Source organism: Syzygium oleosum, unplaced genomic scaffold (assembly GCF_021117445.2).
Source record: "Syzygium oleosum isolate NSW1041296 unplaced genomic scaffold, Sole_v2.1 Sole_v2.31, whole genome shotgun sequence".
NCBI classification, from domain to species: Eukaryota; Viridiplantae; Streptophyta; class Magnoliopsida; order Myrtales; family Myrtaceae; genus Syzygium; species Syzygium oleosum.
Window position 1 is genome coordinate 1,858,027 of NW_026607515.1, and position 72,089 is coordinate 1,930,115.

Consider the following 72,089-nt stretch of genomic DNA (forward strand, 5'->3'; position numbering starts at 1 on the left):
TAAATGGTTCATTTTGGGGAATTCCATTTGAACAAATGAAAGTGGTTATGAATGTCATTCTTTCAAACTCAATGGACAATGCGGCATCGCTAAGGGGTCATATTATGAGACAATTTACTCAATCATCCCATTGTTTTGTTGCAGAGTCAAATTTGCTCTTCCTTGATTCCCGTTCTGATGTTGGATTTTCTGTTCGCAGTGTTGTTGAGCCCGCTAGAGATAATAGCACAGGTCGGGACTTTCGGCTCGCTTTATCTCTTTGTATTGTTTTCACGTTTTGATTATTTGTCTCGATGATAAATTTCATCCAAAAGATCAATTAATATCCCCTTTGTTCTGATCTCAGCCATGGACAATTATGCTTTTTAAATAAATGGCTTGAGGTCTACCCAAAATTCAAGTACAGAGACTTTTATATTGCCGGAGAGAGCTATGCAGGTATGTATATTTGTCACTATTGGACCCTAATGATCCTACTTATACAGCGCAGATTATGTCACTCACAAGCTCAATATGGACCTTAGGCCATTATGTTCCTCAACTCTCTCGACTGATACTAAATCATAACAATGGTATCACTTTGGCCGAAAATCAATCTGAAGGGATTCTTGGTGAGATAATTAACATGGAATCTCGGGTGGCAGCAGATTCTTTTTGATAAGAAAGAAAGATTAAAAGAGAATGGTATTTATTCTCTTATAATGGTGTGTGAAATAATGTACATGAGAAGCCTTTATATAGGCTTAGAGGAGTAAATGAGCCTAGCATTCTTCCTATGTGGGACCAAAGAGAAAGAAGAGATGTAAAGGAAAACCTACAAAACTATACAACATGTTCTAACACCCCCCCTCAAACTCAAGGTGGATCAAATAACGAGAGTTTGGAAAGAAGAAATTTAAATCGTTGTGATGTAAGAGCCTTTGTAAAACAATCGGCAAGTTGATTCTCAGTTCCAACAAAAGGAAGTGAAATAGTGCGAGCTTGGAGATGATGACGCGACGCGGACAATAGATCTCTCTATCTTTGGTAGGTTCCTGAAAGAAAGGGTTTTGTTACCACAAAAAGGAAGCGCACTTTGTTTTAAAAAACGGAGAGGGGTACGATCCAAAAAAACTCCCCCAAAACAAAAAGACAACGAAAACCAACACCCCCACCGCCTTACTGCCGAACCAGCCACAACGCACGGACTGAGGCAGAGGAGCGTAAGACAATATGTTGTTTCATAAAACGACCGAAAAAAAAAAAAAAAAACCACAAAAACAAAATGATAACATATTTATTTGTTTACTGTGGAAGCCCAATCAGCATCAGAATAGGCACGCAACTTGAGAGCAGAAGAAGATGGTAGAAATAAGGAACGCGATAAAGTGCCTCGAAGATAGCGCAGAATCCTTAGAACAGCTGCATAATGAGTTGTTCGAGGAGCAGTAACAAACTGACTGACAACATGAACAGCATAGGCGATGTCGGGTCGGGAGATAGTAAGATAAATAAAACTGCCAACCAAGGTCCGATAGCGGGTGACATCAGAAAGAGGTTCTCCATCGTCTGGGCAAAACTTTTGATTTAGCTCAATAGGAGTGGCAGCAATACGTGAATCTGATAGAGCAGCCCTGGACAGAATATCAGCGGTATATTGCTGCTGAGAAATGAGAATACCACGTGAACTGCGAGCAATCTCAAGCCCAAGAAAATAGCGCAGTGGTCCTAGATCCTTCATGGCAAAATGTTGCTGAAGGTGCCGCTTGGTATGCTCAATATGGTCACGATCATCTCCGGTGATGACCATATCATCAACATAAAGAAGAAGAATAGTGCAGCATGAAGAAGAGGTATGAACAAACATAGCATGATCAGCCTCACTTTGAATGAAACCAGCAGACTGAATAGCATCACTGAACTTCTCAAACCAAGTACGAGGGGCCTGTTAGAGACCATAAAGAGCCCGTCGCAAGCGGCAAACCTGTCCAGAGGTATGAGCAAGACCAGGCGAAGGTTGCATAAAGATATCTTCTTGAAGATCACCGTGAAGAAAAGCATTCTTCACATCAAGCTGAAAGAGAGGCCAACTGCGAATTGAAGCAACAGCTAATAAAGTACGGACATATGTCTTCTTTGCTACGGGAGCAAAGGTCTCCTTATAGTCGATACCATACTCTTACGAGAAACCTCGAGCAACTAGACGACTTTGTTACGCTCAATACTGCCATCAGAATGAGTCTTAATCTTATATATCCATCGGCAAGATACGAGGGAGCGACCTGGAGGAAGAGGCATAAGCTCCCAAGTACCGGCATTTCCAAAGCCGAGAGTTCCTCGGACATAGCCTGGCGCCATTCTACATCTTCGAATCGCCTCGCGATAACTATTAGGTTCTTGTACAGCATGAACAGCAGCTAAAAAGGATCCAAACTCAGTAGAATAAGAAGTAGCAGCAACATACCGGGCAGGTGGACACCGATCTCGAGGAGGATTACGGCGTGGCTCTAGTTGTGCAGAATCGTCAAGGGCAGATACAACAGGAGGTACAGCACAAGGGGATAGGTGAAGATGGAGAAGGTGGCAATATATCTAGATCCGATGTAGAAGAGGGACTAGAAGGATCAGGTAGAGGATCAATAGGAAAATCCATAAATGGAACAGGAGACGAAACATGAGGTGTAGTATTTGTTGAAAAGAAAGGGATGTGTTCATGAAACGTAACATCACGAGAAATATGTACACGTCGCGCATTTGGGTCATAACAACGATAACCTTTGTGCTCAGTGCTGTAACCCAAGAATGCACATGGGATAGAGCGGGCGGTAAGCTTTGTATGTTCAGTGAGTGGAAGAATGACAAAACAAGTACATCCAAAAACTCGAAGATGATTATAGCTAGGAGGTCGAGAGTAGAGACGCTGAAACGGGGTGTCTTGATGGAGAACAGATGAGGGTAGGCGATTAATTAGATGAACAGCCGTAAGAAGAGCCTCAGCCCAGAACTCAGTGGGAACGGATGTGCCAAGTAAGAGAGCTCGAGTGGACTCTAGAATATGACGGTGCTTGCGTTCAGCAACTCCATTTTGAGCTGGAACCCAGGACAAGATAACTGAGGAAGTGTACCATCACTAGCTAAGAGGGAACGAAAGACACCAGAGAGATATTTTCTCCCTGAATCTGAATGGAAAACTTTGATTTTTGTATTAAATTGTGTGGAAACCATGGAAGTAAAAGACTGATAGATAGTAAAGAAATCACTACGTTGGCGCATAAGATAGACCCATGTATAACGAGAATAATCATCAATAAAAGATACATAATATTTGAAACCACTCTTGGAAGAGAGCGGGGCAGGACCCCAAACATCAGAATGAACAAGATCGAAGATCGCACTAGTTCTAGAGTTACTAACAGGAAAAGGCTTAGCAGATTGCTTGGCCAAAGGGCAGATAGAACATGGAGGAAGACTACCAGAAGAAATAGGACCCAAAGCACCTTGTTGGTGAAGGACGGTGAGACGAGAAGACGGAATATGTCCAAGACGTTGATGCCACCGAACAAGATCGAGGGTAGCCAACACAGGATGAGGAAGAGAGGAAGTTGGAAGATGGAGATGTTGCATAATATAAAGTCCATCCCGTCTACTGCCCCTGCCAATCATCTTGCCACTCAAACGATCCTGCACAAAGCAAGAGCTATTTGTAAAGCTTACAGTACATCCAGCATCGGTGAGTTGTCCAACAGATAATAAATTGAGAGCCAAAGAGGGAACATGTAACACATCAGGGACATTGAAATCTTCAGAGACGGTAAGAGTACCCTGTCGGGTAGCTAGTAGAGGAAAACCATTAGCAGTAAAGAAATGTGCTGGTTGCTTGAGCTCAGAGAGCTTAGTGAGAAAAACAGCGGAAGTAGACATATGTCTAGCAGCTCCTGAGTCAAGTACCCAAGTAGAAGAAATATCACCTGAAGGTGGAGTAGCTGCAGCGGTGCTTCTAGCAGATGAGAGAGTTGTAGAAGTACCAGAATCGGCAAATGACCTGGGCAGAGAAGGACTCAAACGGGCAAGTTGGGCCTCAAGAGCAGCAATACGGTCATCCGTAGAGGGAGAAACCAGAGTAATAGGTTGAGAGATTGGAGATGCGGTAGTGACTCGTGGTGATGCAGAAAGGCGTGAAGCATTCTTCTTCTTCCAACAATGTGACTCGTCATGACTAGGACGATGACAATACGTACATGAAAGGTGGCGAGGACCACGAGTAGGCGAAGGATGTGGTGGAGCAACCAAAACTGTAGGCGAAACACGTGGTGGAGCAGCCAAAATAGCAGTTGAATCAGAAACTGCCGAGGAGGAAAGAAGACCAAGACGAGTTTCCTCATATTGTAATTCTTTGACAGCGTCAAGGAGGGATGGTCTTGGAGAGCAGTGAAGAAGTTGGCCGCGAACACCTTCATAGGGAGAGCCGAGCTTCATAAGAAAAGAATGTAGACGGTGCCTATCTTGAGTCTGAAGTCGAGTAGATGGACACCGAGTACAGTTCAGGCATAATGGGCAAAGAATAGGAGCAAGAATATCCAGTTGACTCCAAAGTGAGTGCATGTAATTGTAGAAATCTCGAATAGAGCGAGACCCTTGCGTAGTACTGTAAACTTCTTACTCTAACTGATAAACTCGAATATCCCCTGTCTGGGTGAACATCTCGGCAAGCTGATCCCATAGACTTTTCGCCTCAACAACATTAGAAAATTGTGGGCGAAGAGCAGGATCAATGGAACCAAAAATGATAGCCCATGCCTTCCGATCAGCAACATTCCATGCTCGAATTTCAGCGGCACGTTTCGCAACTTCATCATATAATTCACTTTTAAGAGTACCAGGATAAGGACAAAGTCCCTCAACATGCTCAAACAAGTCGCGGTAAACAAGTGCTGCCATTGCCGATGGTTTCCAAAGAGAATAGTTTGAACCATCGAGTTTGACGTTAATACGGTCACTAGAATCACCCATGACGACAAAAAAAGAAATCACTAGCAAAGCTAGAAATATGGATTGAGGTGATCGAAAGGATCGAGAAAGAAGAAGCGCGGATTAGAACGAGCAAGGATGATGGCCAAAAAGCCCTAAACTCATTATCTTAATTTATGATGCGGAAGATCCAATTTATGGCAACCGCAGAGCATACTTTAAAAGATAATGAGCTCATTGTCTTAATTTCTGATGCGGAAGATCCAATTGATGGCAACCGCAGAGCATGCTCTTCAAGACAATGATCTTGGCTCTGATACCATGATAAGAAAGAAAGATTAAAAGAGAATGGTATTTATTCTCTTATAATGGTGTGTGAAACAATGTACATGAGAAGCCTTTATATAGGCTTAGAGGAGTAAAGGAGCCTAGCATTCTTCCTATGTCGGACCAAAGAGAAAGAAGAGATGTAAAGGAAAACCTACAAAACTATACAACATGTTCTAACACTTTTTACTACTGAATTCAGCTAAACTTTTGCTCTTTTGTTGGGGAAAAAATTTACTTAGGAAATCCTACTCTTGACCGACCAACTAGAGATCCTGGAAGGTACGAGTACATTTGGAATCACGGGCTTATTTCAGACACTACATACGAAAATATGCGGAACTTTTGCACTGTGGATGGAGATCCTGAAGGCTGCCATAAGGCATGGATTGAAGCAAACACAAATGAAATTGGAGATGTAAATGGCTATAACATATATGTGAGACCATGCGGGAATAACACCGCACAGGTGAGATAGCTCCCCAATTTATTTCAGAGGCAAGAACAGAAATATAAAGCAATAGCTTCGAAGTTTATCCAGTCTTTTTCTCTGGAAGCAGGATTTGATGTATAGAAATGGGGAGGATTTCTGCCTGGAGACCGACCCTGTGAAGTACATGAAAAGGAAAGAGGTTCAAGAGTCCTTCCACGTCGACACCTCCTATATTCCACTGAACTACACTCTCTGCAGGTCTTGTTCATGAGACAAGAACTTTGCTCAAATCAAGGGCATGCGAAACTTCTGGAGATTAATCTTCTGATTTGGCTTATACAGTTAATGGAATGTCCATATCAGATACGTACAGCAAGAGTGATACAAAATCATCGGTCCTACCAATCCTTAAAGAACTCATAGAGACTCACTTGCGGATCTGGATATATAGGTGAGGTGTACTGTAGAATATGCTGGATAGGCTTGAGATGTACCCATGGTGGAATTAATTGGTAGGATTAGTGCCCATTCATATGTAGTAATGGACATTTCTTCTAATTCATCACAGATGTGTGTATTCTCTTACCGTAATTTAGTGGTGTCGAGTGTCGACTTTTCATGGATCATTGTCTTTTCTTGAGTAGTGGGACAACAGATGCAACCGTTCCGTTGTCAACAACCTGACGCAACGTTGCGGCACTAAAGTTGAAGGTGTTGGGATTTTGGCATCCAAATCCCATATAATTGAATGAAAAGTGTGTGGATGAAAGTGTCCAGCATAGGATAGAAGAGGTGATGGGAGATGGCTTATTTTGAGGAGCCTCTCAAATGGGTTTGGGTCCCAAGGAATACCCCACTTTTGTGGAAGGAAGAGGACCTATGCCAAGCTAGGTCGGTCCCCCGCGCGCGCGTACCGCCATCGCCGTCCGTCCGGCCGGGTCCATTCTCTATCGATTTTTTATTTTTTTCCGAACAGACACGTTGTTAGAAATTAATTAATTACTTATTTTTTGGACAAACAAACATGTTTTTTCGTGAGGTTCGGTTTGCCCGAACGAAAACCGCTTCGATTTGAGTGAGCCTTCGTGACTGTTCACGAACCGAACCAGTTCAAGTGAACCTTCGCTACTGTTCACGAATCGAACGGGAACCGCAAGCGAGTCTTCATTACTCGCAACTCTTCATTTTCGCCAAATACATATATCCGAACAGTTTAGTTCGGAAAGTGACACTTCGTGGCATTTATATTCCCGCGATACATTTTCCCGACGCGCTCTAGACATTTTTCACTTCATCATTTTGTGCAATTATTCTGCGAAGTTGCGTTCGAAGGAGTCCTCCGAATACGTACCACTTCGGAGCAACGAGATCCGTTCTATCCTGGAAGACGATTGTCCAATATCCCCAGGTACTGATTGAGAGGCCAAATTTATCTTAAGGACACGATGTTACTTTGTTGGGCTCGGATCAACATTCTGTTTATTTATTTGTACTGCTTTCAGGTTAATTTTCCTGACGTTTGATTTCAATTTCTGGTGTACGAACTTAGCCGACAACAATCTTAAGACGAATTTGCGTTGAAATGTTATTCTATGTTCAATTATCTTCGGTTTTGTTCGTATAATGATTTGCATGGTCTGCGTATTCTTCTGAGTAGTTCGTATACTTCTGAGTTATTCTAGATTGGCATTCCTTTAAGGCCAACCTTTGTTGTTCGTATACTTCTGAGTTAATACAAGTATTCTGTATAGTTCGTATGTTCCTGTCATAGTCGTATAGTATTTTTGTTGGGATTATTTTGTTATGTAGTTCGCTTAGTTTTTGACGAATTTCTATCATATCGTTCAATTCTGCTTGTGTCGAAATTCTATTACAATATTCGGAAATTTTGTATTCAGCATACGATTCTATTCATACATACATTCTGCTCCTGTTACAATTTTTTTTTAATTCTGTTCGTGAACAGATTTTTCGTTTTTGTTCATATTAAAAATTTTCAATTATGTTCATGAACAAATGATTCTGTTCGTAGTCATATATTTCCGATTCTATTCGTGAATATGTTTTGTTTTTGTATTTCATAAATGGCTTCGACTTCGACTCCAGTCAACCCTATTCCGAATCACGGAGAAAAGCTAGAAAAGTTCAATGGTACGGATTTCAAGAGATGGCAACAAAAGATGTTGTTCTATCTCACGACCTTGAACTTGGCTATATTCCTCAATGAGGATGGTCCTAAATTGGACGTTGAAGAGACAAATAAAGAAAAGGTTGCTGCTGTGAATGCATGGAAGCATTCTGACTTCCTATGTCACAACTATGTCCTTAACGGTCTGGATAGTACTCTCTATAACGTCTATAGTCCGCTGAAAATAGCTAAGGAGTTATGGGATAGTCTGGACAAGAAATACAAAACCGAAGATGCCGGATTGAAGAAATTCATTATCGGTAAATTTCTGGACTTCAAGATGATTGATTCAAAGACTGTCTTAAGTCAGGTTCAAGAGCTTCAAGTGATTATGCATGATATTCATGTTGAAGGAATGACTCTAAGTGAGTCATTTCAAGTGGCTGCCTTCATTGAAAAACTGCCACCATCCTGGAGAGATTTCAAAAATTATCTCAAACATAAGAGAAAGGAGTTGTCACTTGAAGACTTGATTGTTCGGTTGAGGATTGAGGAAGACAATAGGCTCTCTGAGAAGAAAGTTGTGAAGAACCTAGAGGTTTCAAAGGCCAATGTTGTTGAAGAAGGATCGAAACCCAACAAGAAGAGGAAAATGCCTAGCAAGTTTGGAGAGGGATTCACCCAAGGCCTGAAGAAGTTCGTTGGCAAGTGCTTTAACTGTGGCAAGTTTGGACATCTAGCCAAAGACTGCAGAGCCAAGAAAAGACAGAAAATTCAGGCTAATGTGATGGAAGAGATTTCCAATGGTGTTGATGATATCAATCTGACTGCTATGATATCCGAGTGTAATATGGTGGGAAATTCCAAGGAGTGGTGGATTGATACTGGAGCAACTCGTCATATCTATGCAAACAGATCGATGTTCTCGTCCTATACAACTATGTGGGGGTGATGAAAAACTTTATATGGGTAATTCATCAACCTATAAGGTTGAAGGTGTCGGAAAGATTGCTCTGAAGATGACATCTGGAAAGATTGTGACACTAAATAATGTTCTGCATGTGCTAGATGTTCGCAAGAATTTAGTATCTGGATCTCTCCTTAGCAAGAATGGCTTCAAGTTGGTTTTTGTATCTGATAAGTTTGAACTTTCCAAAAATGAGATGTATGTAGGAAAGGGTTATCTGAGTGATGGTTTGTTCAAGCTGAATGTAATGACTATTGTAACCAAGGATGATTTGAATAAAGTTGCTTCTACTTATGTGCTTGAGTCTTCTAATATTTGGCATGCTAAACTAGGACACGTTAACTATAAGTCGATAAAGAAATTAATGAATATGGGATTGTTGCTGAAGTTTGACTGTCCAAGTGAGAAATGCCAAGTGTGTGTTGAATGTAAATTTTCTAAGCCTCATTTCCATTCTGTGGATAATAGAGTTACAAAACCTTTAGATTTAATACACACAGATATATTCGATATGAAATCAATACCGTCAAGAGGTGGTAATAAGTATGTTATCATATTTATAGATGACTGTTCAAAGTATTGTTATGTTTATTTGCTTAGTAGCAAAGATGAGGCTGTGAATGCTTTTAGTACGTATAAATCTGAAGTTGAAACTCAGTTAAATAAGAAATTAAAATGATAAGAAGTGATAGAGGAGGTGAATATGAATTTCCTTTTGAGGAAATTTGTACTGAGTTTGGTATCGTTCACCAAATAACTGCTCCTTATACACCACAATCAAATGGTGTGGGGGAAAGGAAAAATCGATCTCTAAAGGAAACAATGAATGCATTGTTGAACAGTTTTGGTTTACTGCGGAATTTGTAGGGGGAAGCTGTCTTAATAGCAAATTTTATTTTAAATAGAGTACCCCACAAAAAGACACGACAAACTCCCTATGAGAAATGGAAAGGCAGAATGCCTAACTTGAATTATCTCAAATTGTGGGGGTGTTTGGCTAAGGTTGTAGTTCCTAAGCCTAAAAAGGTTAAGATAGGACCAAAGACCGTTGACTGTGTTTTTATCGGATATGCTTAGAATCGCAATGTATATCGTTTTTTTGTTCACAAGTTAGAGATCCCAGATATACATGTTAATACGATCATTGAATCAAGGGATGCTTCGTTCTTTGAAAATATATTTCCGTATAACATAGTATATGAGCCAATTGATACTAATAAGAGGCCTCGAGATACTATATCTAGAAGTGATCCAATGGAGGATGAACCTAGACGTAGTAAAAGACAAAGCACTTCCACGTCTTTTGGACCTGATTTCTTAACGTATCTGTTAGAGAATGAGCCTCGGACATTCAAAGAAGCTGTGACATCGCCAGAAGCCCCGTTCTGGAAAGAAGCTATCAATAGTGAAGTTGAATCCATCTTGTCAAACCATACATGGGAATTGGTTGACCTTCCTCCTGGTAATAAACCACTACAATGTAAGTAGATTTTCAAGAGAAAAATGAAAGCGGATGGTACTATTGATAAATATAAGGCTAGGCTTATAGTAAACGGATACAAGCAACGAGAAGGTCTTGATTATTTTGATACTTATTCACCTGTTACTAGAATTACATCTATAAGGATGCTAATTGCTATAGCAGCGGTGTATAAGCTTGAAATCCATCAAATGGATGTGAAAACGGCTTTCTTAAATGGGGATTTGGAAGAAGAAATATATTTGAAACAACCTGAAGGGTTTATTGTTCAAGGACAAGAGAAGAAAGTATGTTGGCTTATCAAGTCACTCTATGGATTGAAACAAGCACCAAAACAATGGCATGCTAAATTCGACCAAGTCATGTTGTTGAATGGTTTTAAGATTAATGAGTGTGATAAATGTGTATATGTTAAGGACACTCATAATGGTTTTGCCATTTTGTGCTTATATGTAGACGACATGCTTATAATGGGCAGCGATAGTGAGGTTGTTAAGGCGATCAAACGCATGCTCACAAGTAAATTTGATATGAAAGATATGGGGGTTGCAGATGTTATTTTAGGAGTTAAAATCCATAAGACATTTGGAGGATTAGCTCTATCACAGTCCCATTATATTGAGATCCATAAGACATTTGGAGGATTAGCTCTATCACAGTCCCATTATATTGAGACGATTCTTGGAAAGTGCAAGAATCTAGATATTGTACCAGTAAAGACTCCGATAGATGTTAATTTACATCTTTCAAAGAATACTGGTGAAAGCAAAGCTGAAAATGAGTATGCTAGTATACTAGGCAGTCTAATGTATGTCATGAACTGTATTAGGCCGGACATAGCTTGTGCTGTGAGCAAGCTAAGTCGATTTACAGTTAGTCTAAATGAAAATCATTGGAAAGCTATGAAACGTTTATTGGGCTACTTAAAGCATACTCAAGATTATGCTTTGCATTACACTGAATATCCAGCGGTACTTGAAGGATACTATGATGCAAATTGGATAACTGGCACTAAAGATACAAAATCGACAAGTGGATATGTATTCACACTTGGTGGGGCGGCAGTGTCTTGAAAATCATCCAAACAAACTTGTATTGCTATATCCACTATGGAATCAGAATTTATTGCTTTGGATAAAGCCGGTGAAGAAGCAGAGTGGCTTCGAAATTTCTTGAAAGATATTCTTAATTGGCCTAAACCACTGCCCACTATTTGTATACGTTGTGACAGTCAAGCGGCAATAGGAAGGGTAAGGAATGTCATGTATAACGGTAAGTCTCGACACATACGTCGAAGACATGACACAGTAAGACAACTTCTTTCTAGTGGAATTATCACCATTGACTATGTGAAGTCAAAAGATAATGTTGCGGATCCATTGACAAAAGGCCTAACTAGAGAGATGATTGCGAAAACATCAAGGGGAATGGGTTTAAGGCCTATAAACAAGTCATCATAGCGGAAACCCTACCTAATTGACTAGAGATCCTAAGATCTAGGTTCAAAGGGACAACTAAGTTATGAAGACAGTGTAGAGCACCGTCAAATTTTTGACTCATTCCTGGATGAAGACAGTACTAATATGTGAAGGTTAAGCAAAAGCTTTTAATGATTCTGAATTGAGTATGTGACATACTATATGTTCAGAAATCACCTATGTGAGTGTGAAGTGAGGCCCGCTTCTGTGACAATTGAAAAGGCCGAATTCTCTAAAACACTCATGAGACCAGGCAGTGTTCATGGCCAAAACGAACACAACAGTGAGAACCAATTTTGTTCGAGAAACAGTTGTGTGATTTCTATTATCTAGGCTTACACCAAAGGTCGACGGTTAAAAGACATCAAGTCTACTGATTGACCGAGTAAGTCCGATAGGTTTCACTAAGGAAAGCTCAAAATCTCAGACTAGTTATTCTGATGCAACGTTTTCTCATGGAATAATCGCACTTTGCATCTCATGCATACACGAAGAGTCATGATATCATAACTTTTCATTCATGTGGGTGATTGTTGGGATTTTGGCATCCAAATTCCATAGAATTGAATGAAAAGTGTGTGGATGAAAGTGTCCTATATAGGATAAAAGAGGTGATGGGAGATGGTTTATTTTGAGGAGCCTCTCAAATGGGTTTGGGCCCCAAGGGGTACCCCACTTTTGTGGAAGGGAGAGGACCTACGCCAAGCTTGGTCGGTCCCCCGCGCGCGCGCGCCACCGTCCGGCCAGGTCCATTCTCTATCGGTTTTTTATTTTTTTTCGAGCAGACACGTTGTTAGAAATTAATTAATAATTTATTTTTTGGACAAACAAATATGTCTGTTCGTGAGGTTCGGTTCGCCCGAACGAAAACTGCTTCGATTCGAGTGAACCTTCGCGACTGTTCACGAACCGAACCGGTTCAAGTGAACCTTCGCTACTGTTCACGAACCGAACGGGAACCGCAAGCGAGTCTTCATTACTCGCAACTCTTCATTTTCGCCAAATACATAAATCCGAACAGTTTAGTTCGGAAAGTGACACTTCGTGGCATTTATATTCCCGCGAGACATTTTCCCGACGCGCTCTAGACATTTTTCACTTCATCATTTTGTGCGATTATTCTGCGAAGTTTCGTTCGAAGGAGTCCTCTGAATACGTATCACTTCGGAGGAATGAGATCCGTTCTATCCTGAGAGATGATCATCCAATATCTTCGGGTACTGATTGAGGGGCCAAATTCATCTTAAAGACACGACGTTACTTCGTTGGGCTCGGATCAACATTCTGTTTATTTATTTGTACTGCTTTCAGGTTAGTTTTCCTGACGTTTGATTTCAATTTCTGGTGTACGAACTTAACCGACAACAGAAGGTACAGAAGAAATGGTACCCCTGGAACCATAATGATCAGGTAAGCGCCATTGAAATCAGTCAAAGGAAAAGCTTTCATACAATCCATTCACGATTCACCAAAACTAGGCTCTTTGGTTGCCCAGCTTGCAGGTTGGATCGAGGAATATGAAGGATCGACTTGCGTTGCTGTGATGGGCACGGGACATGAAGTGCCGATGTATCTCCCCCCCAGGCGCGTGCTATTTTTAAGAGCTTCTTGTCCAATGCACCAATGCCGAAGGCACCTTCTAAACAGTGAGAAACTCAGGATGAAATCGCTATGAGGGATGATTTATGTTCATTATTAGATATAATGAAAGGTTGATGTCAATCTTTTGTATTCAACGCAAAACAATTGGAGCGATTTCAGAATACTAGAAGCCTGGGAATTCATAATGGGTAGTTAGTCTGAAGTTGCTTGATGTAATTCGAAAGTTCTCGAATACAGTATGTGGAAGGCTAGTGACAAGAACATTACTAGTTGAATGATATTGATGTAAGTTCAGAAGTCAGTATTTTCCTCCTATAAATTTACAGAAAATGATCCCATAGCATTCTGCACAATTGACTCGATAAACATCGACTTGTATTATCCTGGACGTTTCTTGATTAGACAGAGTGAGAACGTCGACTGGAGTTTGAGTTATCTGCAGACCGTCACTTTTATGACCTCCTATCAAAAGAAGTATGTATTTTCCTTTGTTATAATTGACACTCAAATGGTGGTATACGGTCTATAATAATTGAATGAATATGCATAACAAAGTCACTCCCCATGATTCTAGCCTTTGTGAATTCCTAAAAACTCTTCACGTGCGGAGTTGGCCCGATTTTGAACTCTTCATAATAGAATGCACACGGTGATTATCTCTCTCCATAAGTTTTTGGAGAAAGTTTTCCCATATTTCTAGATTCAATCTCTTTTTTTCTAAAGACAAACATTTCTTCATTTATTTGATTCTCTCCATTGGTAAAGAGATGATTATCAACTTAACCATCAAATTGAAAGTCCGCTAGTCCCTTCTATATATGGCGATGTTACATTTTGCCGAAGGTGCGACTGTCCTAACGCATATGGCAATGTGTATCCACCAGTCCTTAAGTCCTTGATTGCATCATCCTTTGATGAAGAGATCATATGAGAGCTTGCTCTTTCGAGCCAAAAGAGACACTCTGGATATTGACTGGTTATGTTATATTTTCTTTCATCTATATGCATCCCTTAGATGCACAGTGTAGAAGAAATATGAGTTTATACCTAAAAAAATCCATTATGGATATTCTGTGTAACGGCATACTTAGGCATACGTCCTGTTAATATTTAGTTTCTTGCTTTTGTTCTTGCTGTTTGTTCCGGTGTTGTTCGGTCTCTTTGAAACTTTGCGACATTTCCAGGACAATTGGGATCGTGTTATAGTTCGAGTGTGCATGATAGTAGAGGACTTAGATTTTCGTGAGTCTTGTGCTGAGTTTTTGGACATTATATGCTCAACTGGGACAATTGAAGAACAATTTGGGATTATGAAAAAAAAAATACACGATATTTACTTATCAAAAAAAGAAATAAGTGCAACCAGATAAATATGGACATAAAAATCTGGAGGAAAAGGATATGTTAGAATGAGGACATGGACGTCAAAGACTTGGACTTGGCGCTTGCGGGTCTTGCGGGTTTTCAAACAGTGACGGGACTAAGGAAGTTGATGTTATCGGCTTATAGCAGATGTAGTTTGCGAAGCCGCTAAAATTGTTTAACTTTTGTGTGAAATTACCGTTGAGTGCGCATATGGTAGATGTGAAAGAAAGAAGTCTCACGTCAGATGTATAAAAGCTAAAACAAGCAATTGATGTGCGTGTGAAAGAAGGTCAAATGACGTGGAAGGCTAGTAATATGAACTTAATCAGTTAAACGAAATTGATCTAAGGTCAAAAGTCAGCCTTTTCCTCTTATTCATTTACAGAGAACGATCATCCTACAGCATCTATAACCATTATGTATTATCCTGGAAGTTGCTTACACACACAGAGAGCACGTCCATTTCATTAAAATCTTGTCAGAATTCGTATTTCTCCAAAAGAAATGCAAACAGAGCAATATAGACCCAAGTCGTCGTATGAGATAAGGACATGGATTCACGACTTCAGTCGGTGCTCGCGGGTCTTGCACGGCAAACCTTGGCCATACATAAAATATCCACAATAATGCTGTGGGTCCAGCCCCGCCGACGATATAGAACAATAATTGGTTTGTTCCCTGTCATTCCTTCCCTGACTCTTTACAAATACCCTTTGTCGACTCCCATGAACCCAAATGCACCCAAACCAAAAGCCTGAAGCCTAATCGAGTGGCTTTCACGTGCAATAGAGCTTTTGTTTTCAATCTCATCATCATTCATGGCGGGGCATGACAGTGTGAAAGTCCTTGCACTAGTAAGTCTGATGTTGATTTTAGACAATGCGTGTGTATGCTTGTGCAGAAACAGAAGCTCAGCCTCCATTTGCTTTGAAGAAGAAACGGATGCTCTAGTCCAACTCAGACAAAGTCTCTCAGACCCATCTAACGTCCTTTCTTCTTGGAACGACAAAGATTGTTGCCAATGGACCGGAGTGACGTGCGACCAAGTAAATGGACATGTTGTCATGCTCCAGATCACACCAGGAGGTGAATTCTGGTCGCCACAAATTTCTTCCATAGCGAATGATCTGAATGATTCTTTGCTCAACTTGAGATACTTAAGCCACCTAGACTTGAGCGGGATCTATTTTTACTACGCGCACATGCCCAAATTCATCGGCTCGATGAAGCAATTGAGGTACCTTAACTTGTCCAACTCTTTCTATGTTGCAACTGTTCCTCATGAATGGGGAAATCTCACTAAGTTGGAAGTCCTCGATCTTCATTGCGAATATTGCTCGGTTGTTCTTGACGACATTATGTGGGTTTCGCATCTTCAAGCATTAAAGTACCTCGACACGAGTGGTCTAAAAGCTACCAACTCTTCTAGAGATCTCATGCAGGTGATCACTAGACTCCCATCTTTATCACATTTGAGCCTATCGGCTTGTGGGCTTCACAATCTTTACCTGCCTTCTGATCACTTGGCCAATTGTACTTCTCTTGGTCTTCAATACCTCGATCTTTCAAAAAATAATTTCGAAGGTCCCATCCCAAGTACTGTATTTCAAAACATGACTTTTCTTCAGCACCTTGATCTTTCATCAAATTTTTTCAACTCTTCAGTATCAAGGTGGTTGTACTCTTTCTTGAGGAACAACCAGTTCCTCGAGTCATTATCCTTGGGCCATAACGAACTCCATGAGGAGATATTTTCAGTCGAGGGAAATTCTTCGGGGCTTATTGGGAAAAACTTGGAGCTACTGGAGATAAGCAATAATTTACTTCGAGGAGCTTTGCCAGATTGGCTGTTTAACTTGAAAAACCTGATAATGCTTGACCTATCACATAATCAGTTACATGGAGCCATCCCGTCATCGTATGGTTGGTTATGCTTGGAAGCACTTATTCTTTCTTATAACCAATTAACAGGGGATATTCCAGAGGCATTAGGAAGATTGCAAGTCTTAGTAGTTTTAGATCTCAGTAACAATCTTCTGAATGGCACTATTCCACACAGTCTCGGACAACTTCAACATCTTTACTGGTTAATTCTTTCAGCAAACTCCTTGAGAGGAACAATTTCTGAAATCCACTTCTCCAACCTCTCGAAGCTATCGTATTTAGATATCAGTAACAATCATTTAGCTTTCGAGGTGGATTCCGACTGGATACCACCCTTCAATCTCACGTTCATTGGGATGACGTCTTGCGAGTTCGCAATGGAATTTCCACGATGGATAAGAACTCAAGTCAGAGCAATAGACATAGCTTTGTCCAATAACTCCATCAGAGGAGCTCTCCCAGATTGGCTAGGTCTCATGTCACTCTCCAAGCTGAATCTCTCCTATAACCAAATAAATGGATCTCTGCTAAAATTTTCCTCTAACCTATATTCATTAGATCTCTCCCACAACTTAATCTCAGGACCTATTGCACAAGATATTGGCCCAGCACTACCACAGTTGGAATTATTGTATCTGAATGATAATCTCTTAAGTGGTCCAATACCGACCTCATTATGCGAGATCAAATATCTATATGCGTTGCACCTTGGAAGGAACGAATTAGTTGGTGAAATTCCTGCATGTTGGAAGGACAGCCCTTGCATACACCTTGATTTATCATCCAATAAGTTGTCTGGAGTCATACCGAGTTCTTTGGGAAATCTAATCTCGCTTAGGTCATTACACTTGAACAACAACAGACTCCATGGAGGAATTCCTGTGACCATGAACTATTGTAGGAACTTGCTGGTTTTGGATCTTGGAGAAAACAAAATCTCAGGAAGTGTTCCTCATTGGATTGGACCAACTTTTACATTACTACAGATTCTTAGACTGCGAGAAAACATGTTTAATGGTAGTATTCCTTCGCAGCTATGCTTACTCTCCGCACTGCAAATATTGGACCTAGCGGTGAACAATCTGACAGGAATGATTCCAGAGTGTCTTGGCTATATGAAAGGTATGAAACTGAACAACAGCCTAGATGAAGGCAACTCACTCTCCCCTGCTTCTGCGGCTGCACCTCCCATGCTTGGGCCAATAGCGTCCGTCGCTCCACCAGACTGGACTCAAGAGCATGTGGAGCAGGTCGTGAAGGGGATCGACCTTGACTACACCACACTTGATCTACAGCTTATGGTCAATTTGGATCTCTCAAGCAACAAATTGAATGGACCGATCCCTGGAGAGCTTACCTTGCTTTCTGGATTGCGAGGCTTGAACTTGTCGCGTAACTTTCTTTCTGGAGGCATCCCGACTATGATTGGAGATATGAAATCACTTGAGTCACTTGATCTTTCGAACAATCACCTATCAGGAACAATCCCGCAAAGCTTTTCTGCATTCACATCACTGAGCAAACTTAACTTGTCTCACAACAACTTCACTGGGCCAATTCCGAGAGGAAATCAAATCCAGACCCTTGATGATCCCTCCATTTATGTAGACAATCCTCTACTTTGTGGCAATCCTCTACAAAAGAAATGCCCCGGTGCAGAGGCTCCTCAAGCGCCAGAAGAAGATGCCGATGAAGAAGGTAAGCTTGAAAAGGTGATATTCTACCTCGTCATAATGTTCGGGTTTGCAATCGGGTTTTGGGGAGTTGTTGGCAGTTTGGTTTACAAGAAGAATTGGAGACGCGCATACTTCGACTATGTGGACCGTAAAACAGACATGGTGTACATGATTGTTGCAGTGAAGGTAGCCGAGTTGAGGAGGAGACTGAGAAGAGCGTAACAAGCCTGTTCTCCACATCAATCAGTTCAACACTTCATTGATCTCGTGCAGTTCTTACTTTCTCATTCAAGCATAATCGTCTTAGTAGTTGGCGTGTTCCTCCTTATGACTAGTAGCCAATTTTATGTTTTCTTTAATTTCAAGCTTGTCCGAGCAGGCCGTCAACGGAACGGCATGCGAAGTGCAAATCAGTATCATTTTGTAATTTAGTGTTGCTCAGCAATCTAGCAGTACTTTGTGTTATTATAATCATGATGTTTTGCTTGTCAATGATGTGAAATTATGTTAGGAAATTCCATTTCATCCTGTTTATATGCCTTTTCTGCTAATTGCATATGGAGGGTAATACAAAATCCGGACATGAAATTGTTAATGGCATAGGGCCCTCCAATGTTCATTTTATGCCTTTCCTAAGATTATATTTCCTTTCTCAATTTCGAGACGTGGGAAATTTTTTTGCATGTAATCCAAATCGCAATGGAGGACTCTGTCAAAAGCGTAGAAACAATTCTCCACAATTTGAATACATAGTAGAAGGGCTAGACGTGCTAGTACAGGGGATCAACTGATCATACATGGGCTATCAAACGAGTGAATCACTCAAAAGATCACGGAAATACGATGGCGTTCTCGTTTTCTTTTCTTTTCTTTTTTATCTCATTGTTTAAGAGGAATCCAGGGTCCGGTAATGAGAAATTTACCGTGGTTGTCAGATTTTCTAAGTTACTGATAGTTTCAAATACCATTGGTAAAAAAAAATGTATGATCAGTGACTTGCTTGTCATGTAATCTATTAGTAAATCATTAACATTATCATGAACCAACGTCCAAATGAATTTAAAAATCACTTTCTTTTAAATTTTAGAACTATAGTTGGTAAATTATCATCACTATAATAAATTATCAACATTCAAATAATTAGCTACTGGTTCTGAATTTTAGAGTGTGGTTAATTGACTACTCACACTACAATGGATTTACCAACATCTCAATAAATTAATAATTTAATAAAGTTTGGAAATTTAGTCTTGGTAGTTCACTAAGTATACTTATAATTTGGAAAAAAAGTTGGTAACTTACGAATTTATTCGGATATTGGTAAATTTATTATGATGCCGTAGGTTACTAACCGTACTTGTAATATTTGAAAGAAACAATTGTTAGCTTACTTATTTTTTGGGTTGTTGGTAAATCTATAGAGGATTGGATGTATACTAACCAACTTGTAACATTTTAAAGAAGTTAGTGATATGCTAATTTATTGGAATATTGTCAAGTTCATTATACTTAGTAGTTTACGGAACCACACGGGTAGTATTTGAAATTAATTGGTAACTTACTAACATTCCAATGAATTAATAATTTTAACTTTTTTTTCAAACCGTAAAAGTGTACTTAATAAACTAGAGGTTAATAATTTTAACTTACTAACATTCCAATCGGGTGAATTCACTAAAAACCCCCAACTTTAGATCAAGTCCCAAATCTGCTCCGAACTTTTTTTTGTCTTAAAAAAAACCCCAAACTTTAGGTCAAGTCCCAAATCTATCCCCAACTTTATTTGTCTCTGAAAAAACCTCAAATTTTAAGCTCAGTCTCAAATCTGCCCCGAATTTTGTTTTGTGTAAAAAAAATCAGCAAATTTCAATTTATTTTCAAAAATATACCCCCGTGATCTAGTTCCAACTTAACATGGTACTTCCACGTCGATAACAAATCCACATCAGCAAAGTAATGGGGCGATAAGTACAGACCGACGTTGCATTTCCACTTCAATAACAAATCCAACCCAATAAAAATTGTTGAAATTCTCCAAATTAAAACCATTCTAGGATATGAAAGTTAGGGACGATAACAAATCCACCCAAATTTTTTTTAATTTAAAAAAAATCCTAATTTTTATGTTCAGTCCTAATTTGCTCAGAACTTTTCTTTATCTAAAAAAAAGCACCATTACTTTGTTAATGTTGATTTGTTATCGCCACGTCGAGTTGAGATTAGATCATGGGGGTATATTTTTGAAAATAAATTAAATTTTGGTGATTTTTTCTACACAAAACAAAATTCGAGGCAGATTTGGGACTGGACTTAAAGTTTGGGATTTTTTCTGAGACAAAAAAAAGTTCGGACCAGATTTGGGACTAAACCTAAAGTTTGAGATTTTTTCTGAGATAAAAAAAAGTTCAAAATAGATTTGGGACTTGATTTAAAGTTGGGGTTTTTTAAGGAATTAGGCCCATTCCAATCGGTTTGGACTCTTTTTGGGTAGGATTTCCCTGGGCCGCCGAATCATTTTATGAAAAGTTTGGGACGGTCCTGGCTATTAGGCTACAAATATTGACCGAAAAGAACTGCATCGGCCCAAAAACTAAAAGATAATAAACAATTAAGACTTTAAAAAGATAAACTTTAATCTTCTTTGTCTCTTTCCCTCTCTTTACCCGGGTGTTAAATAACTTACAAAGCAGTCGGTAAATCTAATCGAAGAAGAGTTCATAATTCAGCATTGAAGTTTGTAACTTTGAGACGTTGGTATTTTTTTTTTATGATATTAACTATCAACCATGGGTGTTAAAATCTTAATCTAAATCTAAAAATCAGACGATGTTAAAATTTAAAAGGGACAAAGGACGTAGGTATCGTGTACCTGACTTGATGCAGTTGGCTCGCAGGTTTTGATATTGTACATGATTCTGTATATAAATACTCGTGCATTTTAAAATGTTTTAGGTGCGTCTCAAATTGCAAAAGTCATATTCTGAGAGTAGAATTTTACTATACCAAGTTAGCAAGAGCCTTCCTGATAAGTCATGTGTTTTGATTGATACTTGTTAATTTTTCAAAGTAAATTTCACTAATAATAAGGCCTTTGTGCCACGTAAACTTTTGAAACTTCTAACATTTGTTGCAGGAGGAACAAGGACATGATTTCACAGAATGAACAAGGTCACTATCTCTCAGCTTGATATTTATCTCCACACCATTATTTTTCTCTTTTTTTTGTGGGGGGGGGTGGTGGTGGTGGTGGTGGGTGGGTTTGGTTTAGGAATTAGTTTGTTTCAGGTAATGAAATTCATCTCATCGAATGTATGAATCAATCCACTCCCTCATAATGCTAATTAACTGCGAGTCACTCGCCAACTCCTCTACCTGGTTACTCCATTTTTTTATTCGTCTGAAAGAATAGGGCATTAGGGTCTCATCATCGAGTCAGCAGGTAAAACCTTAGCCAAATATTTCAAACCTACCATCATGACAATCGAACTTTTTTATTAATCTCACCTACGGAAAAGTTTGGGAGAATCCAACGAGAGTTTGAGGAGTGAATAGGGATTGAATCCTGAGAGCCGCATTTAGTGGTCGGAACATTATCAAGAAACCATGAGATGTTTGGTATTGCCTCTATAAGAGCTTCTTGTCTAATGCACCAATGCTGAGGGCACCTTCTAAACTACGAGAAGCTCAGCGTGAAATCGCTCGGAGTGATCATTTAACAAGTTGTTCATGTTCATTCTTAGATGAAAGGGTTGGTATCAATCTTTTGTACTTGATGCGAAACTATTGAACCATTTTTAGAATACTAGAAGCACTTGATGCAAAACAACAGTCTCCATGGGGAAATTCCTGCGACTATGAACTATTGCAGAAACTTGCTGATTTTGTATCTTGGCGATAACAAAATATCTGGAAGTGTTCCACATTGGATTGGACCAAGCTTTCAGCTACTACAGATTCTTAGATTGCGAGAAAACATGTTCAATGGTAGTATTCCTTCATAGCTATACTTACTCTCAGCACTGCAAATATTGGACCTAGTAGTGAACAATCTGATAGGAATGATTCCGGATTGTCTTGGCTATATGAAAGGTATGAAACTGAACAAAAGTATAGATGAAGGCAACTCACTCTCCGCTGCTTATGCACCTGCACCTCCTGTGCTTGGCCCGACGGCTTATAGCATCGCTCCAGTAGATTGGAATCAAGAACATGTGGAACAGCTCGTGAAGGGGATAGACCTTGACTACACAACACTTGATCTACAGCTTATGGTGAATTTAGATCTCTCAAGCAACAAATTGGTTGGGCCGATCCAAGGAGAGCTTACCTTGCTCTCCGGATTGCGAGGCTTGAACTTATCGCGCAACTTTCTTTCTAGAGGCATCCCGACTATGATTGGAGACATGAAATCGCTCGAGTCACTTGATCTTTCGAATAATCACCTTTCAGGAACAATCCCAAATAGCTTTTATGCATTCACATCACTGAGCAAACTAAACTTGTCACACAACTTCACGGGGCCAATTCCGAGAGGAAATCAAATCCAGACCCTTGATGATCCTTCCATTTATGCTGACAATCCTCTACTTTGTGGCAATCCTCTACAAAAGAAATGCCCGGCTGCGGAGGCCCCTCGAGCGCCATAAGAAGATACCAATGAAGAAGGTAAGATTGAAAAGGTGATGTTACTTCGTCATAATGTTTGGGTTTGCAATTGGGTTTTGGGGAGTTGTTGGCGGTTTGGTGTACAAGAAGAATTGGAGGCGCGCGTACTTCGGCTATGCGGAACGTAAAGCAGACATGGTGTACATGATTGTTGCAGTGAAGGTAGCCGAGTTGAGGAGGAGACTGAGAAGAGCGTAACAGGCCTGTTCTCCACATCAATCAGTCCAATGCTTCATTGATATCGTGAAGTTCTTGTTTTCTTGTTCAAGCAGAATCGTCTTAGTAGTTGGCTTGTTTCTTCTTTTGACTAGCAGCCAATTTTTTGTTTTATTCAATTTCAAGCTTGTCCGAGCCAGCCGTCAGCGGAACGGCATGGGAAGTGCAAATCATGTCATTTTGTAATTTAGCATTGCTCAACAATTTAGCAGTACTTTGTGTTCTTATGCTCATGATGTTTTGCTTGTTAAAGATGTGAAATTATGTTAGCAAGTTCCATTTTCGTCCTGTTTATGCTTTTGCTGCTAATTGCATGTTGAGGGTAATACAAAATCAGGACATGAAATTGATAATGGCATAGGGCCCTTCAATGTTCAATGGATTTCTTTCCTAAGATTATGTTTCCTTTCTCAATTTCGAGACATCAAAAATACCGGACCATCCCAATCAGCTCGGACTGTTTTTTGGGTTGCGTTTCCCTGGACGGTCACTGCTATTGGGCTACAAATGATAAATTCCAAAGAGACCTGCACCGGCCTAAATTTTAAAATAATAACAAACTATAATTGAAAAACCCTAATCATCATTTTGTCTTTTCCTCTCTTTACCTCAATCGCGTTCACTGCTTCAATCTAACACCCTCTCGTGCTCGTGCTCTCCCTTATGCCCAAGACATGGTGGTAAATAACTCATAGAGCAGTTGGTAAATTTAATCGAAGAAAAGTTCAAAATTCGACACATTAACGTTTGTAACTCTAAAATGTTGTTAAGTTTTTTTAATTATGTTAACTTTTGAGCATGGGTGTTAGAATGTTGATATAAACCTAAGAATAAGGCTATGCGACGATTTAAAAGGACGATACACGTGGTGTTGTGTATTTTTGAATTAGTGCTGGTTGCTCGCAATTTTTTATGTTATAATGATTCCATCTATCAATACTTTTACATTTTAAAATTTTTTTAGGTGCACATCAAATTGTAATAGTCATGTTCCAAGAGTAATATTTTACTATGCCGAGTTAGAGAGAGCCTTTCTAGTAAGTCATATGTGTTAAATTGTGTTTCGAATTTGAGTTCGTACACGATACTCAATACGCAAGCTCATCGTTTATTAAGGTAGCGAATGATAACTATTCTGTTCCGGAATGAGTTCCTGAACCAGAAATAGATTTTTCTATTTCTGGTTCCTGGATGAGTTTCTGAGAAAAAAAACCCGTTTGATAATGACAAAAAATTTCTATTTCTAGAACAGAAACCCGTTTGATAACAGCACAAAATTTCTATTTCCTGAAATAAAAACTCGTTTGATAAACAACAGAAAATTCTATTTCCAGGAACACAAATCCATTTTTTTAGAAATGGAACAAAAATAATAAAAAATCTGAAAAATTCATAAAAATCTTTAAAAAATTCAGAAAATCCCAAAAAATTGAAAAAGTCCAGAAAAAATCATCAAAATGTCGAGAAAATAAAAAAATTTAGATTTCGGGAAAATAGGAAATTTGTTGAATTTTTTCAAAAAAAAATCAAGAAATCAAAAATTTCAAAACTTCACATAATTGCTTAGAATATGTGGCCACCCACTTTTAGTGAAATTTAAATTTTTTTAGGTGCCCAAAAAAAATCAAAAAATAAAAAATTTCAAAACTTCACAGAATAGTTTAGAATACATGTGGCCACCCACTTTGAGTGAAATTTAAATTTTTTAAGGTGCCCAAAAAAATTCAAAAACTCAAAAATTTCAAAACTTTACAGAATGGCTTAGAATACTTGTGGCTATGACATCCCGAATTTCGGCCCATTTTTGGGATTTATAAAACCCGTAAATTGTCAGTGTGCTTATAGTAAAATCTCGCCTGGGAACTGATCACTCCCGGTTATCATTTTAAATTAGAGATTTCGCCAGAATCGCACTCGATCAAATTTGGCCGTTATTTGGATCCCGAACTTGGCAGTCGATTTCCGGGAGTTTCGGGACAAATAAATTGGACGGTGTCAATATTATGGTAACCAATGTTGAGATTGTCAGGAATGATGGAAAAAGGGGAGTTTTTGACCACGTGCGAATTTGGACTAGTAGACCTCCTTCGTTATGATTTGGTCTAATTAATTTGGCCTTTGTCCCTTTTTATGTGCGAGGCTTATTTTGGACCGGTAGACCATTTTCGGTTTTTAATTTGGGCCATCGGATTGCAAATAATATTTGAATGTTCAAATATTTTCTTTTATTTCCTCTCTCTCTCTCCCTCCCTCTGACCCCGCGCGCGTCTTTCCCCCCCCCTCTCTGCAGACGTCCCCTCAACACCCACCCCCACCTACTCTCTCTCTCTCTCTTCTTTTCTTTTCTTTCTTTCTTTTTCCTTTCTTCCTCTGTTCTTCTTCTTCTTCCTCCTTCTTCGCCCGCGACTGGTTCTGCTCCGTTCTGCCCAGTCGCCGTCCGCCGCTCGGCCGCCCTCCGCCTCCGCCCGGATGCTGCTCCGCCAGTTGCCGCCGCCAGCAAGCCCGACCGCCGTCGCGTTGACCACCAGCCGCCGCCCCGACCGTTCCCTTTCTCTCCCCCACGTGGGCGCGACAGCAAGCCGTCGCCGCTGCCCTTCGCCTCAGCCTGGCCGCTGCGTGCCGCGCCGTCGCCGGCCAGCTCGACCGTGCGTCGCGCCAACCGTGGGCCGCCGTCCCCCTCTCCTCAGCCGGCAGCCCTTCCACCCACAGCCATCACTCCCCCTCTCTTTCTCTTGTTTGGCCGTGGGGAGCACCTCACCGGAGGAGCCGCCATTGCCGCGTGTTCGGCTCGGTTTGAAGCTTAGGACACCCGGTGAGTTTGACCCTAAACCCTAATTAGGATTATTTGCATTTCTAGACGAGTTTAGGGGTTAAATTAGGGTAATTTAGGGGTTATTGCGCAAAGGATGGTAGGGGTTGATGCCACGGCTGATTTGGTGAATTATAGTGACCGTTTGATGAGGTTTCGCGGCTATGTAAGTGTCGAGAGATGGCTGGTCAGGTTTGGAATGGAATAGCCCAAGTTTGGGGAAGTTCGAGTCTAGAATGCGGATTCTAGTGCGCGCCTTAATTGGCATTATGGTGGTTGATTAAAATGGTATCTTGGGGAGTCTAATGGGACATTTTGAGGTTATTAAATGGCCCGGCACGATCGATTTAGTGGCTGTCCATATCGGGTTTGAATCGGACAAGGCGCGATCAATTTGGGCGTTAGTTTGTGTAGGCCGACTAGTAGTTGTTTTTCGTAGCAAATTGGGGAGCCTAATGTGATGAATTGAAGGTGAATTGAGCGCCTAAGACGGACCGTTCATGGCTGGTTTAGTATCGGGAGGATTCGGGCCATAATTGTTTATTCGAGATTTTAGGGTGAACGGCTTAGGAAACGATGATCACCCGAGAGGATGCTAAATTAAACGTGACTTGAATGTGATTGTATGATGCCATGTCGCATGTCTAGCGGGACTAAGAATGGAATAGCTTGGCGGGCCTTGGGCTTATTGAATTGAATTGGAGTAAGTGTGGGGAATAAGTGCCGGTTTATTTGGGGCAAAAATGGAGTAGATTGAACATGCCGTTAATGCCTTGAAATTGTCAAATTTGTGAATAATTGTGTCTGGCATCTTGGCCTGGGAAATTGACTTTGGATTCTCGGGCATATGAATCGCATATCATGCCTTGCCATTAGCCGAAACTGAGTGCATTGGTATACATGACGGGCCAGTTTATAAACTGCGGCCTTCGGGTCGAGATAAACTGTGGCCTTCGGGTCGGGCCTTCGGGTCGGAATAAACTGTGGCCTTCGGGTCGGGACAAACTGTGGCCTTCGGGTCGGCTTAACTGTTGTTGGCCTCAGGGTCGTGGCCTTCGGGTCGATTTACTCGCATATGTTTTATAATGATATTAAAAGTCTAACCTGCATGGCGGAGTAGTGAATTGGGCTATGGGCCCGGGTGAACTTATATTGATTGTTATACTGGTTCAGTGATTTATGTGTTTTATTTACCCTCTGGAGGTGCACGTTAGCCTAGTTTAGGTTTAGGGAATTACTCACTGAGATTATTCTCATTGTTGTTTAAACCACATTTTCAGACCCCAGCCTTGAGGATGGCAGGCGTACCGAAGTGTTTTGGGAGGAGCCCCGGCTAGTTGTAGTGGCCTTGAACTGCTTTTGATTTTTGAGCATGGGCTGTAGTTGAATATTGTGTCTGGTGCCCAGTATCAACGCAAGTGTAATTGTTCATGTTGTTTGCTGAGTGGCTATCCTTGGCCATTTGTTTCAAAACTGTTCGGGTATTGTATTGCTTCCACGTGTGCTTTAATCTCTGTGTTGGGCGATGGGTCGGCGACGTGTCCTGGGACGTCGCACTTGTAATGGACCTTGGAGGGATGTTCGCACGTCGTAGGATTCGGGGCGTGACAGTAGCCACCCACTTTGAGTGAAATTTTAATTTTTGGAGGTGAAAAAAAAGCAAAAAATCAAAAATTTCAAAACTTCACAGAATGACTCAGAATACATGTGGCCATCCACTTTGAGTGAAATTTAAATTTTTTTAGGTGAAAAAAAACATAAAAAATCAAAAATTTCAAAACTTCACAGAATGACTTACAATAGCTCTAGCCACCCACTTTGAGTAAAATTTAATTTTTTTTAGATGCTCAAATGGTATTTTTGATTTTTTTTGGTTCCTAAAGAAAATTAAATTTCACTCCAAGTGGATGGCCACATGTATTCTAAGCCACTCTGTGAAGTTTTGAAAATTTTTCTTTTTTGCTTATTTTTATTTTTTTTTCGACACCTAAAAAAAATTAAATTTCACTCAAAGTGGGTGGCCATAGGTATTCTAAGTAATTATGTGAAGTTTTATTTTTTTATTTTTTTATTTTTTTCGGCACCTAAAAAAATAAAATTTCGCTCAAAGTGGGTGGCCACAGGTATTTTAAGCCATTCTGTAAAGTTTTGAAATTTTTACTTTTTTGCTTATTTATATTTTTTTTGGCATATAAAAAAATTTAAATTTCACTCAAAGTGGGTAGCGCATGTATTTTAAAGCTATTTCGTGAAGTTTTGAAATTTTTTATTTTTATTTATTTTTTTGGCACCTAAAAAAATTTAAATTTAACTCAAAGTGGATGGCCACAAGTATTCTAAGCCATTCTGTGAAGTTTTGAAATTTTTGATTTTTTGCTTTTTTTTTTTTTATTTTTTTCGGCACCTAAAAAAATAAAATTTCGCTCAAATTGAGTGGCCACATGTATTCTAAGATATTCAGTGAAGTTTTTAAAATTTAGAATTTTTTTCTTTTTTTTAGCAACTAAAAAAATTAAATTTTGCTCAAAGTGGGTGACCATAGGTTTTCTAAGCCATTTTGTGAAATTTTGAAATTTTTTATTTTATTTATTTTTTTCGGTAGCTAAAAAAATTTAAATTTCACTGAAAATGGGTAGCCACAGATTCTAAACCATTCTGTTAAGTTTTGAAATTTTTGATTTTTTCCTTTTTTTTCTCACCTCAAAGATCGTGACTTCCATATGAATATGTGTGTTGAAGAAAATGAATTCCTCATAAATGGTTCTCACTTTTGTTCCAGTAATGAAAAATTAACTTTTTTTTTGTTCTCATTTCTGGTTTCAGAATCAGTTTTGGAAGCAAACTTGTTCCGAAAATAGAAAAATAAAATTACGTTACCAAACAGATTTTTGATCCAAAATTGATTCTGGGAACAAAAAATCAGTTATGAACAGAACCAGAATGGTTTTCGTGCACCACCCGATACTCTGGAAAGGAAAAAGAACATATGTGGAGCATTCAACGAGAACAGCGCCGATCGTGGAGCATTAAATGAAAAAGGACAAATATTCTGCACATGGGTCGCGTCCTTTTTTCTCTCTCCTCTTAAATGCATGCACACGATGTGAATGCATGCCCATAGAGGAAGAAGTGAGCGCTACCGCCCTCTTTCTCTCTATTTTTGGTCAACTTTTGTGGGCTTTCTTTGTCCTTTTGTTATTAAAAGGAGGAGGGAAGATAGAAGCTATGGTCATTTTTTCTTGTGGCGGTGCATGATGATCAGACGTACATGCCATCATTAATTGCACGAGGGCGCATTGGTCTCATTTCTACGTCCATTCTCCTGTAAAAGGGGGAGCAGAGGACGTGGAGAAGATAGCAAGCCGAGAAGAGAGCTCCAGAAGAGAAGCGTGACTTCGGAGATATTTGCGCGTGGAGAAAGAGAGAGTCCATCGAGTGGAGATATTAAATATTGTGAGTATTGAGTATATATTAGGATTGAAAAATACTTAAGCATAAATATTTATAATTTTGTAATTTTTTGATTTATTAATGAATTATTTATCGATTCTTTTCGTGAGCGTAAGTTTCGACGTTCAGACCGAACTACGTAAAATTTCTCGTGTTCTTTTATTATTCCTTGTTTTATTTTTCTATCGTTTCTACAGCTCCCAACTTAATTGCAAAATTACGATCCGCTTCCATCCCGTCGCCGATTAAACAACAATATGTTTTGATTGATAATTGTTAATTCATCAAATAAAATTTTACTAATGATAAGGCCCTCGTGCCACAGAAACTTGAAACTTCTGACATTTGTTATAAAAAGAAGGAGGACATGGTTTCATAATAATGTGTATCCAGCCCTTAAGTTTTTGTTTGCATCATCCTTTGATGAAGAGATCATTTGAGACCTTGTTATTTCGAGCTAAAAGAGATACTCGGGATATCGACTGCTTAAGTTATTTTTCCTCTTGCACATTTTCATCATTTCTTTGTCTATATACACCCCTCAGATGCACAATGCAGAAGAAATATGATTTTATACTAAAAAAATCCATTATAAATATTCTGTGTAGTGGCCGAATTAGGCATACATCCCCTTAATATCTGGTTTCTTGCTTTTGCCGTTTATTCTGGTGTTGTTTGGTCTCTTTGAAACTTTGCGATGTTTCCTGGACAATTGGGATCGTGTTATACTGGGTTTTGGGACATTATAAGCTCAACTGGGACATTTGTAGAACAATTTGGGATTATGAAAAACAAAAATAAATGATATTTGCTTATGAAAGAAAGAAGTAAATGCAACCAGCTGAATATGGACACATAAAAATCTGGTGAAAAAGGATCTGTTAGAATGAGGACATGGAACTCAAGACTTAGACTCAGTGCTTGCGGGTCTCGCGGGTTATCCAGGGTGATGTGACCGAAGGAAGTTGATGTTATCAGTTTGTAGCAGTGGGCTAAGGCAAACGCCTCTGTTTCAACTTCAATCTATGAAAGTGAGGCATGACTACTCTGCTAGGATAGTTGCCTCACGCCGGGACAAAAAACAAAGAGAGAATAGTGGGACTAGCTGTAAGGATGAAGGAGGAGATTAATCGAAAAGTGACGTTGACATGACTTGGAGTTATTCGGGGACTTCCAATTTCACAAACTTTAATAGAAAGAAATACCTAAATTTTCGATTTCAATTGACAATCAAAGAGATAATTAGAATTCCGGAATTATTAGATGCGCTAGATGCATACATGCATCCCTCACATGACACATAGATCACATGTGCACAGGATATCGTACCTGATGGAAACACACCCATATATCCCTTTAAAAATGCTGATTTTCTTTTTTATTTAAGAATGCCAAAACTCACTTGATAAAGTATACTACTCAAAAAAAGAATTTGTAAAAGTCTAGTCTCGTGGTTTTGCATGCAATAACTCTCTCCATATTGCAAATAACAATCCTAATAAATCTGTTGATGCCGGCATGTTGTATTGTGGTGTGGATTTTATTCTCATCATCAAACTATGTGTTTAGACATGAAATGACGTACAAATGCAAAGACCAGTTTTGTTTCTGAACTTAATCATGGCTGCATTCTTGACATGAGCGATCAAATGAGTTTGGTGGTAAAGAGACTGTTTTTGACTAAACCATCAAATAGAAAGTTTGCTAGTCTCTTTTATATGTGGCGATGTTACATTTTGTTAAAGGTGCGATTGTTCTAATGCATATGGTAATGTATTTAGATGCACAAGCGAGTTATATTAGAACGTATCACGTCGGAGAATTAGTATGTGTAGAATAATTAATATATCCTAGTTGGCACATAATTTGTTAGCTTAAGTTTTTGAATAAATATGAGTTCAACAAGATATGTTGACGGATTCGAATTTGGGTTCTCTCATGGTGATCTCCCCAAATGAATGTATCAGCTTTTGCTCCGTGCTTCCAGCAATGTGTAACTAGCCCTTAATTCTTTGATTGCATCGTGCTTTGATGAAGATATAATTTAAGTGCGTGTTCCTTCGACCTACAAAAGATCCTCGGGATAATTGAATGGTTATTTAATTTTATTTTTCTGTTGCAAATTTTCGTCATTTCTTCATCTACATACATCCCTTAGAGGAAATATGAGTTTATCCTAAAACGTCCATAATGGACATTTTGTTTAATGGCAGAATCAGGCATGCATCCCGTTAATATATGGTTTCTTGCTTTTGTTCTTGTTGTTTGTTCTGATGTCGTTTGGTCTGTTTGAAGCTTTGGGAAATTTTCAGGACAATTGGGATCTTGTTCTTCGGACATTCTATACTCCAAAGGGATATTTGTAGGACAAGATATTTGATTATCGAAAAATAAATGAATGCAAATTAGATAAATATGGACACATAAAAATGTGGACAAAAGGGATCTGGAAAAATGAGGACAAAGCCCTCAAGACTTGGACTTGGTGCTTGCGGGTCTTGCGGGTTTTCCACATTGATATGGCTGAGGGGAAATGTTATTGGCTTATAGCGGTGGGCAAAGGCGAACACCTCTCTTGTCAACTTCAATCAGGGAAGTGAGGCATGACTAGTCTAAGGATGAAGCAAGAGATTAATGGAAAAGTGATAAACGTTAGCTGGAAAAGTGCTAAAAGTTGACTCGAGTTGGACTTATTTGTGGACTTTCAATTTCACGAATTTCAATTGAAAGAAACATGTAAATTTTCGATTGCAATCGAAGACCAAAACGATGATTAGATCCTTTGGAATTATTAGATACGCTGGATTCGTGCATCCGTTTCTCACACGGCACGTAAATCACGGGTGCGCATGATATCGTATGAGATGGGAACACACCCATACACCCCCTTTGTAAATTCTGTTTGTGTGCTCTAAGAATGCCAAAACCCACTTCATATTACCAAAAAATAAAAGGTATAGAAGCCTCTTTTCAAGTAACAATCTTAATAACTTTGTTGATGCCAGCATGTTGTATTGAGATATGGATTTGATACTTCTTGGGAACCAACGTATTGAGACAGGATATGACATACATGTGCATGGACTGGTTCCATTTCGAGGCTTAATCACAACCGATTTGATCTTCGAGGCAAAATCATAGTCAATATGGTATTTGAGCCTCGTCACCTGACGACGCGTGACCATAGAGTTTTCTTTACATAGGCAATTGAATCAGTATGAATATGTTGCTAATACTATGTTGCATGGTTTATGATATGGTGCATACTCTATGACTGTTGGAATACATGCATTATGCTTGAAACATGGGAAATGCATTGAATTCAATTGTCTTGATGCATATGGATGCACACTTTAGTTTCTAAAGCTGCACTCTTTTTTGCTTGATTTTATGGTGGGGGTATTGTCACTTATTGAGCAATGGCTCTGCTTAGTGCTCAACCGACTTTATTAACATTTTAGGTTCCGAGAATAGGCAAACTTAATCGAGTCCAGTGGAGAGCGATTTGGGGTGGCATGAGACTCTAATTTAGAATACTTGAGTAGAAGCTATTAACATGAAATTTCATGACACTCATTTTGTTTAACTTACAAGGCCCTTGATTTTGTTATTATATTTGTTCGATCAAAGTTTTTATTAAATTGATATTTTTGTAAAATCGCTACATGGAGAGAGAATGTCCATTTCGTTAAAGTTCTGTTAGAATTTGCGTTTCTCTGAAAGAAACACAAAAAAATCAATATAGACCCAAGTCGTCGTATAACATAACGACATAGATCTCAAGACTTGACTTGGTGCTTGCGGGTCTTGCACTGCGAAACTTGGCCTTACATAAGTCTTCCACGACAATACTGTTGGTCCAGGCCCACCAAAGTGTGGACATGTTGGTGCTATGACTTATTTAAGATGTTATATGTTACTTGGCTTACAGCAGATCGGCAAAGGCAAACACTTTTCTCTATAAATTATGTTAGTATTAATTGATCGAAATAAATAAAAATAAAGAATAAGGCATAGTTGCGTTGTTTTGCATGTGATATCGCTAGGGTCTTTAATCTATCAAAGTGAGGCATGACTACTCTGCTAGGACTGCTGCCTCACGCCGGGGAAAAAAGAAGAAGACCGAATAGTGGACTAGCTTTAAGGATGAAGGAAGAGATTCATCGAAAAGTGACGTAGACATGACTTGGAGTGGTTCGGGGACTTCCAATTTCAAAAACTTTAATTGAAAGAAACTCATAAAATTTCAATTTCAATTGAAAACAAAGAAATAATTAGAATGCCAGAATTATTGGATGTGCTAGATGCATACATACGCCCTTCACATGACACATAGATCACAGGTGCACAAAATATTGTATCAGATGGGAACACACCCATATACCCCATTAAAAATTCTGATTTTTTTTTTTTATCTAAGAATGCCAAAACTCACTTGAAAAAGCATACTAGCCCAAAAAAGAAGTGTAAAAGCCTAGTTGCAGGGTTTTGCATGCAATAACTCTCTCCATGTTGCAAGTAACAATTCTAGTAACTCTGTTGATGCCAGCATGTTGTATTGTGGTGTGGATTTTATACTCGTTGTCAATCTATGTATTGAGATATGACATGACATACAAATGCATATACCGGTTCTGTTTCAGAACTTAATCACGTCCGACGTGACGTGCAGAACTTAATCAAGTATTATTCGGGCCTTGTCGCACTCTTGACATGAGCGATCAAATGAGTTTGGTGGTAAGGAGATTGTTTTTTACTTGCTCATCAAATAGAAAGTCTGCTAGTCTCTTTGTATATGGCGATGTTACATTTTGCTAAAGGTGAGATTGTTCTAATTCATATGGTAACGTATTAAGATGCACATGAGAGTTATGTTAGAACGTCTCGCATTGGAGAATTTGTGTGTGTGGAGTAATTAATATATCCTAGTTCACACTTAACTCATTGGCTAAAGTTTTTGAGTAAACGTGCGTTCAATCAGATATATTGACAAGTTCGGATTTGGGTTCCCTCTTGGTGATCTCTCCAAATGAATGTATTGGCTTCTGCTCCGTAATTCCCACAATGTGTATCCAGCCCTTAATTCTTTGACTTCATCCCATTTATATCTGGTTTCTTGCTTTTGTTCTTGCTGTTTGTTCTGATGTTGTTTGGTCTGTTTGAAAATTGGGGAAACTTTCAGGACGATTGGGATCTTGTTATAATTCGATTGTGTATGATACTTACTGGGTTTTGGGACATTATGCTCCAAGTCCATTCGTAGAACAATTTGGGATTAAAAAAAAATACACGATATTTGATTATCGAAAAATAAATGAATGCAAATTAGATAAATATGAACACTAGGGATCTGGAAAAACGAGGACAAGGACCACAAGACTTGGACTTGGTGCTTGCGGGTTTTCCACATTGATATGACCGAGGGAAGATGTTATTGGTTTATAGCGGTGGGCAAAGGCGAACGCCTCTCTTGTCAACTTCAATCAAGGAAGTGAGGCATGACTGCCCTAGGGATGAAGCAAGAGATTAATGGAAAAGTGATAAACGTTGACCGGAAAAGTACTAAAACTTGATCCGAGTTGGAGTTATTTGTGGACTTTCAATTTCACGAATTTCAATCGAGAGAAACATGTAAATTTTCGATTGCAATCAAAAACCAAAACGATGATTAGATCCTCTGGAATTATTAGATACGCTGAATTCGTGCATCCGTTTCTCACACGGCACGTAAATCACGGGTGCGCATGATATCGTATGAGATGGGAACACACCCATACACCCCCTTTGTAAATTCTGTTTGTGTGCTCTAAGAATGCCAAAACTCACTTCTTATTACCGAAAAAATAAAAGGTATATAAGCCTTCTTTCAAGTAACAATCCTAGTAACTTTGTTTATGCTAGCATGTTGTATTGAGGTATGGATTTGATACTTCTTGCGAACCAACGTATTGAGACAGGATATGACATATATGTGTATGGACTGGTTCCGTTTCGAGGCTTAATCACAACCGATTTGATTTTCGAGGCATAACCATAGTTGATATGGTTTTTGAGCCTTGTCACCTCGCAAAGCATGACCGTAGAGTTTTCTTGACATGGGCAATTGAATGAGTATGACATATGCTGTCTATACTGTGTTGCATGTTTTATGATATGGTGCATACCTCATGACTATTGGAATATATGCATTATGCTTGAAACATGGATGCACACTTTAGTTTCTAAAGCTGCACTCTTTTTTGCTTCATTTTATAGCGGGAGTATTGTCACTTATCGAGCTGTGGCTGTACTTACCCTACTTTATTAGCATTTTAGGTTCCGAGAATAAGCAAACTTAATTGAGTCACATAGAGAGCGATTTGGAGTGCCATGAGATTCAACTTTAGATTACTCGAGTAAAAGCTATTGAAATGAATTGGTATGACACTCATTTTGATTAATTCACAAGGCCCTTGATTTTGTTACTATATTTGTTCATAAAATCACTATATTTGGTTGAAGGTTTTGTCCTTTATTTTATAAAGGATGACAAGCTCATTCCTACATTCTCGGCATGGAATTAGGGTGTGATAACCTGAGTCACCTATCAATGTGCATTTGGTCACTTCAAAATTACAAACTCCCGTGACAATTTATCAACATTTATTCTTGTAGTTTGCCAACTTGTTAAAATTATTATACGAAACTACTATCGAGTGCACATGTGAGAGATGTGAAAGCAAGAAGTCCCGCATTGGATATATAGAGCTAAAAGAAGCAAATTGATATTGCCTAATTGGCCGCAATCCAATATCTAATGACTCCATAAGAACACTTGTCAGCAATCTAAGTTTCTACGAATGAATGCAACAAGATCAACCTTCAATAATATATAAAGATTCTCACGGGAATGGAACGTCGAATGATTTTGTACCGCATTTTATCTTTTTCCTCTTCCGAACTTCATCATTTCCATAATTTCTCCATCTATCTATACATCCCGTAGAAGTTCTCCAATGTAGAAGGGCAGTAATATGAACTTTACCAGTTAAACGAAATCGATGTAAGGTCAAAAGCCAGCCTTTTCCTCCTATTCATTTACAGAGAATGATCCTACAACGTCCATAACATCGGCATGTATTGTCCAGGAAGTTGCTTGATTTACTCATAGAGAGAGAAGCGTCCATTTCATTAAAAGTCTGTTAGAAATTGCATTTCTTTTGGAGAAAATGCAAACAAATCATTATAGACCCAAGTCGTCGCATAAGATAACGACATGGACCTCGAGACTTGACTTGGTGCTTGCGGGTCTTGCACGGCGAAACTTGGCCATACATGAGTCTTCCACAAACATGCAGTTGGTCCAGCCCCACCAAAGTGCGAACACGTCGGTCTAATCAGAGCCAAGTTCCTCAATATCTTCGTATCACTTTTTAACTTCAATTTAATTGTGGGTCTTTGCTTATTTTATTCATTAATCTTCAAGTTTTCGCCTGATGTTTCCCAATCCAATCTGCACATATTCTAACCTTTATCCTACATTGCTCGATGATAGGATACAATTAACCTTTTGGGTTTTCATCTAGCTAATGCATTAAAAGTGTGATTTTTCAAATCATAACACTGCCTCATCAATTATTTGGGGCATATGCCTGTCACAACGCAAGCCTTAACTCCACCAGTCAAATCAATGGTAATGACATGCAATCGTGCAGGAACATCTTTGAATATAAGCACAAATGTCTAAAGAGATGATCTTAAATTTGACTTTTTTGGGAGATTGTAGATTTGGAGTCAAGTCATAAGGATGCTGCTGGATAATACTAAAAACAACGAGTGATATTTCCCTTTACTGAGATGGTATATGAAATTGTGCACACGTGATATACACGGTACACCGACGATGTAAAATAATAATTGATTACATTCATTGCCATTCATTCTCTTGCTCTCTATAAATGCTATTTGCATACTCTTAAGAACACGCTCAAAATGAACCTCCCAAAGTTTAAATAAATGCACCCAAACCAAAAACTTGAAGCCTAATCGAGTGGCTTTCACATGCAATATAGCCTTTGTTTTCATTTTCAACATTATTCATGGCGGGACATGATACTGTGAAAGTGCTTGTACTAGTAAGTCTGTTGTTAATTTTAGACAATGCATGTTTATGCTTGTGCAGAAACAAAAGCTCATCCTCCATTTGCTTTGAAGAAGAAAGGGATGCTCTGCTGCAGTTCAGACAAAGCCTTTTAGACGAGTCAAACCTCATTTCTTTTTGGAATGGTGAAGATTGTTGCCAATGGACTGGAGTGACATGTGACCGAGCAAATGGACATGTCGTCATGCTCCAAATCTTACCAAAAACTACGTTACTACTGGAAGATGAATTCTTGTCTCCACGAGGAGCTGACCTCTCATACTCGTTCCCATGGATTTTTTCAAAAGCTAGTGAACTAAACTCTTCTTTGCTCAACTTGAGATACTTGAACTACCTAGACTTGAGCGGGATCTTTTTCAAGTATGCATCCATGCCCAAATTCATCGGCTCCATGAAGCAGTTGAGGTACCTTGACTTGTCCCACTCTTTCTCTTTTGCAACTGTTCCTCGTGAATGGGGAAATCTCACCAAGTTGGAATTCCTTGATCTCCATGGTGATTATCCAATGGGTGTTGTTAATGACATTCGATGGGTTTCGCATCTTCGGGCATTAAAGTACCTCGACATGAGTGGCATAAATGTTAACAGATCTGGAGACCTCATGCAGTTGATCAGCACACTCCCATCTTTATCACGTTTGAGCCTATCAGATTGTGGGCTTAACAACTTTCACTTGTCTTCTGAAAGCTTGACCAATTCTACTGCTCTTCATCTTCAGTACCTAGATCTTTCATGGAATTTTTTCGAAGGTTTCATCCCAAGCACTATATTTCAAAACATGACTTCTCTCCAGCATCTTGATCTCCATAGTTATTATCGCATGGGTGTTGTTAATGACATTCGATGGGTTTCGCATCTTCGGGCATTAAAGTACCTCGACATGAGTGGCATAACTGTTAACAGATTTGGAGATCTCATGCAGTTGATCAACACACTCCCATCTTTATCACGTTTGAGCCTATCAGCTTGTGGGCTTAACAACTTTCACTTGTCTTCTGAAAGCTTGACCAATTCTACTGCTCTTCATCTTCAGTACCTAGATCTTTCAAGGAATTTTTTCGAAGGTTTCATCCCAAGTACTATATTTCAAAACATGACTTCTCTCCAGCATCTCGATCTTTCATCAAACCTTTTCAACTCTTCAGAATCAAGGTGGTTCGATAACTTGAGAAATCTAGTCGATCTCAATCTTGCACACAATCTCTTGCAAAGCATTGAAGGAGGGTTGTTCTCTTTCTTAAGGGAAAATCCATTCCTCGAGTCACTATATTTGGGCTATAATGGACTTCATGAGGAGATATTTTCAGTGGAGGGAAATTCTTCGGGGCTTATCGGGAAAAACTTCAAGCGACTGGAGATAAGTTATAATTTTCTTCAGGGGCCTTTGCCAGATTGGTCGGTGCACTTGAAAAACCTGAAAATGCTTGACCTATCATATAATCAATTACATGGAACCATCCCGTCATCACATGGTTGGTTATGCTTGAGAGCACTTTTTCTTTCTCATAATCAATTAACAGGGAATATTCCGGAGGCATTAGGAAGATCGCAAGTCTTAACAAGTTTAGATCTCAGTAACAATCTTCTCGAGGGCACCATTCCACACAGTCTCGGACAACTGCAAAATCTTGGCTATTTAGATCTTTCAGCAAATTCCTTGAGAGGAACAGTTTCCGAAATCCATTTCTCCAACCTCTCGAAGCTAAGGTATTTAGATATTAGCTACAACCATTTAGCTATCGAGGTGGATTCTGACTGGATACCACCCTTCAATCTCTTGTACATGGGGATGGCGTCTTGCGAGTTCGGAATGGAATTTCCGCGATGGATGAGAAAGCAAGTCGACGCAGGATTCATAGATTTGTCCAATGCCTCCATTTCAGGATCTCTCCCAGATTGGCTAGGTCTCATGTCGTTCTCTGAACTGAATCTCTCTTACAACCAAATAAATGGATCTCTGCCGAAATTTCCTTCTAACCTGGGTTATTTAGATCTCTCTCACAACCAAATAAATGGATCTCTGTCGAAATTTCCTTCTGGCTTGTCTTCATTAGATCTATCTCACAACTTAATATCAGGACCTATTCCACAAAATAACAACCAAATAAATGGATCTCTGTCGAAATTTCCTTCTGGCTTGTCTTCATTAGATCTCTCTCACAACTTAATAGCAGGACCTATTCCACAAAATATTGGTCTAGCGATGCCTTATTTATATTCCTTGAATCTGAATGATAATCTCTTAAATGGTTCAATACCCACCTCAATATGCAAGTTGGAATTTCTGAACGCATTGCACCTTGGAAGGAACGAATTAGTGGGCGAAGTTCCTACATGTTGGAAGGAGAGCCCTCGTACACTCCTTGATATATCATCCAATAAGTTGTCCGGAGTCATACCGACTTCTTTGGGAAATCTAATTAGGCTGACGTCATTACACTTGAACAACAACAATCTCCATGGAGAAATTCCTGTGACTCTAAACTATTGCAGAACCTTGCTGATTTTGGATCTTGGAGAGAACAAAATCTCTGGAAGTGTTCCACATTGGATTGGACCAAGTTTTCCATTACTACAGATTCTTAGACTGCGAGAAAACATGTTCAATGGTAGTATTCCTTCACAGTTATGCCTGCTCTCCGCGCTGAAAATATTGGATCTGGCAGTGAACAATATGACAGGAATGATTCCAAATTGTCTCTGCTATATGAAAGGGATGAAACTGAACAAAAGCATAGATAAAGGCAACTCACTCTCCCTTACTTATGCTCCTGCACATACTGCGCCTGCCCCGCCGCCTTATAACACCGCTCGTGCAGATTGGAATCAAGAGCATGTGGAACAGGTCGTGAAAGGGGTGGACCTTGACTACACAACACTTGATCTACAACTTATGGTGAATTTGGATCTCTCGAGCAACAAATTGATTGGACCGATCCCTGGAGAGCTTACCTTGCTTTCTGGATTGCGGGGCTTGAACTTATCACGCAACTTTCTTTCTGGAGGCATCCCGACTATGATTGGATACGTGAAATCGCTCGAGTCACTTGATCTTTCAAACAATCATCTTTCAGGAACAATCCCACAGAGCTTTTCTGCATTCACATCACTGAGCAAACTAAACTTGTCTCACAACAACTTCACGGGGCCAATTCCGAGGGGAAATCAAATCCAGACCCTTGATGATCCTTCCATTTATGCCGGCAATCCTCTACTTTGTGGCGATCCCCTACAAAAGAAATGCCCCGGTGCAGAGGCCCCTCAAGCGCCGGAAGAAGAAGCTGATGAAGAAGGTAAGATTGAAAAGGTGATGTTCTACCTCGTCATAATGTTCGGGTTTGCAACCGGGTTTTGGGGAGTTGTTGGCGGTTTGGTGTACAAGAAGAATTGGAGACGCACCTACTTCGGCTACGTGGATCGTAAAGCAGACATGGTGTACGTGATTGTCGCAGTGAAGGTAGCCGAGTTGAGGAGGAGAATGAGAAGAGGGTAAGAGGCCTGTTCTCCATATCAATTCAGTCCAATGCTTTATTGATCTCGTGAAGTTCTTGCTTTCTTGTTCAAGCAGATTCGTCTTAGTAGTTGGCTTGTTCTTCCTTATAAGTAGCAGCCAATTTATTTGTGTTCTTTAGTTTCAAGCTTGTCCGAGCAAGCCGTCAACGTAATGGCATGGGGAGTGCAAATCATGTCATCTTGCAATTTAGTGTTGCTCGGCAATTTAGCAGTACTTTGTGTTATTATAATCATGATGCTTTGCTTGTCAATGACGTGAAATTATCTTAGCAAATTCCATTTTCGTCCTGTTTACACTTTTGCTGCTAATTGCATGTCGAGGGTAATACAAAATCAGGACATGAAATTGTTAATGGCATAGGGCCCTTCATTGTTAAATGTGTTCCTTTCCTACATTATAGTTCCTTTCTCAATTTCAAGACATCCGAAAAAGGGGGAAATTGTCAAATAAGTCTTAAACCTTTTGTACGGCGGCCAATTCAGTCCTAAACCTTTTAATTTTACCAATTCAGTCATAAACCTTTCTAATTCTTGCCAATTCAGTCCTTCCGGCCAATTTTGGCCGGCCGGCACTGACGTGGCCGTCGGCCGGCACTGACGTGGCCGTCGGCCGGCACTGACGTGGCCGCCGGCCAGCACCGGACGTCCGGGCCAACGCTGACATGGCAATTTTTTTTTATTTTTTTTTCAATTTTTTAATCTTTTTTTTTTTTTCTGATTTCTTCCTCCGGTCGGTCCGGCTGACCGAGCGGACCGGCACCGGCCAGGGGAGGGCCGGCGAGGTCGACCTCGCCCGGCTACCGAGGCGAGGCCGACCTCGCCGTCGCCGGAGTTCATGACGGCGAGGTTGAGCCTCGCCCAGATCTCGGCGAGGCTCGACCTCGCCGCCGCAACCCAGGCGACGGCGAGGTCGGCCTCGCCGCTGCCGGGCCTCGCCTCGCCGTTGCGACCCAGGCGTCGGCGAGGTCGGCCTCGCCTCAGCAGCGGCGAGGCTGACCTCGCCGTCGCCTTGGTCGCGACGGCGAGGTCGAGCCTCGCCAGATCTGGGGGAGGCTCGACCTCGCCTCTCATGCAGCTGGCGAGGCCGGCGAGGTCGACTCGTCGGCCCTCCTTCTCGGCCGGCTACGGACCGGCTTAGAGGAAGAAATCAAAAAAGAAAAAAAAAGATTAAAAAATTGAAAAAAATAATAAAAAATTGCCACGTCAGCGTTGGCCGGACGGCCGGCGGCCACGTCAGCGCCGGCCGGCCAAAATTGGTCGGAAGGACTGAATTGGCAAGAATTAGAAAGGTTTAGGACTGAATTGGCAAAATTAAAAGGTTTAGGATTGAATTGGCCGCCGTACAATAGATTTAGGACTGATTTGACAATTTTCCCTCCGAAAAAGATTTGCATGTAATCCAAATCACAATGTGAATACATAGTAGAAGGGCTGGACGTGCTAGTACAGGGGATCAATTGATAATACACGGGCTGTCAAACGAGTGAATCACTCAAATTATCACCATCGAAAGATCACCGAAAATACGATGTCGTTCTCGTTCTCATTTTCTTTTTCTTTCTTTTTAATTTCATTGTTTAAGAGGAATCTAGGTTCCAGTCATGGGAAATTTTCCGTGGTTGATAGATTTATTAAGTTGATGATAGATTTAAATACCATTGTTAAGAAAAGTATCATCAGTGCCTTGCTTGTCATGTCATCTATTAGTAGATTATCAACATTATCATTATCATGAACCAAAGTCTAAATGAATTTACAAATGAATTTATTTTAAATTTTAGAGGTATACCTAGTAAATTATTATCATTATAATCAATTTATCAACATCCAAATAATTAGCTAGTTCTTAACTGCTTACAAATTTTACAGTGTGGTTAATAGACTACTCACACTACAATGGATTTACCAACATCTCAATAGATTAATAAATTACCAAAGTTTGGGAATATATTCTTGGTAGTTTACTAAGCACACTTGTAAAATTTGAAAAGAAATTGGCAACTTACGAATTTATTCGAATATTAGTACATTCGTTATAGTGCGGTGGCTTACTAACCGTACTTGTAATATTTCAAAAATAATTGTTAACTAGCTAATTTGTTGGGTTGTTGGTAAATTCTACAGAGGATTGGATGTATACTACCCAACTTGTAACATTTTAAAGAAGATAGTAATTAAACAATTTTTTGAAATATTGTCAAAATCATTATAGTTAGTAGTTTACTAAAGTACACACATAAAATTTGAAATTAATTGGTAACCTACTAACATCCCAATAATTTAGTGACTTTTAACATTTTTTCAAACCCTACAAGTGTACTTAATAAACAAGAGGTTAATAATTTATCAACAGGACTATTTTTTGGGTTGGATTTCCCTGGGCCACCTAATCTTCGTATGAATTAGGCTCCAAATGTTGAAAGAAGTCGGTAAATCTAATCGGAAAAAAGTTCGCGTTTGTAACTTGAAAGTGTTGGCAATTTTTTTTTAATAATGTTAACTTTCAAACATGGGTGTTAAAATCTTGATTTAAATCTTAAAAACAGATGACGTTACGATTTAGATAGGACGATGGACGTGGTATTGTGTACTTAAATCCGTGCAGATTGCTCGCAACTTTTGATGTCATACATGATTCCATATATCAATACTTTTACATTTTAACATGTTTTAGATGCACATCAAACTATAAAAGTGATATTCCGAGAGTAGAATTTTACTATACCAACTTAGTAAGAGAGCCTTCCTAATAAGTCATGTATTTTGATTGATACTCGTTAATTTATCAAAGACAATTTTACTAAAAATGAGGCACTCGTGCCTAGGGACGTCAACGGTTTGGTTCCGGTTGGGATTGTTGAAAATCCGAACCGAATCGAACTGTTAGGGTGTACGCTTAAACCATACCAAATATTGAGCCAAACCGAATATGAACCGAACCAAAAATCCCAATTCGGATTGGATCGATTCAGATGGAAAACTAGATATTAAGGTTTCTCGTAACGATTTTGAGAGGAGTGAATAAAAGCATTCAGTTTTTGTTGAGAATATCAGTTCGGTTTAGATAACCCAATGGAACCAAAATAGTCCGAACCGGAAGAAAAGAGCGGTTATTTTTTCATTATCAGAACCGAAACCCGAATAGAACAAAAAATACACGAAATTTTGGTTCGATTCGGTTTGGTTCTGGTTTTTGACACCCCTACTCGTGCGCCAGAAACTTGAAACTTCTAACATTTGCTATAGAAAGAATAAGGACATGATTTCATAGAATGACAGATTTAAATGGTCCTCAACAACGATGGGCCCAGTTGATTGGTGCTGGTCTGGACAGATTCAGATGGGCCTCAACAACAACGGGCCCCCAATTCTAGCAGCGTCTTCCGGCCACTGCGAGCTTCTAACTAGACTCGATTTTGCATGGGATTTTAATTTAGACGTGACCTTTTGCTTCCTTAGTTATGTTGTTAATGACATCTTAATGGCGAATGTGTAAGAATTGAGCGCGAGAGGCTTGCATCAAAGCTCCTTTTGTGCGAGGCTCCACAGACTATAGTTGATACAATCGTGCTGTAAATCTTTCATCAAGAGTTAGACTTTTCGAAAATTGAGTGATTATGAAAAAAATTAGCATTGAGACTCTTTTTAACAAACTAAATGAACAAATGGACGGTCGTCCAGGAAATGTTAGGACTAATGCTTCCTTTGCCGGAAGTAATTATACTGCTGTTTGCGCTTTGTTAAAACATCCGTTGTCATATAGGCCCTCATACAATCTAACCGATAATCAAAATCCAATGTGTAGTACACCCCACGAAATGGATTAATAGTAAGACCGTAAGATCGAAAGTGCCATAAGAAATAGGAGAAGGTTTGAGATGTTATTGATACATCCTTGTATCGGCATTTTTTGAGTACTCCTTTTGAAGGTTTTGCTTATGAAGACTGGATTACGTGATTGGGTGAATTCTCCCTCAACCCAAAATGGCTAATGACCGATTAGGTACGCTTGTCATCAATGTAAGTTTCTACGGACGAAGGCAACAAGATCAACAATTCAACAATATAGAGATACTCACTGGAATGGAATGTTGCATGATTTTTTACCACATTTCGTCTTTTTCATCTTGCGAACTTCATCAATTCCCGATCTCTTTATTTAGAACCAATGTCATAATTAATTAGACCGGGGTCTTAATTCTTCACTGCGCTTGGTGAAAGCATAACAAACCTATCTAATAGTTTCTCCATCTATACATATTTTAGAAGTACAACAATGTGGAAGGCTAGTAATATCAACATTATCAATTGAATGAAATTGATGTAAGTTCAAGACTCCGCTCGTTTTGCGGAAATTTCTTTTTGGGAAAACAATTTTCGTAATTTGCGGTGTTCAGGGGATGGAAAATAAGCGGTCAAAGAAATTATTTTCCGGTCAATGGAAAAGTCCTTCTAAAACTACGGAAAATGATTTTCTTTCCAATCTTGCCCTCTCGCCTTTCCGTCTTTTTCCCCTCTTTCTCATGCATCCTCTCCTCCTCTCTCCTGAGTTGCTCCTTTTCCCCATCATTCTCACGTCTCCAGAGTTGCTCCTACTCCGCTGTTGCCTCGCGCTTCGTCTCATCCCTTATCTCTAGAGCCGCTGCTGCCTCGCGCTTCATTCGTCTCGTCCCTTGTCTCGTCCCACGGAGATGTGATTCCCCAGATATGGCAAGCTCGTGATTCAACGGCGAGCGAGGCCGAACCTAGCCTGTGGCCGGTGACTAGCAGAGGAATAAAGAAAAGAAAAAAAAAACGAAGAGAAAAAAAGAAAAGAAATATAATAAAATTATTCAAAAATTCAAAAAATAAAAATTAATTAAAAATTCGAATTTTTTTATAAAATAAAATAAAATAATATTAAAAGGAGTGCAAAGGGGAAAATCATTTTCCGTACCAAACAACGAAAAATGTTTTTCAATGGAACACCATTTTCCTAGAAAATATTTTCCAGAAACATTCCGCGAAACGGACGGAGCCCAAAAATTAGTCTTTTCCCCCTGTTCATTTTACAAACTCAAATAAACGTATCATCGACAAAAATATTTTGAGAATCCATGGCATCGATATGTAATATCCTGGAAATTACTTGATTTATACACACACAGAGCGAACGTCCACTTCGTTAAAATCTGGTTAAAATTTGCATTTTATCCAAAAGAAACGCAAACAGATCAATATAGAGATCCGACAAAAAAAAAAGATCAATATAGAGACCCATGTCGTTGTAGTGGACCTCAAGACTTGACTTGGTGCTTGTGGGTCTTGCACTGCAAAAGTTAGCCATATGATAGTTTTCCACGATAATGCGATTGGTCCATCCTCAACGAAGTGCATACCTGTTGATGCTGACTTTGTTAAAGATGTTATCTATTGCTTGACTTATAGCAGTGCGCAAAAGTGGAAGTAGATGAGTTTTTTACTTGCCAAATGAAGAAGCTTTAGTAATTGAAAAGGCAAGAAAAAAGTAAAAAAAAAACACTAAAAGACGTGGTCCATGTTTGGCACCGCAAACATTGGACAGTTCTCCACAATCTCCTCAATGGTGCTGCTCTTGCTTCCATGTTGACTTGCCCTAATTTGTAGAAAAATCGATTCTCTGTTCTGAATGGCGTCCGGTCATCGGTTTTACTACCAATTGCAAGAATGGATGTGCCTTTGCTTCCTGATTATCATCATGACTTATGGACCTCGCAGTTGCAAGAATGGACCTGCCATTCTCTATAAGTGATCTGGGTTTCGGTAGAGAACCCTCAAACCCGCTCTCTAAAGCATAGATTCATTCTCTCCCTCGTTGCTCATGGGGAGATATTGCTCCCAACTGCTTGCACTAGTAACCCTATCGCTTATTTCGCTTATTTCACAAGAAAGGGAGGCTCTGCTTCAGCTTAGAAAAAAGCCTCCCAGACCCATATCGCTTGCTTTCTTCTTGGAAAGGCGAAGATTACAGCAAATGGAAAGGAGTCACTTGTGATGGAGTGTATGGTCATGTAATCGAGCTCCAATTCTTACGCCAGACCGTAAGATACAAAAACGGTACCATCGTTAGTTCCAACAAACAGAAGTTCTCCATGACAGGTGAGTTGAACTCTTCTCTTCTCAACTTGAGATACTTGAACTACTTGGACTTAAGCGGGATCGATTTCAAGCGCGGAAGGATACCCGCATTCCTCGGATCGATGAAACAATTAAGGTACCTCAATTTGTCGTTTGGTAACTTCTATGGATCGGTTCCTCGAGAATTGGGAAACCTCACGGAATTGGAAGTCCTTGATCTTCATGATGATCACGGGCATTTGGTTGTTGATGATACCTGGTGGATTTCTTATCTTCAGTCACTCAATTACCTCGACATGAGTGGCTTAAAGATTGACGCAGGAATAGAACTCATGTAGATGATCAGCATGCTCCCATCTTTATCACATTTGAGCTTATCAAGTTGCGGACTATTCAAATTTCATCTTTCTTCTATTTGCTTGGCCAACTCCACTTCTCTTGTTCATCTTTGGTTTCTTGATCTTTTAGTTAATGACCTCGAAGGTCCCATCCCGAATGGTATACTCCAAAACATAACTTCTCTGCAGCATCTTGATCTTTCATGGAACTGTTTGCGCTCTTTGATTCCCATGTGGTTTGACAAGTTTACAAGCCTTGTTCATCTCAATCTTGAGGGAAATCGTCTTCGCGGCATTGAAGGAGGCTTATTGTCATTCTCAAAGAGTAAGAAGTACCTCAAATCGTTGCGTTTGTGTCGTAACGAAATCAGAGAAAAGATTTCGACATCCTTGGGAAATTCGTCAAGATTCCTCGAGAATAACTTAGAGAGTCTAATTATATATGCTAATCACCTTAGCGGTGCTTTGCCAAACCGGCTAGCGCACTTTTGTCTCTTAAAATACTTATTGCTTGGCAACAATCACTTCTCGGGTCCAATTCCTAGAGTCATCGGATCATTGCCAAACTCAGTAACAATAGATCTTTCAAATAATCGATTGGAAGGCCCAATTCCATCATCATTAGGTCAGTTGTCATAATTGAGATGGCTAGATCTTTCGAATAATCGATTGAACGGCCCAATCCCATCATCATTAGGTCAACTGTCATCATTGAGATTGTTAGATCTTTCATATAATCAATTGAATGGCACAATTCTGGCATCATTAGGTCAATTGTCTTCGTTGAGATGGTTCAATCTTTCTTGTAATCAAATTCTCGGGGCATATTGCCGAGTAGTTAGGGCAATTGCGGGCTTTACAAGACTTGCGACTTAACAGTAATCATTTGAGCGGCTCTATACCCGAGAACTTTGGAGAACTTTCCCAACCTTCGGTTCTGTATATTTTTAACAATTCTTGGGGGGGAGTGATTTCGGAAATCCATTTTTCTAATTTGTCCAGGTTAAAGGATTTGGATATTGGTGACAACAAGAATCTGGCTTTTAAGGCCGAACATGGCTAGATACCACCTTTTCAACTTCAATCCATTCGGATGAATTCCTGTAAATTCAAAACCACATTTCTCGAATAGATGCAGACACAAGTGGACGTCAATCACATAGATCTCTCAAATGCTTGAATCTTCGGGGCTTTGCCTAAATGGTTAGGAAACATGACATATAGCCAGTGCAGTCTCTCTTACAATCAAATTACCAGACGCTTCCTAAACATATCTTCCGATTGTTCCATTTTAGATCTCTCCCACAACTTTATCTCCGGACCTCTTCCAACCAATATTGGTGAGATGCATCTGGAGACTTTGTATCTCAATGATAATCATATCAATAGCACGTTACCATCGTCCTTATGTAAAGAGGGGTTGTATGACTTAAGTCTTGGCAATAATTTGCTATCTGGCAGTATTCCCGACTGTTGGAAGGGATCTAGTTTATCTCAGTTGACTTTGTCAATCAATAAGTTGTCCGGAGTAATTCCAAGCTCAATGGGATCCTTACAGGGGCTTTCAACCCTACACTTGAATGGGAACCATCTCAATGGGGAGCTGCCTCTGGCTTTGGGTAATTGCACAAACTTGATTATTTTGGACCTTGGAGAGAATAACTTCTCCGGAAGCATTCCAACATGGTTCAGCAAAAGCTTTCAGTTGTTGCAGATTCTGAGGCTACGAGAGAATAGTTTACCGGTAGTATCCCTCTGCAGCTTTGCTCAGTCTCGAGATTGCAAATATTGGATATGGTGGCGAACAAATTGATGGGAGCGATCCCAAGTTGTCTTGGCTATATGGGTGACATGAAAATCTTCATTCAAGACAATCCAACTTATCTGAATTGGAGTCGAGAGTGTGTGGTTGACATCATGAAGGGAAGGTATAATGAATATACCAGAATTGTTCTACTACTTGTGGGCAATTTGGATCTCTCGAGCAACAACTTGATAGGGCCAATCCCTGAAGAACTTACTTTCCTAGCGGGATTGCAAGGTTTGAACTTGTCGCACAACCTTCTCTCGGGAGGCATTCCCATTGGCATCGGGGACATGAAGTCACTTGAGTCTCTTGATCTTTCCAACAATCGCCTCTCAGGAACAATTCCGCAGGGCATTTCAGTATTAACATACCTAGCCCACCTCAACCTGTCGTGCAACAACTTCACGGGGCAGATTCCAAAGGGCTATCAAATTCAGACCCTCATCGATCCTTCCATTTATGCTGGCAATCCTCTACTCTGCGGCGATCTTCTGAGAAGAAAATGTCCTGGTGCTGAGGCGTCTCAAGCACCGAAAATCTCTCAACCTGAAGATATACACGAAGAGGATAAGGCATTGTTCTACGTGGTTGTAATGCTTGGATTTGCGAATGGGTTTTGGAGCTTTTTTGGAGTATCGCAGTTCAAGAAGGATTGGAGACGTGCATATTTTAACTTTGTGGATCAAGCAATAGACAAGGCATTTGTGGCTATAGCAGTGAAGGTAGCCGAGTTGAAGAGACTGAGACAGTCAAGAACTGCTTAAGTAATGAGCAATCCCGTGTCCTCCCTCGCCTTTAGTTCTTCATTTTGGATGTATGAAACTTCTTGTGCTCGTGTGATCTCTTCCATTTAATAATCTCTTTCCTTTCAGTAGTTTGCTCATTAATGTATCGTAATTAGTATGCTATGAGGTTTTCAACTTTGTCCTGCGCAGTGCGCGAGAACTCTTAATAAACGGCAAGGAAGACGGCTTTCTTGTGCTACGGACATGTTGGAGAAATAATCAAAATGATCGAGTCTAAGAATATCAATAGAAATATAATGGTCCAGCCCGTTCCACATGGGCCAAGCCCCAAAAAGAAAACCATGAGAAAAGACGCAAGGTGAAATTCATTAGGGGATGGGTGTTGATCTATAATCACTCAAAAGGCTTTCTTCCATCCAATGCTGGACTCGATATGTCACAAGAAGTCTCTTACTAGGGACAATCGGAATGTGCGGATGTTCGGAAAGGTTGCCCAAAGGCACAATGTTCTGGAAAACTGAAAAGAGAGGTCGCGCGGTGTAATCTATCAACAGTCAAAACAAAGAAAGCAGGTATTGGAGGAGGTGCGCCAATGGCAATGGCTCAATCTCTCTGTGTTTCCTATTTTTTTGTTTGGGCCAAACTTTCTGTTTCCTCTTGACCGGAGGTTAAGTCAGCCTTTTCGTCCTATTCATTTACAGCAGACACGCGTATTGCTTTTCTTTTTTTCAGAAAAAAAAGGGTACTGCACAATTGACTCGATTAACTGGATCATCCATGGCGTCTCTTCTTTCTAATCAAGAGATGACGAGAATAATTTCAGAATCCATACCAATCAACATGTACTATCCTGGAAGTTGCTTTGATTTACACACGTAGAGAGAAAGCCCATTTCATTATCATGCTAGAATTTACATTTTGTCGAAGAGAAATGCAGAACGGATGAATCCAGACCCAAGTCGTCGGAGGAGATAACGACATGGACCTAAAATATCTTGACTTGGTGCTTGCGGGTCTTGCTCTGCACAACTTGTGGCCGCGCATGAGTTCTCCACAAATAATGCTGTTGGTCCAGCCCCACCAAAGCGCGTAGACGTAGGTGCCATGACTTAATTAAGATGTTATTACACTTTTTCTCTTTAATTTCTGTTTGTTTACTCTAATAACACCCAAACTCACTTCATAAAGCATATACTAATTGCCCAAAATACAACTAAAACAAGAGAGAGTAAAGCCTAATTGCATTGCTTTATATGTGATATCTCCAGATCAATCAAATAACCAAGTTATAGGGAAGCATCGTGTTATATTTTCCCTACATTTCTCTTTTTAAGATTTATCAAGACCTCATGTTTATGTGTCCCCTCCCACCTAAAAATTTACATTTTGTGTTGAGATCCTACTTTAATCAGAGCTAAGTTCCTCAATTTCTTCATGTCACTCTTTCAGTTTGCTTTAATTTAAAATGGGTTCTTGCTAATTTTATTCCTTAATCTCCAAGTTTCGCACCTTATCGGGAAAATTGTCAAATCAGTCCTAAACCTATTGTACGGCGGCCAATTCAGTCCTAAACCTTTTAATTTTGCCAATTTAGTCCTAAACCTTTCTAATTCTTGCCAATTCGTCCCGGCCAATTTTGGCCGCCAGTGGCGTGGCGCCGGCCGCGCGGCCGGCCGGCTAACGCGTGGCAATTTTTTTTTTTTTAAAAATTTTTAATCTTTTTTTTTCTTTTTCTTTTTTTTTTTTTTTCTTTCTTCCTGGCCGGTCCGTGACCCGGCGGCCGCCGAGGGGAGGGCCGGCGAGGTCGACCTTGCCGGCCTCGTCAGCCGCCGCCGGGCGATGCCTCGCCCAGCAGCCGACGAGGCCGACCTCGCCGTCGCCTGGGTTGGGCGAGGCCGACCTCGCCATCGCTCGGGTCGCGATGGCGAGGTCGAACCTCGCCCGGATCGGCGAGGTTCGACCTCGCCGTCGCGACCTGGGCGATGGCGAGGTCGGCCTCGCCGCGGCCGGGCCTCGCCTCGCCCAAGGCGGCGAGGCCGGCGAGGTCGACCTCGCCGGCCCTCCTCCGCCGGCCGACCGCGGCGCCGGCTTATTGGACCGCCGAGGAAGAAAAAAAAGAAAAAAACAGAAAAAAGAAAAAAAGATTAAAAATTTTTAAAAAATAATAAAAATTGCCACGTCGATGACGCGACGGACGGCGCTGGCGCGGCGGCCACGTCAGCGCCGGCCGGCCAAAATTGACCGGAAGGACTGAATTGACAAGAATTAGAAAGGTTTAGGACTGAATTGACAAAATTAAAAGGTTTAGGACTGAATTGGCCGCCGTATAATAGGTTTAGGACTGATTTGATAATTTTCCCCACCTTATCCTCTGTTGCTCGGTGACGGGATATAATCATGAACTATTGGGTTTTCTTTGAGGTAATAAACTCAAAAGTGTGATTTTTGAAATAATCTAACTGTCTCGTCAATTATCATGGGCATATGCATTATGCATGTTGCCAATGCAGGCCTTAACTCCATCAGTCCAATCAACGGTAATGAAATGCAACCGTACGACTACGGGACCATCTTTGATTATAAGCACCATGATTTAAATAGATTATGTCGACTTCGACTTTTCGGGAGGCGGTCGACTTGGAGTCAAGTCATCGGGATGCTGCTGCGTAATTTCTTAACGAAGAACAATTAAATATGCGTGAGAAGAGAAAATCATAAATTATGTCAAATCTATGTTCCCTAACATGACAAGCTCTAAGTCGTTGAATGTGTGCTTTCCTATTTCCTTCTCAAGTACTATTGAAATCAACAAGTGATGGTTACGTTTACTAAGATGATAATTGATATTGTGCACACATGATATACACCGATGATGTAGAATAGTAATTGGTTACATTGACTATCATTCCTTCTCTTGCTCACTGTAAATGCTATTTGCCTACTCTTAAGAACACACTCAAACCAACCTCCCAAAGTTTAAACAAATACACCCAAACCAAAAACTTGAAGCCTAATCGAGTGGCTTTCGTATGCAATAAAGCTTCGTTTTCATTTTCATCATCATTCATGGCGGGACATGATAGTGTGAAAGTGTTTGTACTAGTAAGTTTGTTGCTAATTTTAGACAATGCATGTGTATGAGAAACTCATCCTCCATTTGCTTTGAAGAAGAAAGAGATGCTTTGATCCAGCTCAAACGTAGTCTCTCAGACACATCTCATCCCCTTTCTTCTTGGATTGGTGAAGATTGTTGCCGATGGAAAGGAGTGAAGTGCAACGGAGCAAATGAACATGTCGTCATGTTCCAGATCACCCAAGGAATGAATTCTCACAGATTATTTCCACAGCTAGTGAACTGAATTCTTCTTTGCTCAACTTGAGATACATGAGCTACCTAGACTTGAGCGGGATCTTTTTCAAATATGCATACATGCCCAAATTCTTCGGCTCGATGAAGTAGTTGAAGTACCTTAACTTGTCCCACTCTTTCTCTTTTGCAACTGTTCCTCATGAATGGGGAAATCTCACGAAGTTGGAATTCCTTGATCTTCATGGTTATTATCTCATGGGTGTTGTTAATGACATTTGATGGGTTTCGCATCTTCGGGCATTAAAGTACCTCGACATAAGTGGTATAAATGTTAACAGATTTGGAGACCTCACGCAGATGATAAGCACGCTCCCATCTTTATCACATTTGATCCTATCGAATTGTGGACTTTATAACTTTCACTTGTCTTCTGAATGCTTGGCCAGTTTTACCGTTCTTCATCTTTAGTACCTAGATCTTTCAAGGAATTTTTTTGAAGGTTTCATCCCAAGCACTATATTTCAAAACATGACTTCTCTCCAGCACCTCGATCTTTCATCAAACTCTTTCCACTTGGCCAATTCTACTTCTCTTCATCTTCAGTAGCTCGATCTTTCAAACAATCATTTTCGAAGGTTCTATTCGAAGCACTATATTTCTAAACATGACTTCTCTCCGGCACCTCGATCTTTCGTCAAACCTTTTCAACTCTTTAGTACCAAGATGGTTCGATAACTTGATAAGTCTTGTGGATCTCAATCTTGCAAACAATCTCTTGCAAAGCATTGAAGGAGGTTGTTCTCTTTCTTAAGGGAAAATCCGTTCCTCAAGTCACTATATTTGGGCTATAACGAACTTGAGGAGATATTTTCAGTGGAGGGAAATTCTTCAAGGCTTATCGGGAAAAACTTCGAGCGTTTGGAGATAAGTTATAATTTTCTTCAGGGGGGGCTTTGCCAAATTGGCTGGTGCACTTGAAAAAACTGACAATACTGGACCTATCATATAATCAATTACATGGAACCATCCCGTCATCATATGATTGCTTATGCTTGAGTATACTTTTACTTTCTTATAATCAATTAACAAGGAATATTCCGGAGGCATTACGAAGATTGCAAGTCTTAACAATTTTAGATCTCAACAACAATCTTCTTAATGGCACTATTCCACAGAGTCTCGGACAACTTCAAAATCTTGAAGAGTTATATCTTTCAGCAAATTCCTTGAGAGGAACAGTTTCCGAAATCCACTTCTCCAACCTCTCAAAGCTATCGTCCTTAGATAGTAGCAACAACCATTTAGCTATCAAGGTGGATTCTGACTGGATACCACCCTTAATCTCTCATACATGGGGATGGTGTCTTGCGAGTTTAGAACGGAATATTCACGATGGATAAGAATGCAAGTCCACGCAAGTATAGATTTGTCCAATGCCTCCATTTTAGGATCTCTGCCAGATTGGCTAGGTCTCGTGTCATTCTTCTACCTGAATCTCTCTTACAACCAAATAAATGGATCTCTACCGAAATTTCCTTCCGACCTGGCTTATTTAGATCTCTCTCACAACCAAATAAATAGATCTCTGCCGAAATTTCCTTCTTATATGTATTCATTAGATCTCTCTCACAAATTAATATCAGGACCTGTTCCACAAAATATTGGCCTAGCAATTCCTCATTTGGATTCCTTGTATTTGAATGATAATCTCTTAAGTGGTCCAATACCCACCTCATTATGCGAGATGGAAAATCTGTACTACTTGCACCTCGGAAGGAAAGAATTAGTTGGCGAAATTCCTGCATGTTGGAAGAAGAACCCTCGGACACTTCTTGATTTATCATCCAATATGTTGTCTGGAATCAGACCGACTTCTTTGGGAAATCAAATCGGGCTTGGGTCATTACACATGAACAACAACAGACTCTAAGGAGGAATTCCTGTGACTATAAACTATTGCAGGAAATTGCAAATTTTAGATCTTGGAGAGAACAACATATCTGGAAGTGTTCCACATTGGATTCGACCAAGTTTTCTGTCACTACAGATTCTTAAACTGCGAGAAAACATGTTCAATGGCAGTATTCCTTCACAACTATGCTTTCTCTCCGCGCTGCAAATATTAGACCTGGCAGTGAACAATCTGACAGGAATGATTCCAAATTGTCTCGTCTATATGAAAGGGATGAAACTGAACCAAAGCATAGATGAAGGCAACTCACTCTCCCTTGCTTATGCCCCTGCACACGTGCTTGGGTGGAACGTGTCCGTCGGAGCGACAAATTGGAATCAAGAGCATGTGGAACAGGTCGTTAAAGGGGGTGGACCTTGACTACACAAAACTTGATCTACAGCTAATGGTCAATTTCGATCTCTCGAGCAACAAATTGGTTGGGCCGATCACAGGAGAGCTTACCTTGCTCTCCGGATTGCGAGGCTTGAACTTATTGCGCAACTTTCTTTCTGGAGGCATCCCCACTATGATTGGAGGCATGAATTCGCTCGAGTCACTTGATCTTTCGAATAATCACCTTTCAGGAACAATCCCGCAAAGCTTTTCTGCATTCACATCACTGAGCAAACTAAACTTGTCACACAACAACTTCAAGGGGCCAATTCCGAGATGAAATCAAATCCAGACCCTTGATGATGCTTCCATTAATGCAGACAATCCTCTACTTGGTGGTGATCCTTTACAAAAGAAACGCCCAGGTGCGGAGGCTCCTCAAGCGCCAGAAGAAGACACCAATGAAGAAGGTAAGATTGAAAAGGTGATGTTCTACTTCGTCATAATGTTTGGGTTTGCAATCGGGTTTTGGGGAGTTGTTGGCGGTTTGGTGTACAAGAAGAATTGGAGGCGCGCGTACTTCGGCTATGTGGATCGTAAAGCAGACATGGTGTACGTGATTGTTGCAGTGAAGGTAGCCGAGTTGAGGAGGGGACTGAGAAGAGCGTAACAGGCCTGTTCTCCACATCAATCAATCCAATGCTTCATTGATCTCGTGAAGTTCTTGTTTTCTTGTTCAAGCAAAATCGTTTTAGTAGTTGGCTTGTTTCTCCTTTTGACTAGTAGCCAATTTTTGTTTTATTCAATTTCAAGCTTGTCCAAGCAAGCTGTCACCGGAACGGCATGAGAAGTGCAAATCATGTCATTTTGTAATTTAGTATTGCTCAACAATTTAGCAGTACTTTCTTACCAAAAAAAAAAAACAATTTAGCAGTACTTTGTGTTCTTATGCTCATGATGTTTTGCTTGTTAAAGATGTGAAATTATGTTAGCAAGTTCCATTTTCGTCCTTTTTATGCTTTTGCTGCTAATTCCATGTTGAGGGTAATACAAAATCAGGACATGAAATTGTTAATGGCATAGGGCCCTTCAATGTTTAATGGATTCCTTTCCTAAGATTATGTTTCCTTTCTCAATTTCGAGACGTCAGAAATACCATACCATCCCAATCAACTCGGACTGTTTTTTAGGTTGCGTTTCCCTGGACGGTCCCGGCTATTGGGCTACAAATGTTGAATTCCGAAGAGATCTGCACCGGCCCAAATTTTAAAATAATAATAAACAATAATTGAAAAACCCTAATCTTCATTTTGTCTTTTCCTCTCTTCACCTCAATCGCGTTCACTGCTTCAATCTAACACCCTCTCGTGCTCGTGCTCTCCCTCACGCCCAAGACATGGTGGTAAATAACTCAAAAAGCAGTTGGTAAATTTAATCGAAGAAAAGTTCAGAATTCGACACATTAACATTTGTAACTCTAAAATGTTGTTAAGGTTTTTTATTCTGTTAACCTTTAAGCATGGGTGTTAGAATGTTGATATAAATCTAAGAATAAGACTATGCTACGATTTAAAAGGACTATAGACGTGGTGCTGTGTATTTGAATTAGTGCTGGTTGCTGGCAACTTTTGATGTTTTACATGATTCCATCTATCAATACTGTTACATTTTAAAATTTTTTTAGGTGCGCATCAAATTATAATGGTCATGTTCCAAAAGTAATATTTTACTATGTCAAGTTAGAGAGAGCCTTCCTAATAAGTCATATGTATTAAATTATATTTCGAATTTGGATTCGTACGCGATACTCAATTCGCACGCCCAATGTTTATTAATACTCTGGAAAAGAAAAAGAACATCCGTGGAGCATTAAGCGAGAACAGCGCCAATCGTGGAGCATTAAATGAAGATGGACAAATATTCTGCACATGGTTTTATGCGCATGCCTCCACGTCCATTTTTCTTCTTCCTCTTAAATGCATGCACATGATGTGAATGTATGCCCATAGAGGAAGAAGTGAGCGCTACCGTCCTCTTTCTCTCTATTTTTGGTCAACTTTTGTGGGCTTTCTTTGTCCTTTTGTTGTTAAAAGAAGGAGGGAAGACAGAAGCTACGGTCATTTTTTCTTGTGGCGGTGCATGATGGTCATACGGACATGCCATCATTAATTGCACGAAGACGCATTGGCTTCTGAAGATGGGCGCCATTTGTCTCATTTCTACATCCATTCTCCTGTAAAAGGGGAGCAGAGGACGTGGAGAAGATAGCAAGCCAAGAAGAGAGCTCCAGAAGAGAGGCGTGAGTTCGGAGATATTTGTGCGTAAAGAGAGAGAGTCCATCGAGTTGAGATATTAAATATTATGGGTATTGGGTGTTGGTCACGAAAATGACATGCTCAGGATCACCATAATCAGAAACAGAAACACGTTAATGGAGAAATTATCGATTCGCGTACCTGATTTGGAATCCATCGAACTTGACGTGAAATTTGCGACGGTTTTCGAACACGAACTCAAGTGCTTCTCCCCTATAACCTTGGTTAGAACACCGGCCTAATGAGATTGCCACTCACGAGAAAAAAGTTCTTTCTATATCCGTATGTGAGTCAAATTGTGCATCATCAGGTTAGGGGAGGGACTTGAGCGCTATTTATAGAGTCTTCGACCACAGGCCCTCTCATTACGGGCCGGGCCGTACTCGGCCCACACCAGCCAGCCCCATATTAGACTTATTAAGAACCCATATATCTTACCTTTATTAGACCAAACTAATTCAATTAATTTCAATTAATGAAGCCCACATTAGGAAATTCTTACATTCTCCCACTTGGGCGATATTAATTGAAACAGAACTATGTGCGCACCCTTATATTGGTCTAGAGATTATTCTTAATAGTCAATCCGATCCCATAAAGTCTCGAACACCGAATCATGGCGGTAATTGCATGTACTCATGCAGAGCCTTCCATGGTCACGGGTGCTTTCAACTTTACTGATATGGATTCAATATGGTAGTGTGTCAAATGGACAATACCTCATAATGAGTGATACTTCATGTGTTGTCCATTTTGTTAGTCCAAATTCTCTCTCCTTAAGTGTCACAAAACCTAGTGTGTCATCAGAGAATATCCTTCATGGTTCCAACGAACCTGCATATGTCTTACCTTGATAGTTAACTGTACTTTATGTGTATTAAGACATATCGTTAAGGCTAATACCAAGAATGCCCCATAGCCTATACTCAAGGTTTACACAATGCCTCGAGATTTTCATCAAATATGTGTACTCAACTTGATAAATCTACATTCACAAATACCTCATTGAATGCAAAAGAGTTGATACATATTCAAATATTACAAAATGTAACAAAATCAGATACAAACTTCATAAGAGCAACATAAAACTAAACAGCTCCCACTAATTAACAGTATCCCATGATACTTCTAAGCCCATATTCATGATATGTCGATCAAATACACAAGGGCGAAGGCCTTTAGTTAGCGGATCTGCAATCATATCATCTGTTGAAATGTGCTCTACTGCAATGTCACCATTCTGAACTTTTTCCTTTATAGTCAGGTACTTGATCTCTATATGCTTAGACCCATTGAGACCTCTGTTGTTGTTAATAAACAACACTGCAGAGTTATTGTCACAATACAACTGTATGGGCCTATCCACAAAATCAAATACGGTCAACTCCTTAATGAGGTTCCGGAGCCAAATTGCCTGAGTAGCGGCCGAAAAGCATGCTACAAACTCCGCTTGCATGGTAGAGGATGTCATTGATTTCTGTTTTTCACTTTTCCATGATACTGCATCTTCTGCTAATTTAAAGATGTAACCTGTTGTCGACTTCTTTTCATTCTGACAGCCAGCAAAGTCTGAATCCGAATACTCGACTAGCTGTAGGTCCTGAACATGTTTGTAAATCAGTATATAGTCTTTTGTCCTCTTTAAGTACCTCAAAACTTTCTTGGTAGCAACCCAATGATCGTGTCCTGGATTTGATTGATATCTGCCTAGAAGTCCTGTTGTAAAAGCAATATCTGGTCTAGTACATACTTGAGCATACATAATACTCCCAAGTGCACTAGCATAAGGTACATTCTTCATTTGAGCTTTCTCAAAATCTGAATGAGGACATTATGATAGACTCAACTTATCACCCTTAATGACAAGAGCAATTCCTGGCTTGCATTAATGCATGTTGAATCTTTCTAAGATACGATCAACATATGCCCTCTGAGATAAATCCAATAGTCGGCGAGAACGATTCCTATGAATCTCAATGCCAAGGACAAAAGACGCCTCACCAAGGTCCTTCATATCAAAGTTCTTTGACAACATCCGCTTTGTCTCATGCAGTAAACCAAGGTCACTGCTCGCAAGTAGGATATCATCCGCATAGAGTATAAGGAAAATGAATTTCCTCCCACTGACCTTGCAGTATATACACTGATCTACATTGTTCTCAACAAAACCAAATGAAGCGACAACACTATGAAACTTCAAGTACCATTGTCTAGAAGCTTGCTTGAGACCATAAATAGACTTTTTCAGTCTACATACAAGCGTACCTGAATCATCTGCCGCAAAGCCTTCGGGTTGCATCATATAGACTTCTTCATTAAGGTCTCCATTGAGAAAGGCAGTTTTAACATCCATCTGGTGTAACTCCATATCGAAATGAGCTACCAATGTCATGATCACTCTGAAAGAATCTTTAGAAGAGACTGGAGAAAAAGTTGTAACGTCCTGAATTCGGCCCACTTTCGGGATTAATAAACTAGATGATTATTCCTCATTTCGTTTTAGTGAGTCTCGCCCGGAACTGATCATTCTCGGGATACTGACCATTAGGGAATGGCTAACTAGGAAAACGGTACGTGGACCAAAGAACTCGACCGTGAATCGAGTCCAATTCCGAGATACGACGAGGAAATATTTTGTGCCAATGTGGGTCGATCCCAGGGAGAGAGTGACGGGTTCAGTTTGGCTGATGACGTAAGATCGGATCACGGGTGATACCGCACGACCGAGAGTACACGTGGCAAACGGCCCCGAACTTATTCCGAACGATCACGACCCTGGGACTAGCGATAAATCCTCGTGTTCTCGAAGAAATTGGGACCGTCACGACTCGAGTAGCCCTAGGTCGATACGCGTAACCCCTAAACAGCCGCCCGTTAGTGAGAGACGCTAAAATCGCAAATCGAGTGAAAACGATCGTGGAATTGAGTCCGGACTTCGGTGTCGAATTTCGTGGGCGTACGCGACTATTTTGCAAGGACGACGTCGTTTTTTTGTGGCCACTCATATTTGGGATCAATAGAGTCGAAAATTGAAAAATTGACCCGGGACCGGAAAATTACTGTTTTGCCCCTAGGCCTAATTTTAGTGTTCCGAATTTTAGGGTTAATTGGAGATTATTTTAAGGTTTTATATTGATGTGTATCAGCCCAATAATGCTGAAAATTGAGGTCCATATTGCCCCAAGATATTTAGCAAGTTTGATCCTAGCCTTTTGATTAGGGACTTGATTGTCATTTGTGCTTAGTTGTTCACCAACCACACTATCTCATTCTCTCTATACACTCCCTAGTCTCTCTCTCTCTCTCTCCCTCATTCCCTCCCATCACCACCGGCCAGCCCCTCCTCTCTCCCTCTCCCGTGAACTCCCCCTCTCTTCCTCTCTTTGTTTTGGCCGTGGGAGGCCCTTCGCCGGAGCGCCGCCGCCGCCCGCCGATGCCGCCGACGGTGCCACCGCCCTACGCCTCACCACCATCACCATCCTGTCCCTCTCTCTCTCTCTAGCCGTGTCCCTCTCTCCCTCTCTAGGCCCTGGAATCGCCTAGGCTGTCGCCGCTCGTGCCGTTCACCGGAGCCGCCGCTCGCCGCCACTGTCCAGCCGTCCCTGCCACTTGTTCAGCTTTATTTGGAGCCTAGGATTCCAAGTGAGTACAACCCTAAACCCTAATTAGGCTAATGTATGTTTCTAGATGGGTTTTAGGGGTTAATTAGGGTAATTTAAGGGTTAATTGGTGGAGATTGTTAGGGGCTGAGGTTGTGGCGAATTTCGTGGCTTAGCGTGATAATTTTATTGAGGATTAGCGGCCTAGAACGTGCTGTGCGATGGCTGGTAATATTGGATTGAATTGGCCCGAGTTCGGTTAATTTAGGGGTTAAATTGTGGAATATTGTGCGCGCCACGCATTGCCCTCGGGGTGGCTGACTTGGGTGATGTTTTGGGAAGCCAAATTGAGTATTTTGAGGATAATTAGTGGCCTAGAGTGACCCGTTTGGTGGCTGTCCATATCGGAATTTAATTGGGCAAGGCGCGATCAATTTGGGGTTTAATTGTGTAATTACCGGGAATGTTTGAATTGCTTGATTAAGTGGCTGAATTGTCCATGGTTGTGATCAATTTTGTGATGCCATGTCATATGCCTCGTGTGACCAAGAATGGAGTAGCATGGCGGGCCTCGAGTGCGCAAATTCATGTAGGTTTGGTTTAGTGATTTTTGTGTGCCAAGTTTATGCCATGACTGGATTGGGTGATTTTATTAGTTGGGCTTGTGATACATTGAATTGAGCTTGTTGCGCGGTGAATTGAACAAGTGGTGTTGTGCAATGGAATGCTCACTGTGAAATTCGTGAATGCCCAAGTGTGAACGTTATGGCCATGAGTGTGCACTTTGAACATTGGCATCACATGTGCATATCCGAGTGTGCGCGAATGACATGAGAATGTGATCACCTAAAATGCCCTGATGCGTTTTACGCGGGGTTCAGATAATAACTGGTGTATGTGAGTGTGTGATCACATAAAGCCCTGATGCGTTTTACGCGGGGTATTGAACCCGTCCTGAGGCGTGTTACGCGGGACGATGCCTGGATTACCGAAAGATGATCAACCTGAGGCGTTTTACGCGGGTTGTGTGTCATGAGCTTGATGCGTTTTACGCGGGCCGGAGATCGATCTCAGAGTAAATGGACCTGATGCGTTTTACGCGGGTCGGAGGAGAATTTGTAAATGGCAAGTGTGCAAGAGTGCAAGTGTGCAAAAGTGCATTGTGAGCATGAGCATAGCATATGCATGATGTGCGTTGTGACTAAGTGATGTTGTATATGTGCCATGAGTGGGCTCTGTATTATTATTATGATTTGTAAGTGTCTAACCTGCAGGGCAAGGTAAGTGTAGAATCTGGGCCTGAGGGCCTGAGTAACTTATGTGTTGAATTGCGTGTTGTTTAGTGCTTGTCAGGAGGTGCATGTTAGCCTAGTTTAGGTTTAGGGAACCTACTCGCTGAGATTTATTCTCACTGTTGTATAAATCCAATCTTTCAGTCCCCCGACCCTGAGGATGGCTGAAGTTCCGATACGTTTTGGGATTCCGCATCATATAGAGCGGACGAGGACGGTACACCCCGTAGGGAACGGGGAGTCGTATATTAGGCATTACACTCTAGTATGCATGGATTTGGGGGAAACATATCACCAGACCCACAAGTATGTAGCTTGGTGCTTCAGGAACAGTCTCGGAGAGTATGGTCCTCTCCGAACTTTTGATGTCCCATTTACCGGTTTGGGCACGAGGTACCCCCGGTGCCCCGATGAAGAGGTGGCTGATCTTGGTTCTTCAGCTGAGGAGAGTGCGAGCTCTGATGGTGTGCCCGTAGAGTACGAGGTGGATGAGCCCGATCCGATGGACTTGGAGCCAGCTGACGGGGACGCTGTTCCGGAGCTGATGGAGTCGGATGATGAGGAGCCGGAGCCGATCGAGGAGGACCCCGTACCAGAGGCCGAGCCTGAGGATATGGACTCGGAGGAAGAGGCCGCAGAGGCTGAGTCAGAGTTGGATTCATCAGATTCTGAGGAGGATATGCCTGATAGCTCTTCATCTTCAGGGTCTTCTGATTCCGACCCGGACTGGGCACCATAGGCCTTAGCTTTAGTCTCAGTCTGATAGGGCCAGTACCTTTTTGACCAGAGCCCCACCACAAGTAGTAGACTGACCCCCGGGCCGCTTACCCATTTTTGTCAGTAGTGGTCATTGACCCGCTTTTGATTTTGAGCGCAAGTTGTAAATGGATGATGTATATGGTTCTCAGTCTCAATGCAAGTGTATGTTTGTTCATGTTGGTTGTTGTTCGGCTATCCTTGGTTATGTGATTTTAAATTGTTCGGGTGTTTGATTATTTCTGCTGTGCTTTGTGTTCTCTGAAATTTGGGTGTTGGGTCGGCGACGCGTCCTAGGACGTCGCACCTGAATCGACCTTTGCGAGGGATGTGGCGTGCCGTAGGATGCGGGGCGTGACAAAAGTTGCTTCATAGTCTACTCCTTCTCTCTGAATGAAACCCTTGGCTACCAGTCTGGCTTTAAACTTCTCAATCTTTCCTTTGGAGTCCCTTTTAGTCTTATACACCCATTTGCAGCCAATGGGTCTATGACCTTCAGGTAATTCAACAAGTTCCCAAACTCCATTATGCTTCATAGACTACATTTCATCTCTCATTGCATCCAACCACAGTTCCGACTAAGGACAAGAAACAGCTTCTGCATAAGTCACTGGATCAGCCACAGAACCAATATCGTAATCTTGCTCTCCTATATAGACTAAATAATCTGGTAGTATAGCTGATCATCTCTCCCTAATAGATCTCCTTACTGGAGCAGCAACAGCCTCATCCTGTACCTGAGAGCCTTGAGGAACTTCATTAGAAGCTGTCTCGACAACAGGATCCTGAGCCTCAACAGGTTCAGTCTGTGGTGTAGGAGTCTCCACAATTATCTGTATGGGAGGAGATAAAGATACAACATTACCCACCGTACTATTATCCTCAATAGTCTGTGAGCAGTTACTTTCTTCGGCCACATCAAACTCCAGAAACTTGGCTGTCTGTGATTCCACAATTCTTATGCCTCCATTGGGATTATAGAATCGATATCCCTTCGAATGATCCAGGTAAGATACAAAGTAACACCGACTGGTTCTGGAGTCCAACTTACTTAATTTTGGATTATATAACTTCACTTCTGCAGGACATCCCCAAACCTTAATATGGTTTAAGCTAGACTTGCGTCCAGTCCATAACTCAAAAGGAGTTAATGGAACATCTTTAGTAGGTACACAATTCAGAATGTACAAAGCTGTTTTCAAAGCTTCACGCCACAGAAAACCAGGTAAATTTGTCCTACTAATCATACTCCTCACCATTTCCATAAGGGTGCGATTACGCCTTTTGTCTACACCATTTTGCTCAGGACTCCCAGGCATAGTAAACTAAGCCACTATCCCAGAATCCTCTAAGTATTTGGCAAATGGCCCCTTAAGCTGTCTGGCATCGCCATGCTTGCCATAATACTCTCCACCTCGGTCAGATCTAATAACCTTTGTGACCTTTCCCAACTGTTTCTCGACTTCAGTCCGAAAAATCTTGAACTTGTCAAGAGACTTAGACTTTTCTTTAATCCAATACAGATAGCTATATCGAGAATAGTCATCAATAAATGTAATGAAATAAAAATGTCTACACAAGATTGCCGTATAGGGTCCACTTATATCAGTATGAATAACCTCCAATAGGTCAAAACTTCGGACTGCAGTTTTCTTCCTTATCTTGGTCATTTTACCTCTACAACAATCTACGCATGTCTCTAGGTCATTTTTAAGAGCAGGCAGGATGTTAGTCTTTATCAGCCTTTCTATTCTGTCCTTAGAGATATAACCAAGCCGTTTATGCCACAATGCATAAGACTGTTCCTTAGGTAGTGATATCTTGGAAACAACCTTTTCAGCCGTATAAGCGACGTATATGTCATTGGGAGACAAACACAATCTGTACAATCCATTAGACATATTACGACACTCAACCTTATTTGAATTAAGAAACAAAGAAATAAAATTGTTCTTGATCTCTTGATCTCAAAAGAGTAGCCATACATGTCCAAACACGATACAGAAACTAAGTTCCGTCTAAAAGAAGGTACATAAAAAGTGTCTTTCAACATTAATCTAAAATCAGAATCTAGAATCAATATAACATCTCCCACAAACACAACATCAGCTTTCTCGTTATTTCCCACAGTGAGTCTTGACTCATTCTGATTTGGCTTCCTACGATTTATGAATCCCTGTATGGTAAACACAACATGATTAGTTGCATCACTATCGAGCCACCAAGAACTGGATGGTGCTTCTGATAGGTTGGATTCACAAACAAGTGCCAAAGAATCATTATCTGTAGGCTCACGTTTGGACAACCAAGTTTTGAACTTTCCACAGTCCTTCTTTACGTGACCTTTCTTCTTAGAAAAGAAGCAGCGGTTACCATCCCTTTTGAAGGATGTTTTCTTTGGACCTATATTGTCAGATTGACCAGTAGTGTCATGAGTGCCTTTATGAGTATAATTTCTGGACTTCTTATCCTTCTTTTTGTGGGAACTAGAAACATATAAGGCTAGATACTCTTTTTCTTTCTTAAGTTTCTCTTCCTCTGCTACCACCCTTGCTATCAAGTCATTCACTGACCAAGTCTCATCTTGGGAATTGTAATTTATCTTTATAAGCCCAAAATCAGGTGGAAGAGTGTTCAAGGCTTGATGCACAATGCAAGCATCGGGAATGGAAACATTAAGAGCTTGAAGCTTTGTCTTTAGGTCTACCATCCTAAGAACATAATCTCTAACCCTAGCAGTACCATCATACTTCATATTGAAGAGCTTTTGAAGAAGTGTACCAACCTCAGCATTAGATGAAATACGGTTTCTAACCTCTGAGGCTGCCATCATTTCCTTAGCAGTACAGTCAGCTGGCAAACCACTTTTCAAGTGTTCTTGAATGGATTTCTTCATTGTCAATAAGCAAATCCGATTGCTCTTTTCCCAGGCAGCATAGTCCGTTTTCTCGGCTTTAGTACTGGTGGCCGAGATATCTGCCGGCTTATCCTTTGTAAGAGCAATGTGAACATCTGCTAGCTCCATTCCAAATAGAAAATCCTCTTTCCATTTCTTAAAGTTCAACCCAGTAAGGACCTCAATGGAAATGGAATTGCCGTTTACAGAAAAGGTGACTGGAAAACAAACAAACAATACAATCAGCATCATGTGAGTACTTATCCAGAGAGTTACATACATCATCACATAATCACCTTTGGGCAGAAAATATGATATGCAATTGTACACTCTCCACATGACAGCGGTCATGAGAACATATTTTAATCTTTTGTGAAATCATCACCTTTGGGTGTATGAACCACTAAGATCAGTCATTTCTCAAGCACATGCTATACATGTACCCCTCCATGAACTAGTACGAGATCACCTAATTTGGGAGTATAATCACGCAATAGAACAGGAGACATCCCACCACAATATGAGACCGATATTTCTCAAACCGAGTCAAGTGTGCCACTTTGGCGGTCACTACCTAACTGAATCCTTGAAAATCTCTCATACCGGGGATATTAGCTTTATGTATCACATTCACTATATACATGTAATGCTAGACGTAAAGACATGGGCGTATATCTCTGAAATTACATGTTATGCTAATTATATTATTCCATTCATTGATAGACAATGAATTACACTCTACATGGTCCTTATGTGGTGATATACATGTGAGCTACATTATGCATTTCCGAAACCATAGAGAAATACAAGAAAATATGTAAAAATACCCTAAAAATACGCGTATATAGGGTTCTATACGTATTTTCACATCTGTAAAAGATTCAAACATGTAAAATAAATATACCACAATGTAGAGAATCTCAATACGAGCGCGTCGGTACCAAGAACGTCCAAAACGGACGTCGGACGCGCCCTCACGTGCCATCGGAATGCGCGGCGCGAGCGCGCGTGTCCAGCCGGTCCGACCGGTTGACCGGTCTAACCGGTCAACGATCAACGGACCGGTCCGACCGGTTGACCGGTCGAGGTCAACAATCGGGTCGGGTCGAAACTCGGGTCGGGTCGGGATCCGGGTCAACCGGATCCGCGCCCTCGCTGACGTCAGCCTGCGGTTACCGGCGAAGAAACGCGCCGGTTCGGCACGGCCGTTCGTGGCCATCACGCGCCGCCGCACCCACGGCGCGTGTCGGCTCGTGAGGGCGCGTCCGGCCTCCTTCGGTGACACGCCGCCTATCAATCTTCTCGTCTCGACGAGTATATTCCGAATATGTAATAAAATTTTACAATCAACCGACAAAAAATTTCGAAAATGGGTAAAAACCTCTCGGACATAACGAAAACGGTCCTAATCCGAATGTTTCAGTTCTAATATATGGCAGGCTCTGATACCACATGTTGGCCACGAAAATGGCACGCCCAGGATCACCATAATCAGAAACAGAAACACGTTAATGGAGAAATTGTCGATTCGCGTACTTGGTTTGGAATCCATCGAACTTGACGCGGAATTTGCGACGGTTTCCGAACACGAACTCAAGTGCTTCTCCCCTATAACCTTGGTTAGAACACCGGCCTAATGAGATTGTCACTCACGAGAAAAAAGTTCTCTCTATATCCGTATGTGAGTCAAATTGTGCATCATCAGGTTAGGGGAGGGACTTGAGCGCTATTTATAGAGTCTTCGACCATGGGCCCTCTCATTACGGGCCGGGCCGTACTCGGCCCACACTAGCCAGCCCCATATTAGACTTATTAAGAACCCATATATCTTACTTTTATTAGACCAAACTAATTCAGTTAATTTCAATTAATGAAGCCCACATTAGGAAATTCTTACATTGGGCATATATTAGGATTAGAAAATACCTAAGCATAAGTGATTATAATTCTATAATTTTTCAATTTATTAGTGAATTATTTGCCGGTTCTCCCCGTGGACGTAGGTTCCGACATTCGGACCGAACACGTAAAATTTTTCATGTCCTTTTATTATTCCTCGTTTTATTTCTCTATCGTTTCTACAGCTCCCAACTTAATTGCAAAGTTACGATCCGCTTCCGCTGCATCACTGATTAAACAACAATATGTTTTGATTGATACTTGTTAATTCATCAAATAAAATTTTACTAATAATAAGGCCCTCGTGCCACAGAAACTTGAAACTTCTGACATTTGTTATAAAAGGAAGAAGGACATGGTTTCATAATAATGTGTATCCAGCGCTTAAGTCCTTGATTGCATCATCCTTTGATGAAGAGATCATTTGAGAGCATGTTCTTTCGCGCCAAAAGAGATACTCGGGACATCGACTGGTTAAGTTATTTTTCCTCTTGCACATTTTCATCATTTCTTCATCTAAATACACCCATCAGATGCACAGTGCAGAAGAAATATGATTTAATACAAAAAAAATCCATTATAAATATTATGTGTAATGGCAAAATTAGGCATACATCCCCTTAATATCTAGTTTCTTGCTTTTGCCGTTTGTTCTGGTGTTGTGTGGTCTCTTTGAAACTTTGCGACATTTATAGGACAATTGGGATTGTGTTATACAGGGTTTTGGGACATTATATGCTCAACTGGGACATTCGTAGAACAATTTGGGATTGTGAAAAACAAAAATACACGATATTTGCTTATGAAAGAAAGAAATAGATGCAACCAGATGAGTATGGACACATAAGAATCTACAGAAAAAGGATCTGCCAGAATGAGGACATGGACCTCAAGACTTAGACTCGGTGCTTGCGGGTCTTGCAGGTTTTCCAGGGTGATGTGACTGAAGGAAGTTCATGTTATCAGTTTATAACAGTGGGCTAAGGCAAACGCCTCTGTTTCAACTTCAATCTATGAAAGTGAGGCATGACTACTCTGCTAGGATAGCTGCCTCACGTCGGGACAAAAAACAAAGAGAGAATAGTGGACTAGCTTTAAGGATGAAGGAGGAGATTAATTGAAAAGTGACGTTGACATGACTTGGAGTTATTCGGGGACTTCCAATTTCGCAAACTTTAATAGAAAGAAATATGTAAACTTTCGATTTCAATTGACAATCAAAGAGATAATTAGAATTCCGAAATTATTAGATGCGTTAGATGCATACATGCGTCCCTCACATGACACATAAATCACATGTGCACAGGATATCGTACTTGATGGGAATACATCCATATATCCCTTTAAAAATTCTGATTTTCTTTTTTATTTAAGAATGCCAAAACTCACTTGATAAAGTATACTAGCCAAAAAAAGAATTTGTAAAAGCCTTGTCGCGTGGTTTTGTATGCAATAACTCTCTCCATGTTGCAAGTAACAATCCTAGTAACTCTGTTGATGCCGGCGTGTTGTATTGTGGTGTGGATTTTATTCTCATCATCATTCTATGTATTTAGACATGTAATGACATACAAATGCAAAGACCAGTTTTGTTTCTGAACTTAATCATGGCCGCATTCTTGACATGAGCGATCAAATGAGTTTGGTGATAAAGAGACTGTTTTTGACTTAACCATCAAATAGAAAGTTTGCTAGTCTCTTTTATATGCGGCGATGTTACATTTTGCTAAAGGTGCGATTGTTCTAATGCATATGGTAATGTATTTAGATGCACAAGCAAGTTATATTAGAACGTCTCACGTCGGAGAATTAGTATGTGTAGAATAATTAATATATCCTAGTTGTCACATAATTTGTTAGCTTAAGTTTTTGAATAAATATGAGTTCAACAAGATATGTTGATGGATTCGAATTTGGGTTCTTTCATGGTGATCTCCCCAAATGAATGTATCAGCTTTTGCTCCGTGCTTCTAACAATGTATAACTAGCCCTTAATTCTTTGATTGCATCGTGCTTTGATGAAGATATAATTTAAGAGCGTGTTCCTTCGACCTACAAAAGATCCTTGGGATAATTGACTCATTATTTAATTTTATTTTTCTGTTGCAAATTTTCATCATTTCTTCATCTACATACATCCCTTAGAGGAAATATGAGTTTATCCTAAAACGTCCAGAATGGACATTTTGTTTAATGGCAGAATTAGGCATGCATCCCGTTAATATATGGTTTCTTGCTTTTGCTCTTGTTGTTTGTTCTGATGTCGTTTGGTCTGTTTGAAGCTTTGGGAAATTTTCAGGACAATTGGGATCTTGTTCTTTGGACATTCTATACACCAAAGGGATATTTGTAGAACAAGATATTTGATTATCGAAAAATAAATGAATGCAAATTAGATAAATATGGACACATAAAAATGTGGACAAAAGGGATCCGGAAAAATGAGGACAAGGCCCTCAAGACATGGACTTGGTGCTTGCGGGTCTTGCGGGTTTTCCACATTGATATGGCTGAGGGGAAATGTTATTGGCTTATAGCTGTGGGCAAAGGCGAACACCTCTCTTGTCAACTTCAATCAAGGAAGTGAGGCATGACTAGTCTAAGGATGAAGCACGAGATTAATGGAAAAGCGATAAACGTTAACTGGAAAAGTGCTAAAAGTTGACTCGAGTTGGAGTTATTTGTGGACTTTCAATTTCACGAATTTCTATTGAAAGAAACATGTAAATTTTCGATTGCAGTCAAAAACCAAAACGATGATTAGATCCTCTGGAATTATTAGATACGCTGGATTCGTGCATCCGTTTCTCACACGGCACGTAAATCATGGGTGTGCATGATATCATATGAGATGGGAACACACCCATACACTCCCTTTGTAAATTCTGTTTGTGTGCTCTAAGAATACCAAAACCCACTTCATATTACCAAAAAATAAAAGGTACAGAAGCCTCTTTTCAAGTAACAATCCTAGTAACTTTGTTGATGCCATCAGGTTGTATTGAGATATGGATTTGATACTTCTTGGGAACCAACGTATTGAGACAAGATATGACATATATGTGCATGGACTGGTTCCATTTCGAGACTTAATCACAACCGATTTTTTTTTCGAGGCATAATCATAGTTGATATGGTATTTGAGCCTTGTCACCTGGCGAAGTGTAACCGTAGAGCTTTCTTTACATAGGCAATTGAATCAGTATGAATATGCTGCTAATACTATGTTGCATGGTTTTATGATATGGTGCATACCTTATGACTGTTGGAATACATGCATTATGCTTGAAACATGGGAAATTCATTGAATTCAATTGTCTTGATGCATATGGATGCACAGTTTAGTTTCTAAAGCTGCACTCTTTTTTGCTTGATTTTATAGTGGGGGTATTGTCACTTATTGAGCAGTGGCTCTGCTCAGTGCTAACCCGACTTTATTAACATTTTAGGTTCCGAGAATAGGCAAACTTAATCGAGTCCAGTGGAGAGCGTTCAGGGTGGCATGAGACTCTAATTTAGAATACTTGAGTAGAAGCTATTAACATGAAATTTCATGACACTCCTTTTGTTTAACTTACAAGGCCCTTGATTTTGTTATTATATTTGTTCGATTAAAGTTTTATTAAATTGATATTTTTGTAAAATCGCTACGTGGAGAGAGAACGTCC

The 72,089-nt window shown here is 40.3% G+C and overlaps 4 protein-coding genes, 1 long non-coding RNA gene and 2 pseudogenes across 6 annotated transcripts; all 7 read left to right on the forward strand.

Moving 5' to 3' along the window:
• Positions 1-5,518: 5,518 nt before the first annotated feature.
• Positions 5,519-13,546, forward strand: LOC130135366 (uncharacterized). Its single transcript, XR_008814778.1, has 4 exons — positions 5,519-5,743; positions 5,835-6,158; positions 6,352-6,418; positions 13,132-13,546. It is a non-coding gene; the product is annotated as an uncharacterized LOC130135366 (long non-coding RNA).
• Positions 13,547-15,433: 1,887 nt separating this feature from the next.
• LOC115694567 (receptor-like protein EIX1) lies at positions 15,434-18,789 on the forward strand. Of its 2 annotated transcripts, none has more exons than XM_056304192.1 (2): positions 15,434-15,581; positions 15,661-18,789. In XM_056304192.1, exon 2 carries the CDS (start codon positions 15,792-15,794, stop codon positions 18,507-18,509), a length of 2,718 nt encoding a protein of 905 aa, XP_056160167.1. In that variant the 5' UTR covers positions 15,434-15,581; positions 15,661-15,791; the 3' UTR covers positions 18,510-18,789. The 2 variants fall into 2 exon arrangements, with proteins under 2 accessions (XP_056160167.1, XP_030477524.2); XM_030621664.2 differs by having other exon boundaries at positions 15,664-18,789.
• Positions 18,790-22,109: 3,320 nt separating this feature from the next.
• Positions 22,110-23,326, forward strand: LOC130135359 (receptor-like protein EIX1; annotated as a pseudogene).
• A 14,611-nt stretch (positions 23,327-37,937) lies between these two features.
• Positions 37,938-39,490, forward strand: LOC130135321 (probably inactive leucine-rich repeat receptor-like protein kinase At3g28040). The gene is made up of 2 exons (XM_056304135.1): positions 37,938-39,346; positions 39,451-39,490. Exons 1-2 carry the CDS (start codon positions 37,938-37,940, stop codon positions 39,488-39,490), a joined length of 1,449 nt encoding a protein of 482 aa, XP_056160110.1.
• A 179-nt stretch (positions 39,491-39,669) lies between these two features.
• LOC115663899 (receptor-like protein EIX2) lies at positions 39,670-41,368 on the forward strand. The gene has a single exon (XM_030585873.2). The coding sequence runs from the start codon at positions 39,771-39,773 to the stop codon at positions 41,058-41,060; it is 1,290 nt and encodes a 429-aa protein (XP_030441733.2). The 5' UTR covers positions 39,670-39,770; the 3' UTR covers positions 41,061-41,368.
• Positions 41,369-49,424: 8,056 nt separating this feature from the next.
• On the forward strand, positions 49,425-50,085 carry LOC115662782 (receptor-like protein EIX2). The gene has a single exon (XM_056304136.1). The coding sequence runs from the start codon at positions 49,432-49,434 to the stop codon at positions 50,083-50,085; it is 654 nt and encodes a 217-aa protein (XP_056160111.1). The 5' UTR covers positions 49,425-49,431.
• Positions 50,086-53,245: 3,160 nt separating this feature from the next.
• Positions 53,246-56,408, forward strand: LOC115663422 (receptor-like protein EIX2; annotated as a pseudogene).
• Positions 56,409-72,089: the final 15,681 nt, after the last annotated feature.

Coding starts and splice junctions, on each gene's coding strand:
- LOC115694567 (XM_056304192.1), top strand. CDS start 15,792: ATGCTCCAGATCACACCAGGAGGTGAATTCTGGTCGCCACAAATTTCT.
- LOC130135321 (XM_056304135.1), top strand. CDS start 37,938: ATGCCCAAATTCATCGGCTCCATGAAGCAGTTGAGGTACCTTGACTTG. Junction 39,347..39,450: donor ATACCACCCTTCAATCTCTT/GTACATGGGGAT, acceptor CCTCCATTTCAG/GATCTCTCCCAGATTGGCTA.
- LOC115663899 (XM_030585873.2), top strand. CDS start 39,771: ATGCCTTATTTATATTCCTTGAATCTGAATGATAATCTCTTAAATGGT.
- LOC115662782 (XM_056304136.1), top strand. CDS start 49,432: ATGAAGGGAAGGTATAATGAATATACCAGAATTGTTCTACTACTTGTG.